The following is a 72,089-nucleotide window of genomic DNA, read 5'->3' as shown; positions in this document are numbered from 1 at the left end:
GTGGGAGGAAGGAGAGAATCAGTAAAAATAACTCATGGGTACTAGGCTTAATACCTTGGTAAGCTTGTGTCGTAGGGGTTTGTTGTATAGATTATTTCATCACCCAGGTATTAACAAACCTGCAGTTGAAGAACAGTTTTGATCCATATAGAAGTCCTAAGTAATTATGTAACACACCTGCACTTGTACCCCTGAATTTAAAAGTTAAATAAATTCAATATATTTTAAATAATAAGAGCAAGGAGAGGGAGGCCGAGGTGGGCGGATCACGAGGTCAGGAGATGGAGACCATCCTGGCTAACACGGTGAAACCCCGTCTCTACTAAAAACACAAACAATTAGCTGGGCGTGGTGGCACACACCTGTAGTCCCAGCTACTCGGGACGCTGAGGCAGGAGAATCGCTTGAACCCAGGAGGCTGAAGTTGCAGTAAGCCAAGATCGGCACCACTGCACTACAGCCTGGGCAACAGAGCGAGACTCTGTCTCAAAAAAAAAAAAAAAAAAAAAAAAAAGCAAAGATAAAAATATATTCATAGGATCTTTTGCATTCATCTACATACTTCTAAGTTTTGGTAGCCATTTTTTTTTTTTTAACTGTGGAATCAAGTTACTATCTTGTATCATTCTCTTACTCCAAGATGCATTTCTTCTACTGACCTTTATGAGAATGTATTCACATATTATTTCTTCATCTGCTGAAAGCTCAAAAACTCAATTTTACAACTTTTTGTACAGTTGTTATTTAAATTAGTTATCACCACAAGAAACAAAAGTATAGTTATCATTGCATTTAGAATTACCTATATAATTTTGTTTACTACTGCTGTTTACTTCTTCATGACATTTTGAATTACAGAATGTTGTCACTTCCTTTCGGCCTGAGGAAATTCATTTAGTGTTTCTTTTAAGGCAAGCTGACAATGAATAAATTGTGTTAGGGTTTGTTTATCTTGAAATGGCATTTATTTTGTCTCTATTTTTGAAGAAAAGTTTTGCTCCATATAGAATTTCTAAGTAAAAGGTTTTTTCTCTCTCTCTGCACTTGGAATATGTCATCTTATTCTCTTTTGAAATTCATCGTTTACCATGAGGGTTAATTATGAATCTTATTGTGGTTCCATTGTACAAAATGAATCATTTTTCCTCTGGTTACTCTCAAGATATTTTTTTGTTATTGTTTTTCAACAGCCTGACAAAAACATTTCTAGATGTTAAACTTTTTGTATTTATCCTATTTGGACTTCGTTACACTTCATGTATGTGTAAATTAAATTTTTCAATCTAATTTGAAAAAATGTTGGTCATTAAATATTACTTTTTTTCTTTCTTTTTCCTCCTTCCCTCTCCCTCTTGAAGTCCCCTTGTGTATTGGTATCTTAGTAGGGTCCTACAAGTTTCTGGAGCTTTTTTCATTTTTCTTCATTCCTTCCTGTTCTTCAGATTATGTTGCTCCATTGACTTACCTTGAAATTCACTGATTCCTTTTTCTGCCTGCTCAAATTTGCTTTGAACACCTCTGCTGAATTTTTCATTTCAGGTACTATACTTTTCAACTGGAATATTTCCAGAAAGCTCTTTCTTGTATTTTCTCTTTACTGATATTCTAGTTTTGATTAGTCACTCTTCTTATGTCCATTTCACAATTGAAACATGGTTTTCTCAGTTCTTTGAACATGTTTACAGTACATGCTTTGAATTCTGTCTGATAAGTCTAACATGTAGGTTCCCTCAGATACAGAATCAATTGATTCCTGTGTGGTTTCCTACATCTAGGTTATACTTACCTGTGTCTTTGCACATCTCATACATTTTTGTTGACTACTGGATATTTTAAGATAATGTTATTTGAGCAACTCTGCTGATATCCCCAGTCATGGCAGTTGATGCTGTTTTCCTTTATAGTTGTTTAATGACTTGGATGAACTAAGAAGGTGGAGTCTGTTTCCCTATAGTGTGTGGCTATAATGTCTGCTCCATAGTTTTAATATTATCCTTATTTTTATGTTTAAACTGGACTTCCTAAATGTCAATTTGCAAAATAAATTTAGATTTCTGATCATAAATTAAATCATGTTAACAAATAATGCCTTGTGTAAAGGGAAAATTTCTCTGACCTCACAAATAGTTTTGTGATCATGTCAGCAGCCAAGAGTAAAAGGAAACGTCGGTTGGTTGCTTCATACCACTATGATAGATTTTTCCTTTTTTTAAAAGTAAACAATCCTGAACATTGTTCTAGACAGTGTACAAGACACTGTAGCATTTGTCTTGGCTTACATGACATGAATGGCTTATTTGATTTCAGTACACATATACAATTTTTATGTAAACATGGTGTTTTATAATATTTCTAATTCAATTACTGATAATTATTAATATTCCGTGCTTCAATTCTGTCCACCAAATCAATGATGGCTTCTTAACATCTATTATACTCTAGCAAACATGCAAAATGCCAAAAGTCACAATTTTTAAAATCTCATACTTCAAAATTGTATTTCAAAAGTTATTGCTCTGTGATACACAATCGATTTTTTTTAAACCACTCAGGATATACAGAGCTTATAGATTCACTCTGATTTTATGTGTAGATTCAAAAAGTAACTCAGCATGAGTTAAAGGCAGACATAGTATTATGCATATGAATGTATTTTCATGTTTGTGCTATCCTTTTCCATATCTCTTTTCCTAATTGACAAATAACAATTGTACATATTCATGGGATGCGTGGTATTGCTTCTGTACATACAATGCATAGAATCAGGTCAGGGTAAATAGCAAATCTATCATCTCAAACATTTATCATTTCTTTGTGCTAAAGTGTTCAATATCCTCCTTCTAACTCTTTGAAGCTATGTAATACATTACTATTAACTATAGTCATCCAATAGTGGTATAGAAGACTAGAATTTATTTCTTCTATCTAGTTATGAAGATATGTTATTCCCCACATGATAAGAAGACAACAAGTTTATAGTGCATGTCAAAATCTGAGACACAACATTTTCACAAGATGCTTCACCATATAAAAGAATCGAGTGATTTTAAAAGTTTGGAAAACAGTACATATCATCTCCATTTTGGTGATGTATATGTTAGTTTTTTAAATGATCTGTGAATCCTCAGTATCAAAATAAAACAAAACAGAATCTTATTGGACTTAGCATCCCTCAGCATCCAGATATTTTGGAAAATATTAAATAACATTACTTGGAGTGAATATTCTATGGTATGTGCTTTGAAAATTATTCTCTAATGGGATTAAAACAGATTTTCTTGCAGTCTATTTTATCACAACAACCTGTCTGGGATTATTAAACACTCTCAGTAGATTTTCTTATATAATTCTAAGGGTGTCTACTGGAGTTTTATTATGCCCACTGAATGAGCCTTATCTATATTGCTGCCCAGTTTATACAGTAATAAACCCAGATGCTTTCAAGAATAACTAATGGCACATAAAATTTCCCCTGTTTTAAGATGAATTGCATATGAGACAATTCTATTCTTTTTGAATTTTGTTTATTTAGGTTTATCTATATCCACAAGCAATTTAATATTCATTTCCAATGGCAAAATATATAACAAAAATGTGATGAGTTTTTACAATGCACCTATTGACCAGAAAATGAAAGTATACATTAATTGTAAAATACTTCTCATGGATATATAGGGCAAGAGATCAAAAATGGTTTAAAATTACATTTTGGCATTATTATAATTGGAATCTTAGTAAGTAGTCATCAAAATGAAAGAGACATAAAAGATTGACAACATTGATTTCCGGAATTAACAGTAACCTAAACTTCCACTTCTATTAAAAACCCACTCTCTTGTATACACTTTCATTTGGCAGATTTCTCTTGGAAAATATTGCAGTCAATATTTCCTAAAGGAAAACCAACATGAAACTGGGAGTAAATTTTAATTTGTTGCTTGAAAATAAGCTCACGGAAAAGTCTCCTTACCATGTGAAATTCTGTAAGGAATTTTATAGAAATACAAAGTGTCAAAACAAAATATAATAGCTATTTTCATGACTCAAACTAAATCTGAAATAGTGTTAAAAGGATTTGAAAACACAAGGTCTGCATGCTGCATAATCCTATGTAATTAATGTATTATTTCTTTTTAAATATAGTTTACTAACATTTATCCTTTATACAAAAAGCAACTGAGTATATAGTATTGATGTTAATAATGGAGCAAAGAGAGGAGAAATGTGTGATTTGGCTTCTATTTTCCTATAAAGCATAACCTATGTTGATCAGGTTACCCATGTCTAATATCTCATCTATTCTCAACAAAAAAATACACAGAAACTTCTAGGATGTTGAAATTAAACATTTTAGGGCACTTCCTGCATCTTTAAGTCAGGGTCACCTATTCTTTAGCTACCCAGATCATGCCTTTTTAAAATTTCTGACCTGACCAAAACATATTTCAGTTTTATTTCACCTTGTTCCGCACATGAGAGAGAAACTTTATCCTTTTTTTAGTCCTTCCCTTAGACTTGGCATTTATATTTTATTTTTTGGGATCACTCTTGACTTTTCTAAGAACTTTGGCCAGACATTTATTACTGAGTAATTCCTCCCATGGTAGCTCATATTAAGATAACTCAAATGTGATTTCAGATCAGACAATTCAAAGCGCATCAAGTCTCCTTGGTATGTGTCAAAGCCTAGGGAGTCGGAATATAACTCAGGAAATATGGCAGATATTTCTTCTGCTCAGAGCTCCCACAAACCTATTGAACAGTCACGCCATAATGCTAAAGGTTTCTTGTAGAATGAGGCCCCACTTACATTTCACCATTTGCAAGGTGACTATGTTATATTCTGGGGGAAGAAAGAGCAAGAACCTGGCATTCTCTTCTTGACCCACTTTGGAAAAGTGAAAATAAGAACATGCAAGTGGTGGAAAGATCATGTGTATGGCAGAGGGCATCAGGATGGTGTTCAAAACACTGCTCAGGTTCTTCCTCCATTTTAGCCAAGTAAACTCTGATCAGACACATCCTCCCACGGATAACTATAAATTCTGGGCAAATAAATAAATAAATAAATAAATAAATAAATAAATAAATAAAAGTAAATGAAGGTACTGAAGAAAAATCAAACCTAGGCAGGTATGAAGAAAAGTCAATAATTAAAAGAAAAATGGCCCAGGGCAAGTGTTTCATTTATTATGACTTTAAGCTTGAAGGTAGGTTCCATTTTATACTATTCAAGGCAGTAAACACTACAGTAGAAAAACCTACCATCTTTATTTCTGCTTTTAAAAACTCAGAACACAAAGTTCAGAAAACCACACCTGCTGGAAATTGAGACAGAAAATCCTGGAAAAGAGAAAATGGGGAGCCTTACATTTTGTGTACAAACTCTATCAACATCTGTAGATGATCACCTCTGAACCACACATGCATAAGGCAGACTCCAAAAAGACCATCAAAAGCTAAAAGAACTAAGCTAAGATTAGAGTTGCCTCCCTCCACAGGGAAGACAGAAACTGCAGTGTGAATTCATCCATATTAGCTGTCTGCTTGTGACAGAGTGGAGGGGAGAGAAATAAAGGACATCAGCAAAATGATACAGTAGACAGCTCCAAAATCCTATCACTCCAAAAAAAATTTCAAAAACAAGCAGAAACAGAAAAACTGCCAGAACTCTATAAAACAAAGGTATATAACAAACAGGTAGATGCTGTATCAAGATAAAGTAACTTTGATTTGTTTGTAACTCCATTTTTTATTTTCTATAGGATTTAAAACACAAATTCATAAAAATGATTACACATCCATGTTACAATGTGTGAAGATGAAATTTGTGACAATGACGATATATGGGGCAGGGAAAGCACTATACTAGAAAAGAGTCTTCGTATGCTGTTAGAGGTAAGTTTTATCAATTTGAACTAGATCAAACTTATTCGACCTGTCTTGTTGTTTTGTTTTAGGCTTTTAACAGCCTAAAGCCATGATTTTTACTTTCTGTCTCTAGTGATAGGCAGATAAGAGAAATGAGGAAGGGGCTTTTTTGGCCCAACCAGAAACGAAAACTAAACACCCATGACTGTATTCTCTCCCTTGGACACCCCTGAGCTAGATAATTAGAAACTTAGAATATTAATTGTAATTCCCAGTGTAGCTACTAAGAAGAAAACTAAAAATAGATACATAAAGGGAAATAAGAAAAAAAATAAACAAAATGAAGGGAGGAATGGAAAAATGAGGAATAAACAACACTTAAAGAAATGGGAAACAAATAGCAAAACAGCAAAGGTTGTATCAAGACAAAGTAACTTTGATTTGTTTGTAACTCCATTTTTTATTTTCTATAGACTTTAAAACACAAATTCATAAAAATGATTATACATCCATGTTACAATGTGTGAAGATGAAATTTATTTATTTTTTTAATTTATTTTTATTACTGGTTAGTTTTATTTACTAGTTATTTTTATTACTGGTTAAATATAAACAGATTAAACCATATAAAGAGATTGGTAAATTTAAACATGAGCTGACAGTACGCTATTTACAACAGACTCAATTTAGATACAAAGATACAAATACATCTCAAAAATGATGGAAGACATTTCATACAAATTACAACCAAAAGGGAGATGGAGAGTCTGTAGTATCAGACAAAATAGACTTCAAGTCAGTAACTGCTATAAGAGGCCAAATGATTATTATATACTTAAAGACTCAATTCTCCAAGGTCATGCAACAGTTGTAAGTCTACATGTGCCAAACAACAAAGCCCCAAAATACATAAAGGAAGCAAACACTGAAAATATCAAAAGGAGAAATAGACAGTTCTAAATAATAATTGGAGACTTCAATAACTCACTTTAGTCATAAATATAATAGCCAAATTAACAAGGAAACAGAACTCCAACACCACTATACAACAATTAAACCGGATCTGCATCAAGATGGCCGAATAGAAACAGCTTCAGCCTCCAGCTTGCAGTGTGAGTGACACAGAAAACGGGTGACTTCTGCATTTCTACCTGAGGTACCGGGTTCATCTCACTGGGGTGTGTCAGACAGTGGGTACAGGACAGTGGGCGCAGCCCAGTGAGTGACATCCGAAGCAGGGCAAGGCATCACCTAACCTGGGAAGCACAAGGGGGAAGGGAATTCCCTTTCCTAGCCAAGGGAAACCATGACACACAACACCTGGAAAATCATGTCACTCCCACCCTAATACTGCACTCTACCAAGGGTCTTAGCAAACGGCACACCAGGAGATTATATCCCGTGCCTGGCTCAGAGGGTCCCAAGCCCATGGAGCCTCCCTCATTGCTAGCACAGCAGTCTGAGATCAAACTGCATGGTGGCAGTGAGGCTGGGGGAGGGGCGCCCACCATTGCTGAGGCTTAAGTAGGTAAACAAAGCAGCAGGGAAGCTCGAACTGGGTGGAGCCCACCACAGCTCAAGGAGGCCTGCCTGCCTCTGTAGACTCCACCTCTGGGGACAGGGCATAGCCAAACAAAAGGCAGAGAAGCATCTGCAGATGTAAATGTCCCTGTCTGACAGCTTTGAAGAGAGTAGTGGTTTTCCCAGCATGGAATTTGAGATCTGAGAATGGACAGACTGTCTGCTCAAGTGGGTCCCTGACCCCGAGTAGCCTAACTGGGTTACATCCCCCACTAGGGGCAAACTGACAACTTACACTTCACATGGCTGGGTACACCTCTGAGACAAAGCTTCCAGAGGAAAGATCAGACAGCAACATTTGCTGTTCAGCAATATTCTATCTTCTGCAGCTTCCACTGCTGATACCCAGACAAACAGGGTCTGGAGTGGACCTCGAGCAAACTCCAACAGACTTGCAGCTTAGGGTCCTGATGGTTAGAAGGAAAAATAACAAACGAAAGGACAACTATACCAAAATCATATCTGTACGTCACCATCATCAAAGACTAAAGGTAGATAAAACCACAAAGATGGGGAAAAAGCAGTACAGAAAAGTTGAAAATTCTAAAAATCAGAGCATCTCTCCCCTTCCAAAGGAATGCAGCTCCTCACCAGCAACGGAACAAAGCTGGATGGAGAATGACTTTGACGAGTTGAGAGAGGAAGACTTCAGACAATCAAACTTCTCCAAGCTAAAGGAGGAATTACGAACCCAGCGCAAAGAAACTAAAAACCTTGAAAAAAGATTTGATGAATGGCTAACTAGAAAAACGAATGCAGAAAAGTCCTTACATGACCTGAATAGAGATGAAAACCATGACACGAGAACTACGTGACAAATGCACAAGCTTCAGTAACTGACTCGATCAACTGGAAGAAAGGGTATCAGTGATTGAAGATCAAAATGAAATGAAGTGAGAATAGAAGTTTAGAGAAAAAAGAGTAAAAAGAAATGAACAAAACCTCCACGAAATATGGGACTATGTGAAAAGACCAAATCTACATCTGATTGGTGTACCTGAAAGTGATGGGGAGAATGGAACCAAGTTGGAAAACACTCTGCAGGATGTTATCCAGGATAACTTCCCCAACCTAGCAAGGCAGGCTAACATTCAAATTCAGGAAATGCAGAGAATGGCACAAATATACTCCTTGAGAAAAGCAACTCCAAGACACGTAATTGTCAGATTCACCAAATTTGAAATGACTGAAAAAATGTTAAGGGTAGCCAGAGAGAAAGGTCAGGTTACCCACAAAGGGAAGCCCATCAGAGTAACAGCAGATCTCTCAGCAGAAACTCTACAAGCCAGGAGAGAGTGGGGGTCAATATTCAACATTCTTAAGGAAAAGAATTTTCAACCCAGAATTTCATATCCAGCCAAACTAAGTTTCATAAGTGAAGGAGAAATAAAATCCTTTACAGACAAGCAAATGCTGAGAGATTTTGTCACTACCAGGCCTGCACTACAAGAGATCCTGAAGGAAGCACTAAACATGGAAAGGGACAACCAGTACCAGTCACTGCAAAAGCATGCCAAAATGTAAAGACCATCAATGCTAGGAAGAAATTGCATCAACTAATGAGCAAAATAACCAGCTAACATCATAATGACAGGATCAAGTTCACATATAACAATACTAACCTTAAATGTAAATGGGATAAATGCTCCAATTAAAAGACACAGACTGGCAAATTGGATAAAGACTCAACACCTATCAATTTGCTGTATCCAGGAGACCCATCTCACATGCAGACACACACGTAGGCTCAAAATGAAGGGATGGAGGAAGATCTACCAAGCAAATGGAAAACATAAAAAGGCAAGGTTTGCAATCCTAGTCTCTGCTAAAACAGACTTTAAATCAACAAAGATGAAAAGAGACAAAGAAGGCTATTACATAATGGTAAAGGGATCAATTCAACAAGAAGAGTTAACTATCCTAAATATATATGCACCCAATAAAGGAGCACCTAGATTCATAAAGCAAGTCCTTAGAGACTTACAAGAGACTTAGACTCCCAAACAATAATAATGGGAGATTTTAATACCCCACTGTCAACATTAGACAGATCAAGGAGACAGAAAGTTAACAAGGATATCCAGGAATTGAACTCAACTCTGCACCAGGAAGACACAAAGACATCTACAGAACTCTCCACCCCAAATCAACAGAATATACATTCTTCTCAGTACTACATCACATTTATTCCAAAACTGACCACATAGTTGGAAGTAAAACACTCCTAAGCAAATGTAAAAGAACAGAAATTATAACAAACTGTCTCTCACACCACAGTGCAATCAAACTAGAACTCAGGATTAAGAAGCTCACCCAAAACCACTCAACTACACGGAAACTGAACAACCTGCTCCTGAATGACTACCAGGTACATAACGAAATGAAAGCGGAAACAAAGATGTTCTTTGAAACCAATGAGAACAAAGATACAACATACCAGAATCTCTGGGACACATTTAAAGTAGTGTGTAGAGGGAAATTTATAGCACTAAATGCCCACAAGAGAAAGCAGGAAAGATCTAAAATGGACACCCTAACATCACAATTAAAAAAACTAGAGAAGCAAGAGCAAACACATTCAAAAGCTAGCAGAAGGCAAGAAATAACTAAGATCAGAGTGGAACTGGAGGAGATAGAGACACAAAGCCCTTTCAAAAATCAGTGAATCCAGGAGCTGGTTGTTTGAAAAGATCAACAAAATTGATAGACCACTAGCAAGACTAATAAAGAAGAAAAGAGAGAAGAATCAAATAGACACAATAAAAAATGATACAGGGGATATCACAACCGACCCCACAGAAATGCAAACTACCATCAGAGAATACTATAAACACCTCTATGCAAATAAACTATAAAACCTAGAAGAAATGGATAAATTCCTGGACCCATATACTCTCCCAAGACTAAACCAGGAAGAAGTTGAATCCCTGAATAGACCAATAACAGGCTCTGAAATTGAGGCAATAATGAATAGCTTACCAACCAAAAAAACTCCAGGACCAGATGGATTCACAGCCGAATTCTACCAGAGGTACAAGGAGGAGCTGGTACCATTCCTTCTGAAATTATTCCAATCAATAGAAAAAGAGAGAATCCTCCCTTACTCATTTTGTGAGGCCAATATCATCCTGATACCAAAGACTGGCAGAGACATAACCAAAAAAGAAAATTTTAGAACAATATCCCTGATGAACATCGATGCAAAAATCGTGAATGAAATACTGGCAAACCGAATCCAGCAGCACATCAAAAAGCTTATCCACCATGATCAAGTGGGCTTCATCCCTGGGATGTAAGGCTGGTTCAACTTATGCAAATCAATGAACATAATCCAGCATATAAACAGAACCAAACACAAAAACCATATGATTATCTCATTAGATGCAGAAAAGACCTTTGACAAAATTCAACAGCCCTTCATGCTAAAAACTCTCAGTAAATTCGGTATTGATGGAACGTATCTCAAAATAATAAGATCTATTTATGACAAACCCACAGCCAATATCATACTGAATGGGCAAAAACCAGAAGCATTCTCCTGGAAAACTGGCATAAGACAGGGATGCCCTATCCCACCACTCCTATTCAACATAGTGTTGGAAGTTCTGGCCAGGGCAATCAGGCAAGAGAAAGAAATAAAGGGTATTCAATTAGGAAAAGAGGAAGTCAAATTGTCCCTGTTTGCAGATGACATGATTGGATATTTAGAAAACCCCATCATCTCAGCCCAAAATCTCCTTAAGCTGATAAGCAACTTCAGCAAGATCTCAGGACACAAAATCAATGTGCAAAAGTCACTAGCACTCCTATACACCAATAACAGACAAACAGAGAGGAAAATCATGAGTGAACTCCCATTCACAATTGCTTCAAAGAGAAAATAATCCAACTTACATGGGATGTGAAGGAACTCTTCAAGGAGAACTACAAACCACTGCTCAGTGAGATAAAAGAGGACACAAGCAAATGGAAGAACATTCCATGCTCATGGATAGGAAGAATCAATATTGTGAAAATGGTCACTGGCCAAGCTAATTTATAGATTCAATGTCATCTCCATTAAGCTACCGATGACTTTCTTCACAGAATTGGAAAAAAACTACTTTAAAGTTCATGTGGAACCAAAAAAGAGCCCACATTGCTAAGACAGTCCTACGTCAAAAGAACAAAGATGGAGGCATCACACTACCTGACTTCAAACTATACTACAAGGCTACAGTAACCAAAAGAGCATGGTACTGGTACCAAAACAGAGATATAGACCAATGGAACAGAACAGAGCCCTTAGAAATAATACCACACATCTACAACCATCTAATCTTTGACAAACCTGACAAAAACAAGAAATGGGGAAAGGATTCCCTATTTAATAAATGGTGCTGGGAAAACTGGCTAGCCATAAGTAGAAAGCTGAAACTGGATCCCTTCCTTACACCTTACACAAAAATTAATTCAAGATGGATTAGAGACATAAATGTTAGACCTAAAACCATAAAAACCCTAGAAGAAAACCTAGGCAATACCATTCAGGACATAGGCACGGGCAAGGACTTCATGTCTAAAACACCAAAAGCAATAGCAACAAAAGCCAAAATTGACAAATGGGATCTAATTAAACTGAAGAGCTTTTGCACAGCAAAATAAATTACCATCAGAGTGAACATGCAACCTACAGAATGGGAGAAAATTTTTGCAATCTACTCATCTGACAAAGGGCTAATATCCAGAACCTACAAAGAACTCAAACAAATTTACAAGACAAAAACCAACAACCCCATCAAAAAGTGGGCAAAGGATATAAACAGGTACTTCTCTAAAGAAGACATTTATGCAGCCAACAGACACATGAATAAATGCTCGTTATCATTGGCCATCAGAGAAATGCAAATCAAAGCCACAATGAGATACCATCTCACACCAGTTAGAATGGCAATCATTAAAAAGTCAGGAAACAACAGGTGCTGGGGAGGATGTGGAGAAATAGGAACACTTTTACACTGTTGGTGGGACTGTAAACTAGTTCAACCATTTTGGAAGGCAGTGTGGCAATTCCTCAATGATCTAGAACTAGAAATACCATTTGACCCAGCCATCCCATTACTGGGTGTATACCCAAAGGATTATAAATCATACTACTATAAAGACACATGCACACGTATGTTTATTGCGGTATTATTCACAATAGAAAAGACTTGGAACCAACCCAAATGTCCATCAATGATAGACTGGATTAAGAAAATGTGGCACATACACACCATGGAATACTATGCAGCCATAAAAAAGGATGAGTTCTTGTCCTTTGTAGGGACGTGGATGCAGCTGGAAACCATCATTCTCAGCAAACTATCGCAAGAACAGATAACCAAACACCGCATGTTCTCACTAATAGGTGGGAATTGAACAATGAGATCACTTGGACACAGGAAGGGGAACATCACACACCGGGGCCTGTTGGGGGGTGGGGGGAGGGGGGAGGAATAGCATTAGGAGATATACCTAATGTTAATGACGAGTTAATGGGTGCAGCACACCAACATAGCACATGTATACATAGGTAACAAACCTGCATATTGTGCACATGTACCCTAGAACTTAAAGTATAATAAAAAAGAAAAAAAAAAAGGATCACATGGAAAAAAATGACACTATTAAACCAAACTGACATATACGGAACTTTCACCCAACAAAAGCAGAATACACATAGTTCTCAAGTGCACATGGAATATTACCCAGAATAGAATGTATTTTATGCCACAAAATAAGTGTTAAACTTTTAAATATTGAAATCACCCACAAAGTATATTTTTAATCACAGTGAAATAAAACTAGAAATCAATAACAGAACAAAACTTTTAAAAAACCCAAATATGTGAAAATTAAACACACTTAGAAGTCCATGTGTCAAAGAAGAAATCACAAGCTAAATTATAAAATATTGAGAGAGTAATAAAAATAAAATCACAGAATCCCATAACTGATGAGACACTAGGAGTGACATTAGCAAAGTTGTGAACTAGGAATCACTAAGTTCATATTTCCCATAGAACCATCAAAGATAAAAACAGACACGTTTTTATAAATGTCCTGCAAAGGCCTTACACTTTCACTTAGGGATAATCACCAGACTCAGAGAAGGTAAAGCTAAGTGGTGATGGAGTACACCAGCACAGAGACAATCTGGTGAATATTCCCTGCCTCCCTGCTATTTTGTCACTCAAATAAACCTCTATCAAAGTACTAGCTAAGGAGCTAAAGGCATAGAGACTTTGGTGATTATATGCAATAAGAAATAATCTTTGCAAAATAACTGGAAAAGCCTTAGAAATTTGGCTTCTTCAAATTTTAATAATCAAAATAAACAGCAAACCTTGGGTGGAGGGGGAAAATTTAATTTCTGGAGTTATCCCATTCTAATCATAAAATGCCTAATTTTCAACCAAAAGTCACAAGGCATGCAAAGAAACAAGATATCATGGCTCATTCAAAGGAACAAAATAAATAGAAATTGTACTTGAAGAAGTAAAAACATTGGACTTACTAGATAAAGGCTTTAGAACAATTCTTTTAAATATACACAAGGGGTTTAGGGGCAACATGGACAATAAACTAAAAGCTTTATATATATACACACACACACGCACACATACATGACTATATATATACACATATTTATAACTCTATATATAGTTATATTTCTGTATATATCACAAAATGAGAATATCAATAGATACCAAAATTGTAAAAAGTAGCTAAAAAGAATTCTAGATCTATACATTTTAATAAGTGAAACAAAAAATTTACTACATGGGTTCAACAGCAGTTTAAAACAAGGAGAAGACAAACCAGTAAACTTGAAGATGAGAAACTGAACCTATTAAATCTAAGGAATACATATAGAAAAAAAATTAAGAAAATTAAATAGAGCCTAAGGGACATGGAAGACACCATCAAACATTTGAGCCAACATGCGTATATACTAATATCAGACAAAATAGACTTATAATAAGCTGTTAGAAGAGTCAAAGAAGGACGTTACATAACTTTAAGGGTTAATTCACCAAGAAAATATAACAACTATAAATATATATGCACCAAACAGGAAGCCCCAAAGTATATGAAGCAAACATGTACATAATTAAGGGAAAATTAGCACTAAAATAACAGTTATATGAACAATTATAATAAAACAATACCTCACTTTCATTAATGGATAGAATAACCAGGAAAAACAACAAAGAGAGGACTTGAACAACACTATAAACCAACTGTACCTTACAGATATGTACAGAACACTGCATTCAACAACAGCAGAATACATCTTTTTCTCAAGTGTACATGCAACCTTTTCTGGCATAGGTCATATGTTAAGTACAAAACAACTATTAATATATTTTAAAATTTTAAATCATATATAGTATCATTTGCAATCACAATGGAATGAAACTAATATCAATATTAGAAGAAAAACTGCAAAATTCATAAATACATGAAAATGCAACATCACACTAATAAAAATCCAAAGGGTTACCGAATAAAGGATACTTTAAGATGAATGAAAATTTTAAAAATGTCATAAGCTGTAGGATAACTGCACAATCAGTTCTTAAAGAGAAATTTATAGTTGTGTATGCCTAAATTAAAAAAGAGAAAGTTTAAATTACAATAGTTAGAAATGAGTGGATGAATGCCACCAGCCCTATTGTACCATCCTGTAAAATTTCAGAAATCAGGTAGCCTTCTTTTATTATGTCCTGTGTCTCTATCAACTCTTTAATGCCAGATGACAATATTTCTGCTGCTATAATCTGATCTCTATTTCTAGATTCAGCTAAGACAGCTGATTAAATACATGGATAATCACTCTATAGCGTGGTATTTCAGCTATACCCTTGGTATTCTCTCCAGAACATACTTTCTTATTTTCACACTGTAAACAAGTGGCTAAAATTCACGTTTGAATTTCCTTCAATTTATTTTTTTTCTCTTGCATTACACTATAAGCAGTAAGGAGAATCTTAACAGAATAAGTCCTGACCCTTATGCCTTCTTTTACTTTTAATTAGCCCATTAAAGCCTCTCTATCCAAATACAGCCACGTCAAACGCTGGATCTTTAATATATGAATTCGGTGGAGACAAAATTCAGACCAAAATAGAAAGAGATAAAGACACACACACACACCACACACACACAACACACACACAAATATTCAAAAAAAAGAAGAAAGTAATGGAGAAAATAAGGTATAAAAAAGTTATAAAATCTATAGGAAACAAATAGCAAAATGTCTAAAATAAATCTTTTCTTGTTAATGATTATGTTAAAGGTAATTCGATCAGACTATCCAAAAAATGGCAGAGATCGACAGAATAAATTTTTTTTTAAATTTTTTTCTCTGTCTTCTGTGTACAAGAGACTCCGTTTAGACCCAAGGGAAATGAATAAAGCAGATATTTCATGCAAAGAGTACAACAAGAAAATGAGATGATGAATGGATAAACAAATTGTAATATACACATACAATGAACTGTTATTTTGCAGTAAAATGAACCACTGACACATGCTACAGTATAGATGAACTTCCAAAATATTGTGCCATGTGAAAGAAGTCAGGCACAAAGTATCACAGTTTGTTTGAGTCCACTTGTATAAAATAGTCAAAGTAAATAAATCTATAGAGACAGAGTGCAGATTGGTTTTTCCAGGGGCTGAAAAGAGTGAGGAAGTGATGAGAAACTGTAAAACAAGTAAGAGTTTTACTTTGGAGTGTTTTTGAAGCAGATACAGGTGATGGTTGCACAACACTGTGAATGCATTAAATACCCCTGAATTCTTAACTTTAAAATGTTGAAATTATGTTATGTAAACTTTACCTCAATAAATTACTTTTAAAAATGGGACAAAAGCAGTATTTAGATGAAAATAAAATGGTAAATAAAGGAAAAGTGGTTAGAAGAATATGCCGGATCCAAAATTTATGATTAATATTATTAAGAATATGAGCTAAATCCCTCTACATGGAAGCAACAGAAAAATGTGACCAATTCCCAACAGAAAAGGTAATAACGGGGACAAACCCTAGATGGCACAGATATTGCCATAAGCAGACAAGGCATTTATTTTAACTATGCTTGACTATATAAAGAAAATATGTCATACTGAATGAAGTGATCAAAAATTCAGCACACATAACAATTCCAAAGGAACAAGCAGAAATTTCAGACCAAAAAATATACCTGACTCCAAACTATACTACAAGGCTACAGTAACCAAAACAGCATGGTACTGGTACCAAGGCAGATATACAGGCCAATGGAGCAGAATGGAGGCCTCAGAAATAACACCACACATCTACCACCATCTGATCTTTGACAAATCTGACACACACAAGCAATGGGGAAAAGATTCCCTATTTAATAAATGGTGTTGGAAAAACTAGCTAGCCATATGCATAAAACTGAAACTGGACCCCTTCCTTACACCTTATACAAAAATTAACTCAAGATGGATCAAAGACTTAAATGTAAGACCTAGGACCATAAAAATCCTGGAAAAAAACCTGCGCAATACCATTCAGTACACAGGCATGGGCAAAGACTTCATGTCTAAAACACCAAAAGCAACGGCAAAAAACGCCAAAATTGACAAATGGGATCTAGTTAAAGTAAAGAGCTTCTGCACAGCAAAAGAAACTATCATCAGAGTGAACAGGCAACCTAGAGAGCAGGAGAAAATTTTTGCAATCTATCCATCTGACAAAGGACTAATATCCAGAATCTACGAAGATCTTAAACAAATTTACAAGAAAAAAGCAAACAATCCCATCAAATAATGGGAAAAGGATATGAAAAGACACTTCTCAAAAGAAGATGTTTATGCAGCCAACAAACATATGAAAAAAACCTCATCATCACTGATCATTAGAGAAATGCAAATCAAAACCACAATGAGATACCACCTCACTCCAGTTAGAATGGCGATCATTAAAAAGTCAGGAAACAACAGATGCTGGAGATGATGTGGAGAAATAGGAATGCTTTTACACTATTGGTGGAAGTGCACATTAGTTTAACCATTGTAGAAGAGAGTGTGGCAATTCCTCAAGGATCTAGAACTAGAAATACCATTTGGCCCAGCAATCCCATTATTGGGCATATACCCAAAAGATTATAAATCATTCAACAATAAGGACACATGCACACGTATGTTTACTGTGGCACTATTCACAATTGCAAAGACTTGGAATAAACCCAAATGTCCATCAATGATAGACTGGATTTAGAAAATGTGGCACATATACAGCACGGAATACTATGCAACCATAAAAAATATGAGTTCATGTCCTTTGCAGGGACATGAATGAAGTTGGAAACCATCATTCTCAGCAAACTATCACAAGATCAGAAAACTAAGCACCACATATTCTCACTTGTAAGTGGGAGATGAATGGTGGGAACACATGGACACAGGGAGGGGAACATCACACACTGGGGCCTGTGGGGGCTGGGGGACTGGAGGAGGGATAGCATTGGGAGAAACACTTAATGTAGGTGACTGGTTGATAGATGCAGCAAACCACCATGGCAAATATATACCTATGTGACAAAACTGCACATTCTGCACATATAACCCAGAACTTAAAGTATAATAATAAAAAAAACATAAATTTTAAAAAGAATTGGATGGGGTAACAGCATAATGGAGATCACAAAAAAGTGTCAATGAATTTAAAGATTTATCAATAAAAAGTATCCAATCAGAAAATCATTTTTAAAAGATTGAATAAAATAACCTTAAGATTCTGTAGACAAATTCAAGAGTCTTACATGCATATGCTCAAAGACATAGAAGAGGAGAAAGAGAATGAGACAGAAAATATTTGGAAAAAGAATGATGTAATATTTCCTTCTACCATACACACATATTGAGATCGATCATAGAACAAAACGTTAACCCTAAAATTATATGTTTTTAAAAGAAAACATGGCCGGGCGCGGTGGCTCAAGCCTGTAATCCCAGCACTTTGGGAGGCCGAGGCGGGTGGATCACGAGGTCAGGAGATCGAGACTATCCTGGCTAACATGGTGAAACCCCGTCTCTACTAAAAATACAAAAAACTAGCCGGGCGTGGTGGCGGGCGCCTGTAGTCTCAGCTACTTGGGAGGCTGAGGCGGGAGAATGGCGTGAACCCAGGAGGCGGATCTTGCAGTGAGCCGAGATCACGCCACTGCACTCCAGCCTGGGAGACACAGCGAGACTCCGTCTCAAAAAAAAAAAAAAAAAAAGAAAACATTAAAAAACATTTTTTGACTTTAGATAAGCAAAGGTTTACAGAGACGACACTGAAAATAATTAGAATTATTCAAAACTGAAAATTTCAGAGTCTCATTAAGAAAATGGACAGGCAAGCCATTGATGAGAAGAAAACATTCACAAAACATACATAGAATGCAGACATCCCTGATGTATAAATGTTTGCAATTCAATAATGGAGACAAGCAACTCATCACACATGAGGAAAATTTTTGAGTATATTCCTCACAAAAGAAGGCCTAGAATTAATCATTAAACACATAAAACGTGCTTAACATTATTAGGCATAAGGAAAATGCAAATTGAGTTCACAATGACATATCTCTACATAAGCACCAGAATGATGAAAATTAAAAGAATATACATAAAAATATTTTAAAATAAGACTGATAACATCAAATGCTATCAAGGATATGAATATATAAAAACCTGTGTTCACAGAAATACTTGTTCAGAGCAGCTTTATATATAATCATGAAAAATTGGACACACCCTAGGTGCCTATCAATTAGAACATAGATAATTAACTGTGGTGTAATCTCACAATAGAATATGACAGGAAAAAATAAAGAAATAGTTTTCCAGTTGACACTATAAATGAGTCTCAAAAATATGCGAAGTACAAATATGCATTGTATGATTCACTTTATATAAAGTTCTAAAATAGACAAAATTAATCTATAGTGGAAGAAAAATCATAACATTGTCTCTTAGATTCAATGGCAGGGACTCAGAAATACATAAGAGAATTTCTGGGGCCAAAATAATGCTTTATATCTTGATCAGCGTTTGATTTACAGTGATACTTGCATTTACCAAAACTTATTTAATATATCAAAACTCATTTCATAACCTCAAGAGTCCTGTACTTTATTCTATATAAATTTTACCTCAACAACTATATATACATATATATATAAAATTGTTAATGTCTAGTTAATAATACACTTGCTGAAGTATTTAGGGGAATTGTACTTGTGCCATTTACTTTGAAATGCATCAATAAATGAGATGAATTGATGAATGGTTAAAGATAGACTGATAAAGAAATGTTAATGGTAGAATTTAGGTGGTAAGTATATGGATGTTAACTTTGATATATGTTTTAACCTTGATATTTGTTTGAATATTTTCATAATAAAATACTGGAATAATAACCAGAAGGAAAAATATCTTATGCTGATATGAAGAACTATAAGAACATTGCACAGAATGACTCTAATACTACCAATGGAGAGAAATCATTGACGCTAAAATACGTTTTATCACTGTCATACATTTTTATAACAATGAAGGTATACAACTGTATAATTCCTATATAACTGCTTGTTTTAGAAGTATGAAGATTTAGTCACCATATGTCATTTATCATAAGGACATAAGAAAATAACTTGGCATTTGTTGGGCAATTGCATTTCAATCAAATTGATGTGTACTCAAGTGATTAATTCTAGTGTTATTGTTATAGTGAGGACACAGAGGTCTGTTCGAACGTGCTCAGATTGGCGTAATAGAATTTTTACCAAAAATGTCAGTTTTCCCCCATCAGCTCTAATCCCTAAGCAATTTTTTCTCCATCTTTCTTATGACTGCATTTTTAAAATTATAGTTGCATTTAATTTATATTACAAAATGAATATAAATATCAATTGTTAAATAAAGACTAGGTACAATTTTGAGATAGAGTAATATCAAATTGAGTGTAAGAGCACTATTTACCTAAGGTTAAAAATCATTCATTTGGGAGGCAAGGGAACTCTGTTTTATATCTGCCACTAACTGGTTGTGTGACCTTATACAAATCAATGCAATTTCAACCCATGATGACATACATGTACTTAATAACCAGAATGGTCCCGTTGCCTCCTCCAAATCTGTTTTCTACTTAGATTTTGATTAAATGATTTCTCAGATATTCACTCATTTTGAGTCTCATATTTTCCTTCTGTAAAACAAATACAGTTTAACTAAGTTTTTGTCTAGTAGTATTCCAGGCACTGTGCTAAGTGTTCTGTGAGTGAAGGTAAATGGAATAGGGTAGTCCCCTTTACAGAGTTCACAGACTAATTGAGAAACAGGCATGAGATCTGTAGACCACTGTTATATACTAGTAGGTACCATGGGGGAGCAGCTTAGAAAAGGAACACATGACCCAGTCTGGTTATAGACAGAAATCAGGGAAGTTTCTCTTCTCTCCATATCTGAGTTGAGTCTAAAAGAATGAGAAAGGGTTAGCTTCATACTAGGTGGGGAAAAAAGTGCCTTAAAAAGAAGCTGGGAACTGTTGCTAAGGACTGAGTGTGAAACTGAGGGAGAAAAGGCTGAGAAAGAAGCAGCGAGAGGACTCTTCCACATGTACCTCTATGAAAGTGGATGACCGACACTACTCCTGGCTTGATCTACAAAGTCATAAATTGGATTATGTTAAAATTTGGTTAAGAAATAGAATCTAGACTTTAGTCCATGGTGTGATGTGCCGAATATATGAACCTCTGATGCACCCCTGAGGTTATTAGCAAAATATTTATTTACCATTAGGTAAAGAAAGGTCAGATGCATTTATCCACAGCACTAGCAATGGATTAACAACTGACTGCCACCAGAGGCCAGAACATCAGCAGGCTTCAATAATGAATCAAAGCAACAGTAACAGAAACTGCAGCAGCAGCAATTGCTTACCATACATTGAGGACCAAAGGGAAATAGGCATTGCACTCAGTGTTTAAAAACACAGTCATTCCTCCATACCTAGGATCACCCTCTGCTTCCAAAATCGGCAGATGGTCATTCTCTGATACAAAATGGCATAGTATTTGCATATAACCTATGTACATCCTTACATATACTTTAAATCACCTCTAGAATACTTATAATTCTTAATACAATATAAATGCTATGTAAATAGTTGTTATGCTATATTGTTTGGAAATTGATGAGGAAAAAAAGTCTATGAGTTTAGTACAGACATGCTTTTTTTCCCAATATTTTCAATCCCCAGTTGGTTGAATCCATGGATGCAGAACCCATGGGTGCAAAGGGCTGACTGTATGCCATTTCAATGAATCCTCACACTCCTATGAGATTGAAACAACCTTTTATTTATTTCCACTTTACAGATAAGAACATTAAAACACAGTGAAGATAACATAATTTGATAAAGATTCCATAACTAGTTAACCTGAGCTAAAGTTGTCTGTTTTGACTTTCAAAGTTATTTCCACTCTGAAACTCAACATAGTCTTCCAATCCCAGCTTGTCATCAAGATCACTGGGGAAAGGTTGAAAAAAAACCAGGTTTCCAAACCCTTGCCCAAGATTTACAAAGTCAGAATTTGTGCTCTGGGACCTTAGTAGCTGCAATTTTTAAAGAACTCTATAATTTTGATGATCAACCTGGTTTGGAAATGACTGGTCAATTTTAATTCAAGCTAAATGTAATCCATTAAAAGGTATGAAAGATTTAAGTTAACATTGTATGGGGAAACTAGAGCATTAGGAAGGATAATAAATTAAGCAAAATGGGCCCCCACAACCTCAACATGCATTTGGATCATATTTGAAACATGTTCAAAATGTATAGACCAAGTGATGACATTCTCGAATTACCAAAGCTGTTACTTAAAAAAAAAAATGTAATGCTGATGCTGCTGTTCCATGAAATGTACTTTGAATGGCAAGGTCAGAGACTGTTAACCTATTAAAGACAGGGATCTTTTCATTTCAATCAATTGAGTATATACCTAGCACAAGGCAACAGGTGTTCTTTTTTTGTTTGTTTGTTTGTTTTTGTGCTGTTGTTATTGTTGTTTTTTTGAGACAGAGTCTTGCTCTGTCGGCCAGGCTGGAAAGCAATAGCACTATCTCGGCTCACTGCAACCTCTGCCTGCCGGGCTCAAGCAATTCTCCTGCCTCAGTCTCCCGAGTAGCTAGGATTACAGGTGCCTGCCACCACGCCCAGCTAATTTTTGTGTTTTTAGTAGAGACAGAGTTTCACCTAGTTGGCCAGGCTGGTCTTGAACTCCTGACCTCAGGTAAACTGCCCACCTCAACCTCCAAAAGTGCTGGGATTACAGGCATGAGCCACCGTGCCTGGCCAGGTGTTTTTATACATTTATTGGATAAATGACTCTCCCTGCTCCTCCAGGAAGAATTCCTGCATCTGATTAAGACCTTTTGTTTGTACTTTCCCTAAAATCTGTGTGTATAGATACGCACTTACAATAGTATATAGAAGTGGAGCTTTTGCTTCTTTGTTCTTTATTTCTTTTCATGGATAAGTTACTTGAGGGTAAGGTTTATATCATTTTCTAGATGTATTCTCAGTACTGAGGACAGTGTTCAGAATGTAAAAGGCACTCAGAAAATGTGTTTTTTTTTTTTTTTAATAAATGATTTGTAAATGCAAAACCTGCTTTTTCTCCCCCAAAGCGGGAATTCATCTCCCACTGACACATAGTTCCCTAAATCCATGCATGATCACATATTCTCAGGAGAGGGGAGGAAGAGGTACATATTAAAGTACCCATATTAAAGACAAAAGAGAAATGGGTGTCTGGGAAATGACACCTTGGCACAGAAATTCACATGCAGCTTCATCCTTAGATCAGACGCAGAGTGCAAAGGACTGAGCAAATGAGGAAATGTCTCCCCAGAACTAGACTTAATACATCAGCAGTTGTCATTTTCAACTGGTGTTTCTTGTCGTGGAGGACAGCCGCTCTGCCAGGCCAGAATTAGTTTGGCCACTGTCAAGGTCATTGTCCATTCTCAGATCTGGCAGTAAGTCTAGAGTCTGGCAAGCCTGGCTTCTCAAAGTGGATTAGGTGGGCTCTCGGAGGTGTGCTTTGGCTGCACTCCCAATTCTCATACCTAAAGGTGGGTGATGTTCTCTGAGGACGGCTGCCTCTTCAGTCTCTCTTTGGATCTGAGTCAAGCTCCCTGACCTTAGGCCTGTGCACTATTTCAGACACTGCAATTGCCCAGGCCTGCCCTGCTACAGCAATAAGCTGTGTGTCATCATCATCGTAAGTATATTCTGGCAGGAAATACATAAGTTAACCTGAGGCTAAGGCCCAGAATCAGAAAATGAGTTATAGAAGACAAAAACAAAAACAATCAAGGAATGGATGGATGGATGAATGAATGAATGAACCTCTTTTAAAACACGTGGGTAATTATATGAAACCCCATCTGTTTCCCTCTGCCAGTTCCTTAAAATTGCTTAAATTAATAAAATTTATATGTAAAAATGGGGTTATATTAAAAGGCAACCTAAGTCTTTTCCAGAAAAATCAATGAACTAGTCATACAACCCAAGGGGAAATAACTATCTTTGCAGGCCTTTTGGCCCGTCTTAGTTTCTGTTCGAATTCCCTAGGCTTTCTCACCTCAAAAGAGGTAGTTGGATGCAGTTATTGTTTATACAGGGAAGAAAGAAAAGGGGTAGTAATATAAATTTGAAGGTGAATTTCAAAATCCAGTGTAAGAAAAGGGGAGATGGTCTGACTGGCCTAGAGAGGTGAACAGTAGTTCAGAGGTACTCTTATTTATTCTATCCCTTGTTAGATTTGTGTATTTCACTGTTAAATACACTCTCATGGTGGAATGTGGAAAGAAGTGAGACAGTGGTCCGAGTGCTTGTGGCTTTGTGGCTTGTGGCTTTGTGGCTTGTGGCTCTTCCGTCTTATTCTCTCCCACCCTTCTCTCTTCCTCCATTCACATTCACATAGGTATCTGCATCTATCCATATATACCTAGATTTAGGAATACATCTGTAGATACATATTTATATGTGTAATATATAAATGATCTATAAAAAATAGGTAGGTATATTGATATATTGTAAACTAACAGCAAATTTTTGTAAGCTGGAATAGGATATTCAGCAGGCCAGCAGCCCAAAGGGCTCCACCAGGAAAGCCATCTTCTCAGGCTTCTGTGATAACCTCAATGTTAATCTGGACCACTCCTAGCGTCCTTCATGGTAGCCCTACTTTTAAGTGGCAGGGTCATGAATGTAAAAAGGACTTTCTAAACCTTCCTGAAATGTCTCCTTCAGGGAGCCCATCACCAGGGACGCCAGGAACAGCTTCCAACAGGGCCCAGGAGAGGCCGCAGGAAGGACCCCTTCCCTCTCAGAGAGACTTCTCAGGAAACAATTTCAGACTCTGACCTGGGAAGAAAAAAACTTCTCTCCACTAGGCTTCCAGCTGCTGCTGCTTCTGAAAATATAGTCCTCTGAGACCCTCCCCATTCCCAGCTTCCAACCATAGGGATGAGAAGTTAGATTGGGAATGACCCTAAGGGATCTCTGCCCAGTTTTCTGGAGGAGGAGAATGGAGTGGCAGGTACTTGCCTCGGGATGGGGATCCTATGGCTGGGGATACATGGCTGGCAGCGCCGACCAGAGCCCAGCCTGCCCCCCAGCTCCTTGGGCCCCGTTTCCTTCGCATCCCGCACACCCACCCTCCTCGCGAGGGCAGCTTCCCCAGCACACGCCCCAGCACCACTTTCCTCTGACGTCCGCCTCCTGAGCTCTGACGATCGCCCCCGCCGGCCGCCCTTATAAAGGGGACTTTTCCCAATACTCGATCGATTGCCGCCTCGCCCGGCGCCGCGCGCCCTCCGCCGGCGCCCACACCTGTCAACTCCGCGCGCTCCCAGGTTCTTGGAGACGCCGGGTGAGGAGCCGCCCTGACCGACTGGCCCCCCTCCGCACTGCACCCTTGCCCCACCCCGCACCCTCCCTTTCTTCACCCTCGCACCCACACCCCTCACGGTGCCAGGGGGCGGCGGCCCCGGGCGGAGCGCTTTCGCGTGCAGCTACCACTCCAGGTAGGAGCTTAGCGGGCATTCCTGCGCCTAGGGGCCCGCACCCTCGGAAACGCCTTGGGCACCGAGCCCGGGAGGTTTTAGAGGGGAGGGACGCGGCGTTTTTGCCTCTCGGTGGGATGCAAGGGCGGGTTTGCTGTCTGGCACCGCTGCTGTCAGGGTGCAAGAGGCTACAAAGTCTGGGCGCAGGAGATGGGTAGAAGGGGCCGAGGAAGGGCCGCAGGGGGCCGGGAGAGCATCGGGCTGCCGCGGAGAGGAACTTGCCTGCTTGGTAGCTCACAAAGGCAGAGACCACCCAGCCCGCGGGCGCTTCTTTTGCCTCTTTTAAATTCCAAAGAGGCTGATTCTTTTCCCCAAAGGCTCTTCAGCCACCTGCATGCACAAATATCAGAGTTTCCCCCAGAAACTTGTGTTTGAGAGTTTGGGTTCAGGGAACAGCCGTGGTCACAAAGGTAAAAAGTAAATAAATAAATAAATAAATAAGAACAAGAATTTCAGAAGGTGAATGCTTTCCAATCTGCCGTTTGTCTTCTAAGAGTCTTGATTTTAGTATCTTTGATCCTTCTGTTGTGCTTTTAGGCAATCGTATTTAAAAAGCAACAACAACCACAACCACCACCACAACAAAAAACCTTTTCCTGTATGTACCATTAATGGGGGGTGATGAATTGAATAAAGGATATTGGGCGAAGAAGATCAAGAGAGTGGACCCTTTAAACAGAAAACATACTTAGTTGCTATAGTAACTTGAACTACAGAAACTTGTTGAAAATGTGGAGTTTGATGTGTTTTTGAAATGAATTTTTCTAAAGATTTTTTTTTCAGATATTTTTATATCAGATTACTACTGAAGCCATTCTCTGAAGTCGTTTGAAAGGACAGATAAAAGAATGAATAAATTAATGGATATTTTAAAATTTTCAGAATAGTCATTTGTAAAACACTTAAAGTGAATAAATAATTCTAGAAGAGTAACTTAGTTCCAAAACGCAAATACAGCTCTACTCTTTGTAAATGATTTGACAGTTACTGAGTTAAGATATACACAAGGTTAATTTTAAATTTAAAGTATGTATGAAACACACAAGGATTATGATTCCATTTATTAAACTACATTTCCATTTTTTTTTTCTGTTTCTTGCAAACTCAAAGCAATGTTACATTGTTAAATAAAAGTAGGATAATGTAGTGGACACTGATTGGTAACTGCCCATTTTACATGTGGTTTCAGCGTTGTATTCTTTCTGTGAGTGACACAGGGTCTCTCATGATCCAGCTGGTTTACTCCTGGCTGCCTACGTGTGCATAGTGCTCTACTGATTTATCATGCATTCCTGTATTTTCTTCAGAAGTCTTAATGAAGTAGCCAGCTGCAGAAGAATCTGGATCATTAGATAAAAATGACTTTCCATGTGGAAGGACTGATAGCTATCATCGTGTTCTACCTTCTCATTTTGCTGGTTGGAATATGGGCTGCCTGGAGAACCAAAAACAGTGGCAGCGCAGAAGAGCGCAGCGAAGCCATCATAGTTGGTGGCCGAGATATTGGTTTATTGGTTGGTGGATTTACCATGACAGGTACGTTCAGACGCCGCCGGCTCCATGCAGTCCTCCCTTCCTTGGCATCTGTGTGTGTGCAGCGTGTGGCTTCAGACTGACAAAGCAAATGCTGCTCTTTGTCCTTTGGGGATTCTTTATGTTCACTAGTTATATATATTTTAAAATAATTTTCTGTTCATTTAAAACCTAAAAATAAATTGGTTTCAACTCAGTAGTACTTGAACAAAAATGATTTGATAATAAATCACTGGACTGAAGAGCCATGAAACAAATCTTGGCTCTCTGGGCTGTTGAGTGGATGGAAACAGAGTGAAAACAAAGAGGTGGGGAAGCTGTCCTAGTATTACAAGCTATGTATCCGCTAATTAATGTGATAGGCAGCATCTCAACGTGTCCAGTAATACGTGCATAAAGTTGTGACTTTGAGATTTAAATGATAAGTGTCAATGAATACCAACTAGTGATGGTTTTTAATCTGCATAAATAAATGTGGGGGTGATAATATTTCCAATTGAGTAATTCCCTGTTTTGAAACCAAATAATTTCATTTAATAACTAATTCCTCACAGGAAGACAATCGCATGTTATGACTCCACAGCACTAATAAAGAAATGTCATGAACCTTGTTATAAAAGGGAAAACCTAGGGCGTGTCCTCATAGGAATCCCCAGGCCACCATCTGTAGTCATTTCTCATTCAAACCTTCGTTATGTTAGCAGGAGCTGATATTCTTTCTTACTTTGCACTAAGGTGGTTCTGTTTAAGGGGTGATTTGTTTCTTTACTATATTCTTCTTGGTCATTGAAAATCATTCTGAAAATATCAACTTAAAATTATATGTTTAATATTTGATACGGTTGCACTAACAACACATATTTCATTACAGAGTCTTAGTGGAGTTTTTAAACATTTGCAACATAGCAGGAACTCTGAGTGTTCATTGGAAAAATATCCCATGGGAAATTATATCAAGTGATGCCCAATTTCAGTCTCGAAGTGCAATTTTAAAATGATTCACCGTGTATCAGGTAGTTTACCAAACCAGTCTGGGAAGAGGTCATCCATGTTCCGAACCCCTTGACTTTGGCCATCTGAAACCTACAGTGTTCTATGTGAGCCATCAGTTTGATCTTTCAGACATTGACATTTTATCTTTGTTTAACTCTTCACCCACTGTACGTGGATTCATTTGGTCTTTCTAACAGCACTATGATGACGCTCTGGGGTTAAGTGAAGATCCCGGGTTACAAGGTTAACAAGGACCAAGGCTGCAGGCAGAACCAAACACAGGTCTCCGGTGGCCATGCTGGCGACCGCCGCATGCTGTGCCACATGCAGCCCTGTAACTAGTTTCACTTTCTTTCTTTCAAAAGGTGCACAGTTTGTAAACACTGTAGAAAGAATAAGAAAGCTGCTATATATCAAACTATGTTGTTTATTGAAAATAATTATAACCCTCTATATTCTCATTTAATATTCTGTTCAATATGGTCATAAAAATAATATTTTATAATTTGCTTTTACCATTTAGAAGGTTTTTTTCCAACCTAATAAGCTATTAAAAGATACAGAAAATATTTGAATAATGCTATTTTTTATAAAGGGCCATGATCTTCCTCAGTTTGTAAAACTTTTTTTTTTCTTTCTCAGAACTCAAAATAACCTGGTCAATATCATAATTCATTTAAAATCTGAACCATACTACCTAACCTTGTCAGATTGATTGACTTGGATATATTTTATAAAGAATAGAGATTTTTAAAAAATGTTGATTCTTTTAAAAGTGAGTATAGTTTAAGAGTTTGTGATCTCACTCATGGATCTGACGCAAAATATACAAACATGGAGAGCAAATGCTGTTACAGAAGAGACTAAATTCATTTAAAAAGGGGACTTTTAAATCTTAGTAAGTAGTCAAGCCCTCACTTCTATACCACAATAGTTGCAATGATTCAGGCACTCATTTTCTTTTTGGACAAGGGACAGTGAACTTACACAATGACAAATGATCACTAATGAGCTTTGTATTTGTAAGACCATCAGACCATTTACTTTATGCAGTGAAGCATTGACGCGTTAGCAATTCCAGTTACCTAGTAGAAAGATAAAGTCTCAAGTTTTCTGCCTGTAAGAATTTATTTCTTCAGGTCATGGTTACACACACAGTGGAAAAAAAAAAAAAAAACCATTTAAAAAATTTCAGCAGGGCTTAGAATAAGAAAACAAATAATGCCATTTGTTATTTGTTAACACTGGGTGTAAAAGCTACTGCAAAGGTGGGAGTGATTGCTAAATATGTATTTGGCTCCAGGATTTTATATATAAACTTTTCATTTAAATGTACTTAAAATTCCTATGTAGGAAAATCTTTTTATGTCAACCCTAAGACTCCCTCTTCTTTGCTTTGTATTAGATTAAAAGCCAGATAAATTTTGGCACAAACACAATAGAAATACATCCTAGGTAGTTTTGTCTAGATATTATTTCATTTACCTACATTCTAACTGTGAGATTTTGGAAAATTCATCAGAGTTAAATGTTATTCCTAATGGGATGATGCAATCTATAATTCAGCCTCATATCTGATAAATTTTTTTACCAACCTGTGACCATCATAACTTTACACAAATTCTGCATAAGGATTGTTTTGAATATTTCAACCACACTGTAACCTCGAAAAGGTATAAACTGCAAAGTTTAGTGTTCTCTTCAGCATTAGTTTTTCAGCAAGGATTCAATATTATACTGTTTCCTCAGAGAAAATGGTACTAGTATTACATTGTCTATTCGGAGAAAAATATTAATCTGTAGCTCATGCTTGGCTCAAACCTGTCAAGTCAAAACTTATTTTCTTTGGTTCTTTGACCTCCTTCCCTCAGCTATTATGCTACAGAAATTTTATTTATCTGAATAAGGCATTTTTCATTACTTATTGTCAAATAGTAAATACCTTACTAAAAGATCCATATTAAAATATAGAATTGCAAGTATGTACACAGTTCACATTTTATATTCTTCTGAGTGCTAGGTAGTCTAGGCCTTAAGGTAACATTTAAACTCACTTTGGACACCTTGTAGTAGAAGTGTCATCTCGATCCTCTCTTCACTCCTAATAATTTAAGGTAGTAAGTGCAACTTAGTGGTGATGGAGATAACATTTGCAAGCTCCGATATCCCCAGAGTGTTCAAGAAAGACTCTATTTCTATCAGTGAGAAGCACACTTCCACATACATACACCCACCTACATACATGCATGTGTTCACACACGCATGTACACACACATACCACTCCCTGAGGACAGTATGTAAACATCAATACAATTAAAATGGAAGGACCTTGAAATAAAGAAATTTTACCCCATGACCTCAGACTATATTATATATAATATCATGAAAATATTGCTGACTCAATGCATTTAGAAAACATCCAGGGCAGCACTATCCAATAGAAATATAATGTGAGCCGTAAACATAACGTTGAATTTTCTACAAACCTCTAAAAACAAAAAGAAATAGGTAAATTCATGTTAATAATATAACTTAGGTAACTCAATTCATCCAACATGTTTTCATTTCAACATGTGATCAATGAAAGAAAAAACATTTGAAATCTGGTGTATATTTTATATTCCTAGAACAACTCAATCCAGGCTAGTCACATTTCAGGTGCTCAGTAACCTCCAGTAGCCACTGGTTTGGCAGGGAGGTGTGGGTGTAACAGGTAAGACAGTATCACTCCCTCACTTTTCATTCTGTTTCAGCTACCTGGGTCGGAGGAGGGTATATCAATGGCACAGCTGAAGCAGTTTATGTACCAGGTTATGGCCTAGCTTGGGCTCAGGCACCCATTGGATATTCTCTTAGTCTGATTTTAGGTAAGTGAAAGTGCAAATCTCAGTGACTCACTCAGTAAAGCATACAGAACAAGAGTGTAATAACAAGTGGAATAACCAGTCAAACACTGTAAATAACCATTGTAAAAAAAAATGTCCCCTGAGATCTTTAAGGAGCCGTTACCAGAAATTGGTAAGTAGCAGAACACTAGTGCTTAGATTATTTGATCTCTTCGTTATGGAATATATTTTTAAAATCCTTTGATCCTGTGGCTATCAGCACAGTGAATTTCTTAACGTAATCATGTTTTATTTCTTTCAAAACAAGTATGGATATATCATTAAAAATGAATCAGCTTGAAATGTACCTGTATTTCTTTTAGCAAGTCAAATGAATAAGAGGTCAAAAGTATTATATAACAGAAGGTACCTCATTTTTTGGGCACTCAGAAGGCTTTTATTGAATCTGTGCTTATTCAAAACCTCTAAATGCTCTGTTGAGTGATAGATATGCATTGAGGCATTTAAGTGAGCGATGTGTTGGTTCATGTTTTTCAATTCACATGCCTCAATGAGATCCACTTGTCTTTGGACACATACAATGGTAAGTGTACTAAATAATTTACATTAGATTGCTAAACCTAATATTTAGAGTAAGTTGGTACTGTGTGCACATTATATTTCAGACTGGTTCCTCAATCCATACAGGTGTTCTGAAAAATGCATTTCCCTTGAGAAGTGGCAGTATAGTAAAAGACTATTATATTACATTTTTTTATTTCCTCCTAAACACTTGCTTAATTTTTAGGTGGCCTGTTCTTTGCAAAACCTATGCGTTCAAAGGGGTATGTGACCATGTTAGACCCGTTTCAGCAAATCTATGGAAAACGCATGGGCGGACTCCTGTTTATACCTGCACTGATGGGAGAAATGTTCTGGGCTGCAGCAATTTTCTCTGCTTTGGGTAAGACCCAACTAAGTTGTTCTAGCTGCATCTCCGCAGTGAACTAAACATCAATCAGATACACAACCTTACTTTCTTCAGCCTTGGCTTCTGAAGACATTTTTATTAAAAACATATACTGAACCTTATTTATATGCATAAAAGCTTAATGGAAATTTTATGTTTATTTGCAATATGGTGGCAGAGGTTAAATAAAACCTCAGCCACACTTTCTATACTTGAATTGCCTCTTTAGACCAATAATCATGAATTATTATGATCAATTTGCTTTTATGAGTCATATATGATTTTGAACAAAGCATAGTGAATTAAGCATAGCTAAAAAGTGCAGTTTACTTAAAAGAAATGTTTAAAACAAGGATTCATGAGCCAGGGGTTAGTGAGAATACTAACATATATTTTTGACGTTGAATACATTTAAATAAATGACTTATATCTTAATTTCTTCCAATAAGTGTTGTTTCTGCAAACTGAGAACTTTTTACCATTGTTTTCCCTCTAATAACTGCCATGTTAATTGGCATAAACACAAATATAAAACTTAGATAGTTTAGATAATTCCCAAGACAACAGTGTTGCATGCTATTCTAAAAGCACTAATATTTTTAGAGATGTTGGCTTTTTAAATAAAATGTCTAATTAAAAAATATATAAAACAAAGTCAGTTCCAGCAGTAAATAACATTCCTGGAGAAGTGAGATATCACTAACCCTCTGCTGACAGAGTAGGTAAATAATGTAAGTCACACGGCAAAACTACAAACTTGAAATATTTCAATAAATTGATATTATAAAGCTCAATGTTATGGTTTAGTAGTGGAAAAAAATAAGTATGGTAGAGTGTAACAAGAATTTCCCCTTCAGTTTAAATGTCTTCTCAATAACTCATATGAAAAAGTTTGCCCATGCCTTAGCATCTCCTCAGCTCCAATCTACCCTTAGAGACAGGCTTAGATGTACCACATGGGGCCAGTTGAGAATGTTGGACCTGACTGAGGCTGTTGAGGCAGCTGGGAGATGGAAGCTCCCCATAAAGGCGTGCACTGCCCCGCCTTCAGCACATCCAATTTCATCCTGCAGGTTAGTCAGGACTTTTTTGATTCCCAACTAGAAAACAGAGTGACTGTTGCGGAAACAAGAGTATTTGATCGTTATAAAATACAGTAAGAACTAGGTGGAAAATGCTGCACTTCCCTGGTGCTGGATAATAATACTCTACACCCACTGCTGCTCTTATGTTCTAATGATATTACGTGTAAAACTACACCTTGCTTTCCACCTGCCTCTCATTAGTTGAGTTGCAATGGGGGCTTATTTGCCATTGTTTTCAACACCAAAAAATTTTAATTTTAAGAACAAATTACCTGCTGAGGTATCAAAAAAGGAGTGGGCTGAGTATATAACAAAATACAAAATGCTCACTCATTGAATAAAGATCAACTTATATAATAGAGTCCTGAAAAAGAATAGAATTAATAAGCTAATGCTTCTAAAGTATTTTGGAAATATATAGTAACGAAACTGTGAACTTTGTTATAATTAGTTTTGTATATATGTGTGTCTATGTTCGTGCCTGTATTACAATATACAGTCAGGTTAAGGATGTAGATGCATTCTGAGAGATGCATCAGTAGGCAATTTTGATGTTGTGTGAACATAGAGTGTACTTACACAAACCCAGCTGGTAGCGCCTGCTACACACACAGGCTATATGGTATAGCCTATTGCTCTTAGGCTACAAACCTGTGCAACATGTTACTGCACTGAATACTGTAGGCAATTGTAATGCAATAGCTACAACATCACTAAGCAATAGGACTCCTTCAGCTTCATTATGATTTTATGAGAATTTGTGTATTTGTGGTTCATCATTGATGGTAACATTATTATGTAATGCATGATTACATATATAAAATATGTTACTGTCTGTATCTTTCTACACACTCACATGCACACATCTATCAAACAACATATGTAAAAACATTGCTGCAATTGCTTGAACTCTTTGAGGGGGAGAGAGAGAGTGTGTGAGTGTGTGTGTGTGTGTGTGTGTGTGTGTGTGAAGTTACTTACTGGGTACTATGTACGTTATTTGGGTAATGAAAGCACTGAAAGTCTAAACTTCACCACTATGTAGTATACCCGGGTAACATCATTGCAACTGTAATCTTTAAATTTACACAAATAAAAGGTAATAGTTGGACTTCATTAAAATTTAGTGTTTATTACAAATAATTTGATATATTCAAGAATATATAAGATCTATTACCACCTTAGTGTGAATGTGTATAGTTCACCATTGAAACATAGGAGAATCTTAAACTATTTTCTTGGTAGAAATTGACATCTTCCAACTTTTTAAAGAAATGTGTATTTATACTCCTAACAGCTCAAGTTCAGTGGATTTTCATAATTTTGCAGTGCATTTATTTTATAGCTTCATGAGTAGACTAATATTTACTAGCATACCTCAAAGTGTCACTTTGTTTTACTTACTGCAATTGATTTAATTATTCAGAAAATATTTTAGAGACATTTTTATCTAATTTTAATAGTGATAATGGAGAGGTGATTGACGTCTCGAATATCTCTGAGTTACAGTTAAGTGACAGCATCTACTAGGACCCCAAATCTTTGAGATTTTAGTCAGGTAATCTTTATTTTATAATTGAACTTTTCATAATTCATGGTATGTAGCTTAGAAGTGTTATTAAAGTGGAGAACTACACACACACAAAAAAAACAACAAAGAATTGCAAGTTTCAATTTGAAGTAAATGATCTCAGGAAAACAATTACTTTTCAAATATCTATGAAACAGCTCAGTCAATTATCTAAAGTCACTCATCTATACTTGATCTCTCTTCTTTGTCTTCTTTCTCCAACTTCTTACTAGATTTTTCTTTTTAATGGGTCTTTACTCCGGAAAATAATTTTATTTTATCGCCATAGCAAAAGCATTGAAAAATATTTTGTACTGATATTTTGGATCAACACATCTTATATTGAGATAATGTAGTTTCATCTCCAGTGAGCTGTATATACTACTAGCATGCCGACTGAGGAATGGGGGTAGCGTGTAAGACCACTCAGCTGGCTGCAACTGATGATACATAAAAGCACAGATCCATTTCATGTATGCATTTAATAATGTGACATGTAAACTGTATAGTTTTGAGAACAATAGGGAAAGGACTAGTAAAGCAACAAGTGAATTATGAACTGTCAGTCCAAGAACCACAGTGGCCCAAACTTGTCATACCTCAATACGTTCAGTGGAAATATAAGGACCAACAAACACAATAAACAATGTTATAAGGAGAAACATAAATTTGATTTCTAAGAGAAGTTTAAAATTTTGATGATGAAAATTACTTAAAAAAGTATGATATTCAAATCTTAGGCTCTTCAGTATATTGGTATCCTAGGAGCAGGACTGGTATATTCTACCAATTAAATAAAATAAGAGTGATCTGTCACAAATTAAAGCGGGAGAGAGTGATTAATAACATTTACCAATTTGATAATTTGTTCCTACAAATTTTTCTCAACTCTTTGCCGCCTTAACCATTTGTTAGCTATCAAAAGCTAGCAGGGGGCAGAGTAAATGCAAAATAGCAAGTGAATGTTAATTGTAAAATGTGGAAATGGATGATCATGTTTCTCAGAAAGCCTTGTGTTTTTCATAGATGTGACTAATGTATTTCATATACAGTTATGTGCCATGTAATGACATTTTGGTCAATGATGGACTGCATATATGACAGTGGTCCCATAAAATTATAATACCATATTTTTACTGTTACTTTCTCTATGTTTAGATATGATGTTTAGATATTCAAATAATTACCATCATGTTACAGTTGCCTACAGTGTTCAGTACAGTAACAAGCTGTATGAATTTGTAGCGCAGGATCTATAGGCCATACCATGTAGCCTAGGTGTGTAGTAGGTTATACCATCAAGATTTGTGAGTATACATTGTGAAGCTGCACAACAATGAAATCACCTAACAACACATTTCTCAGAGCCCATCCCTATTGTTAAGCAACACATGGCTATATTTGATTGAGTCAGAGTTCCAGATAGTGAAATTATTTTGAGTTCTCGTAATGTAATTAAATTTCTCAGTAATTCAGGGTCTTCCATAAGCATACTACGGATCTGTGTGTCCTCCACATAAATAAGTTAGCAAACCACTCATTTCAGAAAGCAAAAGTGTGTGTCTCACTGAATTTATTAAGATATACAAATTTCAATAGAAAAATTAACTTTAGGTGTTATCATCCACTACATTTCATATGAGAGAGAGACAAATGTTGTTTATCACTAAACTTTCACTGTGTCCTTATACAAAGAGCAGAATCTGTCTGGGCACCTTGACCACAGCACTCTCTTGTTTGTTTCAGGAGCCACCATCAGTGTGATCATTGACGTGGATGTGAACATTTCTGTCATCATCTCTGCACTCGTTGCCACTCTGTACACCCTGGTGGGAGGGCTCTATTCTGTGGCCTACACCGATGTTGTTCAGCTCTTTTGCATTTTTGTGGGGCTGGTAAGTGGGAGCACCCAAGATTCTCCTCCTTTTTTCTGTAAAAGACAATGTATTTCATACTAACTCTTTAAAAATTAGTAGAAATCTTATTTTCCCTCATGAGTAATACATGCTAAATCACATATTATATGAAATTTCAAATTTCTCCATAAATTAATTAGATGAAAAACTAGTCATTTTGATAACATTTGACAGAAAAGTGTGCTCTATGTTGAATTGTTAGAAAGGTCTAGGTCTTCCTTTCCTTCATGCCTAGATTTGATGGAAACGTATGCATGATCTCCTTTGAGTATTTAAGACAATCCATTTTCCTCGGCAGAAATAACAAAATTCAAACCTTAGTGGCAACCTGTACAAGTCTCCTTTTATGTTAGTTGGTGAATTCTAAGAATGCTCATAAGACATAGAAATGATCCCATTGGAAAACTGTGGATTTCAAATATTAATCATCACTATTTGTGGTCTAAAAACAAAGACAATTCATAATTATATAAGGCACCAGAAAGATTTATTATCTATTGTTTTTATTATAATTATGAGACATGAGTATTATTAGCACTATATTAAAAACACTTGTGTGTGTCTGAACACATTTTAGTCAATGTTGAAGAAATGTGGACAGTACAGTTATGCATATAATATTCAATACCTAAGATGTAGCAAAAGAAGTATAAAAACTGGTGTGTCCATGCTGGGCTAGGGTTGTCATAGGTTCACATACATTATCTCATCATACACATATATTATCCCAGTTGTAGATTCTGTAGCGGCAATGCCCTCCTGCAAAGCCCACGGACAGAGCAAGCTAACACTAGAGATCATGATTCATTTTCCCAAGGATGGTTAAGTACTCTTGGTTCTCCTCATCTTTATGTATTTATCTTACAATGTAAAGCATTTCATTATATTTTACTTTTGACACTAGACTCTTAGAAATTAAAAATGAAGAAGTAATCTCATGCTCTTCTCTCCTTTTCATAAACGTTCCAGCATCTCTAATAATGTCCTAGAGGAAAAATTTTAAAAAGCGGACTACAATTAGATGTATAGTTTAACTATGAATTTACATGTGCCAGCAAAGATTATAATATTTTCTCTTTTTCTCCTTAGACATTTTGCATTTCGTGGAATTTCATCCATTCATATTGTAACTGAATACAAGAATATTTAATTTACTCAAGGACTCCCACTATTTCTATTTAGATTACCAAAATTAAGTGGACTGTACTGAAATTCTGATTTTTCCTTAGCATCAACATAAATTTCCAGAAATAAAATAGGGAACATAGAAATAAATCCCTCTTCAGAATGTCAGGAGCCAGGTTGGTTTGGCAACGACAGCTCTCATAACTGATGTACTAGGTATTCTAAGAAACACAACCCAAGGGAATGAACCTATTATTGATGATATATGTGATTTCTCATTGCTTTGTATGAGACTAGAACTTAAAACCCATGGGTGCATAAATCAAGTATACAAGTGTAAAGATGACAGTGCAAAGATGTTAGAATATTTTTTCTGCCACAAAATGTAGCCACATTGATAAGGAATGAAGTTTTGTTGGTTACTAGTTAAGGCCCTATTGAATTGGCTGAATAAAAGACTAAATGATGTTGTTTTCCAAACTTTAATTACTGTATGAGCATACATAATTAATCAACTTACCCCTTAAACGGTCTTTTTTCAAATTCTCTAGTATTATTGATTTTATCATCACCCCCGGAGCTCCAAAACTGTACACTTGAGGTTTTTCTGTTCATTTTCCCTCTCTCTGACCTCTCTCTCCTTCTTGTAATGTAAGGGTTGTTGACTTGCTCTTCATAAACCTTTTTAGTACTGGTATTTTTTCATTCCCAGTGTCACTGCTGTACTTCAGGCCTTCATCTAGGTGGAGCTGAAATCACCTGCCACTGTCCCTGACACTTCCTTTTTGCTAAACTCACTATTCATGTCTATGTTATTAAATTTCAAAAGAAATTCCACTGAAATCTTTTTAAGACTTAAAAGATTTTTTTCTAGCTTCCAGTTGCCTGCAAAAACAAAATACAAATCCTTTAACTTGCAATGTGGGTTTTCTCCACACATCCATCTTTATCTCTCCCATTTCCCCAAACTACTCCCATGCCAGCAAAACCCGTCACCAACAGATGTGGGTGCACACACATACACACACACAAACACACACCACATATTCTTCTATTCTTTGCCTTGCTCCATCTAAACATCTCTTCCTTCAATTCTTTATTATTCTACCTGTTATTATCGGGCCCATCTTTGAAGGCTTATATGTCACCCATATATTTCTCAATCACATATTTTCTTATTACTTTAATGAATGGATATCTTTCCTTAATTCACAGAAAACATAAAAGAGTGTGTGCGTGTATACACATACATATATATACACACACACTTCCACTTCAAGAATTGTGTGTATATATGTGTGTGTGTATACACACACACTCTTTTATATGGATATATATTTCAAATATAATTTTTAAAATATTTTATTTTATTTATTATTATTATTTGTAGAGACCAGGTCTCATCATATATCCCAGGTTGATCTTGAACTCCTGGACTCAAGCAATCCTCCCACACTGGCCACCCAAAGTGCTAGGATTATAGGCATGAGCCATTGTATCTGACCATTTTTTTTTTTTCTTTTTTGAGACAGGGTCTGGCTCTGTCACCCAGGCTGGAGTGCAGTGGCTCAGTTACCGCTTACTGCAGCCTCTGCCTGTCAGGCTCATGCAATCCTCCCACCTCAGCCTCCCGAGTAGCTGGGACTACAGGTGTACACCACCACATCTGGCTGATTTTTGTATTTTTTGTAGAGATGGGGTTTCACCAGGTTGCCCAGTCTGGTCTAGAACTCCTGAGCTCAAGCAATCTGCCCACCTGGGACCTCCCAAAGTGCTGGGATTACGGGCCTGAGCCACAGTGCCTGGCACCCATTTATTTTTTTTGAAATACAATTTTTTAAAATTTAGATGGAGTCTTGCTCTGTTGCCCAGGCTAGAGTGCAATGTCCAATCTTGGCTCACTGCAACCTCTGCCTCCAAGGTTCAAGCAATTCTCCTGCCTCAGCCTCCTGAGCAGCTGAGAAATACAATTTTTTATTAGAACTCAAGTTTGTGTTATCCAACATTTAACAGAAGAGGAAAACGAAAACAATCCACATCTCTCCCCTCCTCCCACCACCCACAAACAAGGGGATATATATCTCAATAGCTACCTATCTATTTACGTGTGTGTGTGTGTGTGTGTGTGTGTGTGTGTGTATGGACAGACAGACACAGACAGACAGAGACAGATAGCTGATAGATAGGCAGGCAGATAGATACATAGATAGATTGACTGATTGACAGATATTTCAAATCTAATATTTTCTTCCTAGAGATTTTGTGTTGCTGCTGCTATAGTTTGTATGACATGGTATAATCAAGCATTGAAATAGTCAAAGTGCTATTTTAATTTATCTAAATCAGTATTTTATGGTGCCCAACAGAAAACAGAGAACATGATTTCCGGTCCTTCTCTGTCTGAACTGGAGGAATTACTGAGCTGTGCAGTGTGTGAGGTGTATAAATCTTGCATCTATCAGACAGTTGAAAATCATGGCCTAGGGCTCCAGTGTCACTTTCTGTTGCAGTGGATCAGCGTCCCCTTTGCATTGTCACATCCTGCAGTCGCAGACATCGGGTTCACTGCTGTGCATGCCAAATACCAAAAGCCGTGGCTGGGAACTGTTGACTCATCTGAAGTCTACTCTTGGCTTGATAGTTTTCTGTTGTTGGTAAGTATTGCCTTTATCTGAGGAATGTGATCTAATTGTTCCTAAAATCAAATTTATTTTCACGATTTTCATATTCATAGTAAAAAAAAAAATGTGCTTGTGGGCTCATGGCCATTTCTGAATTGAGGACGTTCTCCTGGGAGGGTGGAGCCAGGGCCGGACTGTCGTGGCTGACAGTGTCAGGGTGGAGAACAAATGAGGCCCTAAGGGGACAGCGCGAGGTGTTCTGTGTGGTGTGTCCTCATTTCCGTTGTGATGTAAGTCAAGGAATAACATGCCCTACCCCTAGAACTTTCCCCAACCTGAAGGCAAAACCTCATAAAAGCTTTATTTTGTGTTTTGAATTAAGGCATGAAACCCAACTTATGGAATAAGTCTCTCATTCACTCTTGAATTACAGAGTAAGAGAATTACTAGTGCTAGAGGCCCTAAGTGAGGCGGGTTGGAAAAGTACGTGTCACTCGGGAAAGATGCCAAGAGAGAGGCCCTCAGGAGCCAGAGGAAGCTTGAAAACAGGCAGAACTTTGGGGCAAAGGTGCAGGCACTTTGAGGAGAACATGGAAGAGATAATGGCCAATCCCACTGAGGCAAGAGGGAACAACCAGAAGAACTGACCAGATTTTATGACTGTGCTAATTAGAGGAGTTAGGCCTGAAAACAACACACTGTATTTGATTTCAACGTACGAAATCGACTATGGTGGAGTGTGGTGGCTCAGCCCGGTAATCTCAGCCCTTTGGGAGTCTGAGGTGGAAGGTTCATTTTGAGGCCAGGAGTTTGAGAACAGCCTGGACAACATAGCAGGACCCCATCTCTACAAAAATAATCTTTTTTAAAAAAGAAATAGATTACTTGTTCTATTAAACTTAAAGGTAAATTGGTTATTTTTGTTTTCTCTGTAGAAGTTTGGCAATATTGTATGACTTTGTGATCATGGCACGTGGCTGAATTTTAGCATTATCTCAACATTCAAAGTAACTGTGTCTTTTCCAGTAAAAATGTTTCTAGTAAGGGATAGGAAAATATGGGGAAAATATATATTTCCAGTGGTGGACTGGAGGGCTTCTTTGCCTAAGGATTGTTGAGAAATCTGTTGGCTCTCATTTTTCTGGAATGGCTTAAAATTATGAACTGGAGTGAGAGTAAATATGTATATGTAACTATACCTGCATAGTAGATGTGCTTATGGTTACATCATAGAGATGATGAGACTTAGAACAGTTAAGCAATTTGTGAATAATCACACCATTGTCTGAGTTAGAGACTGATATAGAATATTAAGAACTCAAAGTCCTTTCCCCTACACCAAGCTTTAGTCTTCAGACTATTCATCTTTAAAATAAGACATTGTATAAAGTGATTGCTAAATTCCTTCCAGCTTTACAAAATTATATGACTTAGTCGTATTCATGATTCAAATTGTAAGACAAGTTAAAATAGTACATGTTGAAGAAATGAATAAACTATAGAAATCAGCCTTGAAATGCTGCATCAATAGTCTTGATCTTCCAGTTGTCTCTCCTACATCCCCTACATGAAGATGACTTGTCAAGTCCTGCTAATGATACTGTCAGTGTATCTCCCGGTCACACATGGAACCTGCCCACTGTCCCTATGTTTGCTCTCTGTTAGGTAGACTGCATTCCTTACCTGGTCTACTATGATAACCCCCACCAGTCTCCCTGATGGCAGCCTGCCCACCTCTTACTCCCCCATGCCCATTTTCCATATTGCTAACTACTTTAGTCAGTTTGGGCTGTTGTTACAATTTACCATGGACTGGGTGATGTATAAACAGAAGAATATAATTTTTATAATTCTGGAGGCTGGAAATCTGAAACCAGGGTACCAGCATGATTAGGTTCTCAAGATGGCAGTATTCCAGGTTGCAGACTGTCCACTTCTTGTTGTGGCCTCACATGGTGGAAAGAGGGTGAGAGAGCTCTCTGGCCTCTTCTCAAAAGGGTCCTAATCCCATAATGAGGACTCCACCCTTATGATCTGATTATCTTCCAAAGGCCCCACCTCTGAATATGATCACATTGGGATTAGAGTTTCAAGGTATGAATTTTAGGAGGACAAACATTCAGTCCATTGCATCATGAGAGCTTCTGTTTGTAGATGAAGTCAGACTTTACCCTACTTAAAAACTTCTGATGACCTAAATGTCCAGGGTGATGAATATGTAATTTATGATGTGTCAATCCATTCAAGTCATTGACATGCAAGTTGTCAATTAATGATATATTGATAGAACAGGTCACAAAATGAAAGGAAAAGGTTTTGGAAGAATGTAGACTTGAGGAATGGGGTTATGAATTTTAGAATTTTTCCCTTTAATTACTTTTGAACATATATGGCTTTTATAAGAAGGAGATTGTTATGGTATCTATGTAACAGATACTCTGCTTAGCCCAAGTGAGACCATGATAAGACAGACGTCCCCACCAGAGCCCAGTGAGACAGACAGGCAGTTAATGAAACCTCAATACATTGTGCTACGGCAAGCTCATTTATCAATTCATTCATTAGTTCATGTGACCAATATTTATGGAATATTGACTTTATGCCAGGAAGAGAAGTAGCAGTAATCTAGCCAAAAGTGTGTTTCCAGCTTCTCCTGCAACCACTCCCTCACTCACTGACCTTCATCACACCAAACACCCAGTGGTCTCAGCTGCCTGGTTGCTGTCGTTATTTTCTTCTTTCCTATTAGTTTCTCTCTCAGGTACTCTCTTCTCCCTCGATCTCCACCTATGAAAATGCTCTCAAAGCCTACGGACAATCTGCACTTCATTTCTGCAGGTTTTCCTGTTAACATGCAGCTACCCTTTCTCTCTTCTTACCACCTCTTTCTTGTCGCAAATAATTAATGGTTTATCATTTTAATTTCCATACAGACCTCTTTATATCATGCAACAAATCGCATTATAGTTTAAACATTTTTGATCGCATATGCTCAATAAGAAAATTAAGCACATTGCAATAGAGGTATGTATATCTATCAGTTGCTTATATATTCTGTACTGATATATGATGTAAATCATTGAATAAAAGCAACCATACAATATTTAGGTGCAAAGTAAAATACATAGAAAAATACAAAGTAAAATACACAGAAGTTCTAGTATTTTATTTGATGCCGGCTGTATTGCCTTGAGCACTCTGCAGTGCTCACTTTGGAAAACACCACATACATTGACTCTCCCAGTAGAAAGTAAGTTCCAGGGAAAGAACCATACCTTATTCATGTCCTTGCTTTTACAGCCATTAAATTGCCTGGCACATGATTGGAGTGTAAAAATATTTTTGGGTTGCACTGATTCAGGTTAAATGTCATACTTTCAAAATCTTAATATTTTTTGAGAATATTTTATGATGGTTGGAACCACCAGATGATAACAAATTGAAGGCCTCTAGGGTAGTTTAAATGCAGTTCAAAATAGGTAAATAAATGAAAAGAAATAATTGCTCTATGTAATTATAGAGAAAAAGAACTTCAGGAAATTCTGCACAATTGAAAGTTGATGATACATTGTCTTAGTTCAGTTGGGTAACAAAGCATCATAAACGGAGTGGCTTATAAACAACACAGGTTTATTTTTCACAGTTTTTCACATGGTTGGGAAGTCCAAGATCAAGATGCTGGCAGATTCACTGCCTGGTGAGGATTCGCATCCTCATAGAAGGCACCTTCTTGCTGCCTCCTCACATGGTGGAAGAGAAAAAAAACTCATTTGGCTCTCTTTTATAAGGAATCCACCCTCATGGGATAATTATCTCCCAAAGTTGCCAACTTGATACCTAATACCATCACCTTGGTGATAAAATTTCATTGTATGAATTTAGGGGGAACATGGACATCAGATCATAGCAAACATAATGATACTAATTGATGTTTGTGACTACATGCCACTTTTTAAAATACTTCTAAGTTGTACTTATGACTATTCTAAATGTGATTGCAATAAATCTCTTTTAAAAAAATAGAATAGATGTTTGCCTCTAGTTCACTCTCCATCCTCGTGTTTCCCACACAGATGCTGGGTGGAATCCCATGGCAAGCGTACTTCCAGAGGGTTCTCTCTTCATCTTCAGCCACCTATGCTCAAGTGCTGTCATTCCTGGCAGCTTTCGGGTGCCTGGTAATGGCTGTCCCAGCCATACTCATTGGGGCCATTGGAGCATCAACAGGTAAATCTCTTGTAGCTTCACCACATGTGCCAGTTAGTTTACAGTCCCCACCCAGACACCCTTCTGTCCCACTTCCCTCTTACCTCCACATGGTGAATTCTTTCGCATCACATTTATGTTTATAAATTTGTTATAGCATTCAGTAAATTGTGTTATAGTTCAGCGGTCTCCAATTTTTTATTTTTATTTTATTTTATTTTGTTTTATTTATTTATTTATTTTTAGTAGACACAGGGTTTCATCATGTTGGTCAGGCTGGTCTCAAACTCCTGACCTCAGGCGATCCACCTGCCTTGGCCTCCCAAAGTGCTGGGATTACAGGTGTGAGCTACCGCACCCAGCCTCCAATGTTTTTGATTGCTCACTCCACTACGCAACACTGGCAAACACACCCTCCTTCCAGTTGTGGTATATTTATCGATTGTTTATATGCACTCCTGTCAGCAGTGTATCTCAACCAAGGCGCCTGCTGACATCAGCTGGGGAATGGTGGGGGGATCTTTTAAAAATACAGACATCTGGCCTACTTCACAGGAATTTTATTTCAATAACTGAGGATAGAGACAAGCACTAGTGTTCTTTTAAAACCCCTAGGTGAGTTGAGAGCCAGAGTGGAGAGTCACAGGCTTAGAGAAGTTTACCTGTCATTCTCATGACCTCCCTAAAGATCACTTTGAACTTGAGATTTCTGCTTTACATCTTTATTAGATTTTAATTAGGAGTTTTCTTTCTTGAAGAAAGCAATGAATAAGTGTTTAGGTCAAGACAAGCTAAGAAACAAAGTCACTTAGAGAATAACTTACTGAAAAACAGTTTTGAAAAAGGAGCATTATGAAATGTTTATCTCCATGTTAGTCTCTATGTGGAACATGTTCAACAGCTCACCTTTAACTTAATGAAATGTATTAATTACTCCTGACCATTATGTTCCTGTGTTGTAACTTTTAAGAGCACTCAATGAAAATACATCATGTTAATTCAAATTTGAAGGCATCTTCTAGGTAGAGGGAATAAAATAGATTAAAGTTCACCTTTTGCCCTGTTGTATTTTGTAAAGGTGATCCAGGGTAATGTTCCTATGGCAACTTTGACTTTCAGTTAGTAGAGTCTTTTATTGGATTGTTTAACTTTTAGGAGAGCAGTCCTGGTTCATAGTGTAGATTCTCCATTCCAGTTGTTCGTCCAGGAGACAAACACTTCAAAAGTTGTAAAGATGACTGACAAAGGTGGTAGGTAGTGTTTTAGTGTTTGTCTTTGAAAAAGGATAGTATTTCTCTCACAAGCAGAAAACATATATGAATGTGTGTGTGTGTGTGTGTGTGTGTGTGTGTTTATTGTAGGAACACAGGCTAACAGAAACAGCATTAAGCCTATTTTTTCTTGGATTAGATACACATTCTTGTTTGTTATTTCTGTTATTGTAACATCTCAGTTAAGGCCACAAAGTTGCCTGCATGTAAGCAGGTTTTGGAGACAATTGTAATAGAAAATGAGGGAAGAAAAAAATGGTAGGATCCAAAAAGAACAATTCTTATTTGGTCCAATGATCATGATATTAAAGAAGTTCAGCAAATAAAAAGCCAACTATGCTAATGTACATTTAAGGATTCCATAGTTTTTCAACACATGCTACAACTAAATAGTAAAGAAGCTATGTATTCAAAGATAAATCTGTGTTCCAAGCCTTCTTACCCTACCACAACCAAAACTTCCTGAAAATTTCAGCCACATGACTATACTTTTTATTCAATAAAAAGGGACTGTTCTTAATCCAGTGAAATTCTATGCAAGGTGGAAATAGTTGAAAATTAATGCTGAGGCAGCTTCAAAACCAAGTTTATGTACAGAGAGATGATGGCTGAGAATAGGCCTACTATTGTCTTTTTTCATTTACATATGAATAACTGAGCCTTAAAGAAGGAACAGTGAGTGTCCCACCACATTTCCAAGTGGTCGAAGGAATACTCTAGAATTATGTTTATAAGCATTTGTTTTCTATGATTCTATGCCATGTAACACCATCACTGTAGGAAGGCAATATATTTCTTACTACCAGTGTCTGTGCAGGCATTGTGAATAACCCTAATTGTAACCAATACCCTTTAGAAGTCAGGAGACATAAGACATTTCCACTTGACCAGCACATGGACTTCACACCTAAGCAGACTAATGTACATGATTCTGAGTTTATTTCAAAACAACCTAGTAAATAGGATGACCCCAGATGGATAAAGAACATTTGGCTCTTTGGTTGTTGTAATGGTTGTTGATTCTGTTCAACAGACTGGAACCAGACTGCATATGGGCTTCCAGATCCCAAGACTACAGAAGAAGCAGACATGATTTTACCAATTGTTCTGCAGTATCTCTGCCCTGTGTATATTTCTTTCTTTGGTCTTGGTGCAGTTTCTGCTGCTGTTATGTCATCAGCAGACTCTTCCATCTTGTCAGCAAGTTCCATGTTTGCACGGAACATCTACCAGCTTTCCTTCAGACAAAATGTAAGAACAGTTTCCTTCAACCTGTCATTTACTAGCGTTGCTCTTGCTGCTGCTGATGTTGTATTTGTTGTATATACTTTATTATATATTTGTTAATATTCTACATTAAATCTGACTGTACTTTGATTAAGCATATGAGATTAAATAACAAATTATACCTATGCTGAATGGATGCTATCAATACATGTTATTATTCATGTCAATACTAAAGGGAACAAATCAATATAATTATTTCCCAAGAGGTACAGTCACAGGGCTATCATTTAACCTTCTTGTCTTTCTGATGAAAGAGTAATGAAACTTAAACTATCTACCAAAACATTTAGTATAATTAAATTGTCTATGACACTGGAGAATCTTGGTGGAAACAGGGCATGGTAAGCTGTCTGACACGTATTTTTGTAACTTCTGAACTGTTTTATACTTGCACTCCCTAGTCCGCCTTTGCTAGAAGATATCCTCTCAATTTGATTTTCTTTATTGAATCAAAGTGGCTGCAAAACAGCATGCTTCTTGCTTGATAAAGCTTTGCCTCTCTCTAGGTTTTAGTTAACAAAACAATCCCAATGTTTTTGCTTTTGCCTTGTTTTGTTTTGATTTGATTTGATTTTTAAAAATGTAACCAAAGGAACTCCTTGGACAAGGCATTTTCTTCTTTGTTTTTAATTTTTCTTTATGTTCTGGGATACTTGTGCAAAACGTGCAGGTTTGTTTCATAAATATACATGTGCCATGTGCTTTGCTGCACCTATTGACCCATCCTCTTAAGTTCCTTCCTTGCACTGCCTCCCTCCACCCCCTAACAGGCCCTGGTGTCTGTTGTTCCCTCCCTGTGTCCATGTGTTCTCATTGTTCAATTCCCACTTATGAGTGAGAACATGCGGTGTTTGGTTTTCTGTTCCTGTGCTAGTTTGCTGAGGATGATGGCTTCCGCCTTCATCCATGTCCCTGCAAAGGAATGATCTTATTCCTTTTTATGGTCACATAGTATTCCATGGTGCACATGTGCCACATTTTCTTTATCCAGTCTATCACTGTTGGGCATTTGGGTTGGTTCCACGACTTTGCTATTGTAAATAGTGCTGCAATAAACATACGTGTGCATGTCTTTTTTTTCCTTTTTTTGAGACAGAGTCTCGCTCTGTCGCCCAGACTGGAGTGCAGTGGTTCCATCTCGGCTCACTGCAAGCTCTGCCTCCTGGGTTCAGGCCATTCTCCTGCCTCAGCCTGCCGAGTAGCTGGGACTACAGGCACCTGCCATCACGCCCGGATAATTTTTTGTATTTTTTAGTAGAGACGGGTTTTCACCGTGTTAGCCAGGATGGTCTTGCTCTCCCGACCTCGTGATCTGCTCGCCTCGGCCTCCCAAAGTGCTGGGATTACAGGCGTGAGCCACCGCGCCCGTCCACATGTGTCTTTTCAAGAGCACCAGAAGGTGGTTAGCTTTAAGGATGGTAGCACTTCTACAAAGAGATAAAGTAGGGATGGCCTATGATCTGTCAATGCCACATAAGAACTGTCCCCTAATATGTAAAGTGAGGAAATCCTCCCGTGCTTTATTATACCTCTCTGACACCGTGTTAGCTCATCCTGCCTTTCCCCCTATGCATTCAGGAAAAGGCCTAGGTGGCCTACGTGTCATGCATCTGGTACACAGAAACCCCTCCCAAAGGTCCACCCAGGAAGTCACCTTAATTGTTTCCTTTGGGTGCTGTAGCTGTATTGAGTTTTCCCATAGATTGAGCCATTTGAACCAGGGGAATTCTTTAGACTAGTTTTGAAGCAAAAAATGTGTCTCATTCTTGACCTACATGAGTCAAGACACTGTGCAGGCCGGGCGCGGTGGCTCAAGCCTGTAATCCCAGCACTTTGGGAGGCCAAGACGGGTGGATCACGAGGTCAGGAGATCGAGACCATCCTGGCTAACACGGTGAAACCCCGTCTCTACTAAAAAATACAAAAAAACTAGCCGGGCGAGGTGGCGGGCACCTGTAGTCCCAGCTACTCGGGAGGCTGAGGCAGGAGAATGGCCTGAACCCGGGAAGCGGAGCTTGCAGTGAGCTGAGATCCGGCCACTGCACTCCAGCAAGGGGGACAGAGTGAGACTCCGTCTCAAAAAAAAAAAAAAAAAAAAAGACACTGTGCAAAAAGCTGACACTGTGGCAATTTCTTACAGGCTTCGGACAAAGAAATCGTTTGGGTCATGCGAATCACAGTATTTGTGTTTGGAGCATCTGCAACAGCCATGGCCTTGCTGACGAAGACTGTGTATGGGCTCTGGTACCTCAGTTCTGACCTTGTTTACATCGTCATCTTCCCCCAGCTGCTTTGTGTACTCTTTGTTAAGGGAACCAACACCTATGGGGCTGTGGCAGGTTATGTTTCTGGCCTCTTCCTGAGAATAACTGGAGGGGAGCCATACCTCTATCTTCAGCCCTTGATCTTCTACCCTGGCTATTACCCTGATGATAATGGTATATATAATCAGAAATTCCCATTTAAAACACTTGCCATGGTTACTTCATTCTTAACCAACATTTGCATCTCCTATCTAGCCAAATATCTATTTGAAAGTGGAAGCTTGCCACCTAAATTAGATCTATTTGATGCTGTTGTTGCAAGACACAGTGAAGAAAACATGGATAAGACAATTCTTGTCAAAAATGAAAATATTAAATTAGATGAACTTGCACTTGTGAAGCCGCGACAGAGCATGACCCTCAGCTCAACTTTCACCAATAAAGAGGCCTTCCTTGATGTTGATTCCAGTCCAGAAGGTTCTGGGACTGAAGATAATTTACAGTGACCCCATCTAAATAAAATACTGCTTTAGCAAACAGAACACTGTAATAGGGTAGTGCTGGAGAGATGATTTGCAGCATACAAAAATATATTTAAAATATAAACAATGTTCAGGAGGGTAAAAATTCATATAAAGTGCAGTTGCACAAATACAAGCCAAGCTAGAAGGAAGCACCTATGAAAGCAACAACTTTCTTTCTCATCCATAGTAATATTGATTTTGATGCTAGATAGTTTTGCTAGGTATAAAAAATAAAGTTCCACTGAGAGAACAAAGGGCCAAATAGAGCATCTATATTTGTTACAAAAAAGGGAAGTAGATGTGAAAGAGACTGAAAAAAAGGAAATTGGATAGTTTTGATACAAACTTTGTTTGCTTATGCACTGATGAGTCTAGTTTCATTATAGCACTGAAGCTATGAGAATAACTTCAGTCACTCCCTTGAATGGTGCAATGAATTAACCAGCTTATTTTTCTTAGTGCGATGATTAACCCCTTCTTTCATGTTCTGAGCTATAACATTTGCTGAATGTGCAATTTGTTATTCTTTTATTAATGGCATGTAGTATGAGCATGGGCAAAGCAAACACAAAAAAATATTATGTACTGGCATTTATTTACGTGCAAGGTGATAGGAAAATAGAATCCATCTTTGTAGAAGAGCACTGGGTTAATTTGTATGTTTCCGTAGCTACTGTATGCATAGAAAGAGTACTTGAAGGATTATTAAGCAACCTTAAAGCAATAAGTTAATTAAGCAGAAGGTAATAGGAGGAACAGTACATTTTTATCTTTATGTCAAGTATATAAAGTTTTGCTCCATGATAAAATAAATATATCTAAATTAATATGTAAGTTAATATTGGAACTGAAATTGGGCCTTATGTAAGGAGAGGTAGCTACACAGCATCAGTTATGGTTAACGAGAGGCACACTGCTAAATTTACATATATTTCATTGAATGATTATTATGGGAAGCCCTCACAACACCTCATGATAGTAGTAAAAATGAGAAAAAAACAAACTACTAATTTTTAGATATTCATTAATAGGAAAGATTTAGTGTTAAGGGATCTACTCTTTGGCACTTTTTCACATAAGCCAGTCTTAGAGACTAGACAAATTACTACTACAAAAAGTACATAGTGAATTTTAAAATGTAGAGGAAAGCAGAAAATAAAATAAGTTCTAAAGTGAAGAAGCCATCAATTTTAACATTTGATGTCTAGATAACATTCATGAGATTGGTCATTAAATACTGTTTTGCTCCTTTTCTGCTGTTACACATACACACTCATAAACACACGTGTGTGTGTGTAATGATTTGTGTCCGTTTCAAGTGTTTTCACACCAGTCACACATTATAGAAATAACTAGAGCCATTTCTACAAAAGCAAAGTAAAGTGATGAGCTGAAAAGTGATCAGGGAATCTGATCCCATAAAGAAAGTCAGTCTGAATTGTTGAAACAAAAGCACTTTTTTTTTTTTCAAAAATACTTCTTTTTTGCAAATCATGAACAAAATGAAGTTAACTTAGTGTTTAACATTAAGAATGAAAGTTGTATTTTGACCCTAGAATTCCTTTCATAAGATTTAATTGTAATTGTCTCAAAGCATCAGATAATACATCTTTATCATTAAACATGAATTTAATGTCTAGGATAATTTTTAAAAGGGGAAATTAAATAATTTTATATGTCTCATATTTTCAGTGCTTTATCAAAATTTGATGTGAATATTACATTGCATTCAAAATCTTCACTGAATATCACATATATCTAAATGAAAAGAGAATTACTTTTCTTCATCTATTTTCTCAGAATCTATTCAGTACCCTATGGAGTACATGGAAGGAGTATATTTTTTGGAGCCAGTAAGTATGGGAGTCCATGATTCTCAGGTATTGAAAGAAAAAAGAGAAAGGGGCAAGAAATTCATTAAATAAAAAACCACAGATATTAACACATTTGACACATAAAAGTGATGAATTGCTGGAGACTACAATTCCTGGCAAACACCATTGTTCCAGATGCACCATGCTCCCCAGCATGCTACCTGAATGGTGGTTTTTATCCAACCTGTCACCCTGAGCATCTGTCTCAACCTGCTGAGGCACAGGCTTCCACCATGTGCATCAGGAAACACTCACTCATACTGTCATATAATGCAACAGGGAGGCATCGTCTCCTTACAGGTCTCTTTACATTGTACCATTCCATTAGGCAACAATTGTCCCAACAACCACACTTAAATTCAGTGGGGAAAAAAAGGTTAACATTAAAAATTTCTTCCATGTAATTCAATTTCTCACAATAGACGGAAACGGGGAAAATGTTTGCCCTGTTCAAAATGCTAAAACTAGATAACTTAAATTATTTAAGCCAATAAATAATATTATATTGTATTTAACCCATTATTCCTCACCTACCCTCAAAGTAGGTATATAAAAGACTAGTTTGTTATTAATCCACAAATGTGCTAAATGTTAGCAAGATGATTTTTAAATACAAAAATGGTTTAAGATCGCAAGGAAGGAAACAATGGTCACAAGGTCTTTACTTAAGCACATTTGTGCATAAATTTCCACCCAATTTCCAAGACAGTTGTATCACAAAGCTGTGAAATGTGCAAGAGTATACTTTTTACCCATCATTTGCTTTGTTTTGACAGAATGAGTAATGCAGACATTTATGTGTTCTTCCAGCTTCAATCAGTAAACCTGATTTTCAACATCTGCCCTCAAATGAAAATACAATAAACAAAACATTCAGACACTGGCTATATTAACCTTGGAAGGCAATACCTGTGGATTAAACATTAGAAGAAAACATATATTTTATTTTCATACTTTTGATATGATTGTAACATATTTCTTGAGTAATTTAAATGTTTCTTTTTCCCACACATATTCAAATCAGCAAGCCTGTAGCTGCACTGCAATATCAACAACTAGTTGTTTCAAACACTCAGCATCCAAATACAACTTCATTGCTACACTTACAAGGAATGAATTTTATGTGAATATGAAATGAGTATAAGCTTAAAATAAGTGAATCTAATATAATGGCTATTCCTCTTTTTACTTGGAAATAATAAATTAACATTATATTTTAAACATAAATTATGATTTCTTTTTCTGTTTTAGCCTTCATGTAAATTTACAATGGTATAATATATAATTTATTGTAAGTTTGCTACTTCATAGACAGATGCATATAATGGTTCCAGAATATATATTTTTGTCTGTCAAAATATTATATAAAATTATGCCTAAAATAAGTAGATTTGCAACTGTGTAAATGTTTAAGTGTAATGGCAATGTATTAAATTGTGCTGGTCAATTTAGGATATCACTGTCTAAATCTGGCTTTTGGGGGCCCTCTCTGAAACTAAATGTATATGGTGCTTCAAGACAATTATGCAATGAAATCAAAATAAACCATCTCATTACTGGAGGATAGGTAAATGCCACGTGGAAATGCTGCACCTCACGTAAGTCTTGGGGCAATATATGTCATAGCTCAAAAACAAATGTAAATTGTTTTTCTTGGAAAAGACATTCTCCCATTGCACACAGGTCTTGTGTAAATCAAAGAAATCAATAGATTAATATCCATTAAGCATCTCATGCTCTACTGACTGAGCCAGCCAGGTGATTCCAGTTATATTCATTCCAACCACAAAAAGAAGATCTGCATTTTTCAAACCAAACAGCTGACCAACAGTTGTTATGTGAAGCCAATCTCTAAGTGATAAGTGGCTGTCATTGTGCTCCAACTATGTGCTCTGTATCTGTCATCTTATTCTCTCAAGATGTCTTTAGACAGGTGGTTATATACACTCTCAGAAGAACTTTGGCCTTTCATGCCTTAATTATGATAAACCTTAGTGCCTTTGGATGTTTATAGGGCAGAAGGGCCTATAACGAGTATAGGGATGAATGAAGGAAAGAATAAGTAGGTATGTCAGGGCAACATCACATCGAGTTGTCTGTCTTGTGGACACACTTCTGGAGATTAAACATTTTTGCTTTATCACAAATCTATAGTGTGGGGGGGAATTATTAAGAGCCAGAAAAGAGACTGTATCAGAATATAATATTAGGGCCCATGAACGTTATCTTCATTTTAACCATTGTGTCTAGAGAGCTTAAATTTGATCATTAACATTCTCCTAGAACAGACATTCTTGAGAGAGATCCAGGAAGCTATGGGATAATGATAATTATTGTTTCTACAATTTTTACACTATCACCTCACGAAAAGTTCCAAAACAGTAAAAACAGCCATTGTATCCTATTTAAATTCTCTAAAGTCAGAGAATATGTGGTGACTCTGCTTTTATTTTTGGTTGGAAAACTATAGTTATCTATTTAAAAGAAGCAATGCATTATGTATTTTGGAGCCAAACTGCTGTGTCGATTTATCAGCTTGTCATACAGAGGCAGTTAGAAGCATAAACCAGATAAGACCAAAAGCCTAGTGATAGAATTTAGAGCAGTAAGTATTACTGAAAGAAATAATTGAAAATAGTGCCGTGCCGCACATGCAGCTGAAGAGAACACAGTAGAAGCATGGTGCCAGGAATCACACTCTTTTGGGGCCTGAAAGTGGACGGAGCTGGGAGAATTATTGAAACTCTCTGCATCTCTTTTATCTTTGTAAAGCTTCTTATTTGGATAACCTTTAAGATCTTTTATATCTCTAGATTTTTCATTACTCCCTTATTATGAAACTTTTTTGGAGAATTGTAGCGTAGCTTGGTAGACAGTAGTTGGGAGTGGGACTATAGAACCAGACACACATGGCTTCCAATAGCAGCTCAGCATCAGATTGAGGGCCACAAGAGTTGCATGGTCTTAGCCAAGTCATTTAACCTCTCTGGGCCTCAGTTTCCCAGATGTAGATGGTATTTACTTGTTATTAGTACATTATATGATGCATACAAGCTTTCCTGGAACTGTCTTTCCAACTGGGAAAACTGTGACAAAAGTTATCTAGCTTTTGGGAAATCATTTTGACTTTGAATCTTGCGTTCAACTAGTTATCAGCATGGATTCTATGATAAGGATGAAGAAAAAGGGACAAGTTTTAAACTACATTGACCTATAGGTCATATTTGCTTCACTTGGCTCTTCAATGACCTCATTCAACACAAGTTTTTTGCTCTGCTGCATGCACCCAAATTGTGTTCCATACCTGACCATTGGTTTCACTAGGCGTGGCTAAGTCCACGGTAAAGGTTACCTCTGCATTTATATGAAATTTTTGGGCAATACCGCTAACCAAGAGTACTTTGTGCCCAGAGTAAAGAACAGAAAGAGAAAAAGCCCAGGGCAGTTTTGCAGGCTTGGGAAAGTCTGAAAAATTTCTGTAGCTTAGTTGCCATGTGGATTTCTGATCATTTCATTAGAAGATATCACATGATTGAAATAATTTTTAAAGAGGTAATAACAATGATAGGATATTAAAAATTATTTTCTAATGTGCAAATCATCCAAAGTTGGCCTTCGAAACTCATAAATGTGTATGTTGAGGTGGGTTGGGGGTGGGAATAATACGTGCTAATGGGTTCCAGTGAAAATTAACATGAAATTTGAAAACATCAAGGTCAAGAAAGCATTGCAAACCACATTACTCTATGTAGGTTAAAATGTTCCCAGGCATAGATGATGGCCATAGGCACAAAATGTAAGCTAGGACTTAAGTGCAAGGAACAATTTGGGTTGAACCCATGCAGAGCAATTGCTGTCTCAAACCCATTTGTTCGTGTTCACAGGGTTTGAACACACACAATGAATGCCACATGTTCCGGTTTCTGTTAATCAACATTAAGTCCAAATTCATCCTTAAGAAAAAAATCTAACCTACATAGTGTTCTATTTTATAATAACTTCCTTTTTACATTTTCATTTGTATAGCAAAATTTCCATTAAATAACAATAGACGTAGTAAATATTTCCCACATTTCATTTTCCAGAGAGAACTACAAAATCCCAGAAAAATCAGTTTTTAAAACTACAGATTTTAAAACATAATATAGAATAAAAAGACCTGATTATGACTTTGTACACGTTTGGTGCAGTCTCCTATATCACAGTTATTCAGTGGGGCTAAAAAAAAAAAAAATCCTTAAAAGTGATTTTAGTTCACTCCATCTCCTAATTAAAAAAAAATTTTTTTTAAACAAAATCTGAAGTAGAAGTGAGTTTTCAGCATTCATATTGGTGGCCTGTTAGAGTCCACACTGGAGACTCTTCTTTCTTACTGTCATCACCTCCTGACCCCAGGTGTTAGGAGATGCTGCCTTCAGTCCTGGCTTTCCTCCTGTTTGCTCTTGGATGACTTAATTGACGTTTCCCCATCTCAAATCATGTTCTATAAATGATCTAAATTTCTATAAAGGCTCTTTAAGCCTTCTTTCTGACTTGAAATTTAACCCTATGTTGGTCTACACCTCCCCTCCATGTCAGATCAGATGTAATTTACTACTTACACTAAAGCTATTCGAATTACCCCAAGACCTCATTTCCTATCCTCTCCCTCACTGCCACTGCCAGCTGGTTAGTGACATCATGATAGCATCTTCTCTAGTGAATTATCCATTTTCTTCTTCTAGGAGATAGAAAGCGGGGACACTTTTTATCAAGGAAAATAACACTCATTTGTCCCCTCCAAGTCCTGTTTTCTTACCTTCAGAAATGTTCTATCTGTGAACTCAGCCCATCTTGTGATGTTAACAACATACAATTGAGTCTCGCTATAAATATACCCTTCACTTTGTCCAGGTAGTTGGCAAAAGCCTAAGGTATTGAACAACTCCGAGTTACCCAGCAGGTACCCCCTTGGAATCACTGGCCTATCCTAGTAGCCTCTGAAATATCTGCCTCCTAGTCTATGTTGAGCCTTCTAAGACCCATAAACTGCCCCCCAAAACTGGGTTATTTTTTATATAAGTTTCATCCACTTCTTTGTGTATTATTCAACAAATGTTTATTGAACACCATCTACTCAGGAGGCTTGGACAGAAGAACTGTGTGAGCCCAGTGAGCTATGATCATGCCACTACACTCTAGCCCGGGCAACAAAGACCCAAGAAAACCCCCCAAAAACAAAATGGACTTGAGAGATTACCGAAAGTTGATTCTCCAGTAGATTCAGAAGGTTGATTCCAATGATTTAAACCTATTATATTGTGGGCCCACTCACAGGCATGAGAGAGCTGGGGGGAGCTGACCTGGGGAGAAGTTATTAATTTGCTTTTTTATATACTCAGGTGAGCTTTTTACACAGTTTCCAGGAGGGGGAATATAGTATGCATTAGAAAATGTATTTCATGTGCTTGAAGCTATTCTAGATTAAGATTTTATTGAGGAACGAGTCTTTAATCTAGATCATCTGTTCTCAGTCCTGGATATACACTAGAAACAACTGAGAAGCTTTTGAAAAGTATTGGGTCCATCTTAGACCAACTGACTTGGAATCTCTGGAATTAGGGACTAGTATCAGTGTTTTTCAAAAAGTTTCTCAAATTATTCTAATATGTAGCTGAGGTTAAGAAGAATTGATTTAGAGTCTGTATCTCTGGGATATAAAGAACTCATAATCGCTAATCTGATGCCTAGACAGGAAATGAAAGCATAGCTTCCCCTTTCTTTACTTGTCTGACAGATGACTTCTGAGCATTACAGATTTCATCTAACAAGAAGAATTAACATTGAACAATGAAGCCTAAGGGTTAAAAGTGTTGTGAAAGGGAGAGTATGGGGCATGTATGAGTGCCTAGAAAGGGGAACAAATCTAATCTGTGCTTTTGGGCAAGTCCATCCTCAGTTGTTTAATACATGAAATGATGAAGTGCCATTCATACAGTAAGTGAACATTAAATCACTGCTCAGATTGTTTCCAAATACCATTTCCCTTTAAAGAAAATCAGGACTCCCTATAGGGAATGACTGATTCCAGTCTGTGGCAAGGAATGTTAAGAAGAACCTGGAATATCTTTGCATAATAGATAGCAAAGAAACTACCAGTGACCACTGAGATCACGTAAAAAGGCAGCTGAGCCAGAGAGTGCGCCGTCTGCCCTATGGGAGTCTCTCTCATCCTCCTACCACTGAGCTTTTCCCTAAGCAACCAGGGAAGTGCAACTGAACCCTACCCATGGGCCATACTTGCAGGGCAGCCAGGGGAAAGCTTTCGACCCCCACCTAACAGCACCAGGTGTAGAGCACGCACTTAAGACCCACAGGTGGCACTTACAGTGATGAAGCAGGAGACCCAGCTGCACCAATTAAGTATAGCCGACCAGAACAGTGCTGCAGCAACAAAAAACTAAATTGCCGTTGGATCCACAGCTCATAGAAGTAGGCCAGTGCCTAAACTTTAAACCCAAACAAGGTGACTACCTGCTAAAATACAAAATAAAAATAAAACCCAGAGACTGCAAACATACCCTTCAAAATATCCAGAATACCATAAAAAATATCAGCCATACCAAAAGCCAGGAAAATCACAATTTGAATGAGAAAAGGTAAATCAACAAAGGCCAACAGGCTGACGAGTAAGATGTAGAAATTATATGACAAGGGTTTTAAAGCAGTCATCCTAAAATGGCTCCCATGAGCAAACCCAAATGTTCTGGAAACAAATGAAAAGCATGAGAACATGAAATGCCTGCAAAGAAATAAAAGGTACTAAAATGACCAAATGGGCATCATAGAACTAAAATTAAAATAAACAGAACAAAAACTCACTGGTTGAGCTCAAGAGCAGAATGAATATGACAGAGAAAAGAATCAGCAAACTTGAAGATAAAACAATAGAAATTACTGAAACTGCGTAACAGAGAAAAATGGACAGAAAAAGGATTAAACAGAGTATCAGAGACCCATTTGACAATAACAACAGATCTGGCACTTACATCTCTGGAGCATAGATGGAGAGAAGAAAAAGAGTGAGTTGAAAAAGTATTCACACAAATATTACGTTGGTGCAAAAGTAATTGCTGTTTTTGACATTGCTTTTAACCTAATAATAACGGAAATTTTCCTAAACGTGACAAAAGACATAAACCTAAAGTTTCAATAAGTTGAACAAATTCCCAACAGGATAAACTATTCCCTACCTATGCGGGAACTCCAATCCAAATAGCAGTTGATTTCTCACCCGGAGGCATGGAGGCCAGAAGAAAATGACACTACCTGTTTCAAGTGCTGAAAAAAATACAAAAACAAAAACGAAAAACAAATGTCAACCCTGAAGTATATATCTGGAGAATATTCGTTACTAATGATGAGGAAATAAAAACATTCTCAAGTGAAAGATTGCTCATTTGATTGTTAAAGCAAAAATTGTAAATCATCTCACAAAGTGCCCAACACGTGTAGAAGGAATAGTTAAGAAAATTACATATTTAAAACAGGGAGGGTAAGGGGCCCTAAACAGGGGTAAGTTTTCCACCTATTTCACTCTATGTCACAAAATATCAACACCTGCATACTGATGAAATGCACGTGTATATTGTTTGTTTGTTTGTTTGTTGTTTGTTTTGAGATAAGGTCTCACTCTGTTGCCCATGCTGGAGTGCAGTGGTTTGATTGCTCTTCACTGTAGCCTCAACCTCCAGGACTCAAGCGATTCTCCTACCCCAGCCTCCTGAGTATCTGTGACCACAGCTGTGTGCTACCACACCTGGAATTTTTTTTTTTTTTTTTTTTTTTGTAGAGACAAGTTATCACTGTGTTGTCCAGTCTGGTCTCAAATCCCTGGGCTCAAGCCATCCTCCTGCCTTGGTCTCCCAAAGCCCTGGAATCACATGCATGAGGCATATGTATATTATAACACCTAGAACAGCACTCAGAAAACTGTACAAATTGATGTACTCAAAAACACCATAAACAAGTCAAAAAATAACTCTAAAAACGTTCAAGTAACCCACAAGAGAATCCAGGCATTTAAATAGTTAAAACAGTCTTGACGGAGAATAACGTGGAGGGAATCGTGGCTGAGAAACTTGTGATGAATCTTTTCTCTATCTTGACTGTTATTGGTGGTTATAGAAATTTACACATGTGATCTAACTGCATAGAACTCTGGGGAAACAGCTTCCCTGGAGAAAGTTCTTATAAGAGACCTAGTGTTCTAAGATGCCACGTGGTTACCATGATAATTAGCTCTGCAACCATGTTTCCAGTTATTTGATCTGATCTGAAAGTATAATAAAGCTTCTCTCATTCCCGAGAACACCAAGTGACCACAGACCAACAAGGGCTCTAATTTACACTCGAGCATGTCAGGGAGATTGGAGTGTTACCTTCCTACACACATTTTGGGAGATAGAAAGTTCCAGAAATCTGAGGCACTTCTGGGTCACAAAAGCCAAGGCACACCAGTATATCGGAAGTTTAGAGAGATTTTATTTAAATACTGAAGGGTTGAAATTAGGACCTATACCCATTACCTTTCCAAGGAGACTCAAGAGGTGAGGATCACAGCTTCCTCCTTCTCCTCTATAAGCAGAGCAAGGTCATGTTTTTTTGTTTGTTTGTTTTTCTCATACATCATCCATGGAGCATCCAACACACAGGAACACTGTTCCAGAAACCACCCCCACACCTTTCTTCAAGTGAAACACCCATTGACTGCCACTGATCTAGCTGCTTATTGCAATAATTGTGTCTCCTGCCTTCTGATAGTCAAGCATCTCCACCTGGACCCTACTGTTTTGGAGTCCTATCATCCTTACCGCTTACTAGTGGGCTCCTGCTACCATTCTCCTTGTCAAACAAAGGAAATCATCACTACATTTCTTAATGGTGCTGGTAACTCTCTCACCACCACATTCTTCATAGTTGTGATCCTCTGAATCTTCCATGAAACACCATATGGTGCTTTTCCAGCACTACTTGGCATGTCCACTCCAGCGAGTCTGCTTCTCTGAGTGTTTCGGCCCTTTCCTTCATTTTCTGAGATGACAATTCTGGTGTCTTCAACTTCATTGAGTTGGGCCAAAACATTTTCATGTTTCTAGGAGCTGTCCTAGCAGTGAGTATGCATCATCTTCAGGAGTCTTTGCCAGGGTGTTACACCCTGTATCTCAGGAGAGTGCTTCCATCACTGGAGAGGCTGTTGCCACACTACAAGATAAAGATGGAGTACACGAGATCCCAGCCAGCTCCATCATCAGCCTCTCCAGTGCTGACATGGTATCAGGCTACTAATTTTCCAAATTTTTCCACTCTGCTTCCCAAGAGTTTCATCAGACTAGTAGCCACACTGCCACTTGGACACTTTGAACTCCCATTATCAAGTCATCCCAGGGAGGAAGAGGAGTCATCACCCTAACTGGTGTTTCTGACCCTGGTCATCAGAAGGAGGTGGGTTTGCTGTTACTCAGTGAGAACAGAAGTAAATACATTTGGCATGAAAGTGATTCCTTTAATGTCTTTGGTACTGCCTTGCTTACCTGTGAAAACACATGGGCAGGTGCAACACACCAGCCTGAAAAGGACGTGGGAGCCCCATCCTTAGACCCCCTCAGGGATGACAGTCTGGGTACATCACAAGTTTTCCACCAAAGCCAGCAGAGTTGCTAACTGAGGATGAAGGTAATTTATAATGGACAGCAGAGAAGGAACACAATGAGTATTAGTTTTGGCCCTGAAACCGGGTTCAGTGATGGGGACTGTAGTTTGTTTGCCCAATTACTATCCTCTTCTAAGTCTCCTCCCAGGAAGAGGTCCACTGGGACTGTGGAGGAGGTCACTTAAAGCTATGACTGTTTAGACTCCTAAGTAATTTTTGCCTAGTCCCTCTTTCCAAGTGTCCTCCAGTTCACTCTGGAGCATACCAGTCAAGGATACACACCATCTTGAGTCGGCTTACTCAAATATTAAACAGTTCCTACTATTCAACATAGTTCCTGCATATTGACTTTATTGAATAAAATCCGCATTTCCCACAAACTTTAAATAAAAATTTTATTTACATACAGAGTGCAAATTATACCTTCCTTTTCCATAATTCTGGTTGAAAAAAATAATGGAAGTTCCAGCAATTGCACTTTTAGTGTTTACCCAAAAGGACAATTATATTCCACTCCACATAAAGCCAAATTTTATTCACTTTACTCTACGACATCCCACAGGGCCTATACCTACCCTATCTCCCTTTTCTGTCTATTCCTTTCAAAATAGCTGACCAGCATTTCTTTGCAAACCTGTCTTGCTTATTTTCCCTCAGGTTGAAAGGATTCAGTAATCTCAAGTCTGCCTCAACCCTGTATCTTCATCCGGTACCCCGGATCAGTAGGATGAAAGTGGCAAACCTACAAAAAAGCCCACTTCCATTTGTGTCAAAACCTACTTTCCCAATACTTGGGCATGTCAATTCTGCCAGTGTTCTAGAATACAACTTTCTCACATTTTCTAAAACCATATTTTAGAAATGGTTACAAAATCCAAACAATTAACAAAATAAATTAGAATGATGAAAACAAATGAGAGGAATGCTTTTAACTTTCAGAGTAAAAGGCATTGCTTACCCAAGACTGACTATTTTCCTCACCCACACAGTTATAGAATTCCGTATTCTGTATATTAATCCTCCCTCCTCGCCAAGGGAACAGCCTCAATGAGTACATGGACTCATCCATCATTTATGTGGAGGTTACTTATCTTGTCTGGCCTCGTGCCCATAGTAAAAGGCTGTTGATTTCAGACAGATTGTACAGAAACCTTCAAATAACTCAGGGGAAGTGCCCTAATTTGTGATCCTTATAGATACGTCAAAAATATAATAAGAAGATGGAGGCAAAGCATAGGATTCCCCGCCTTTGTCTTTATAGTTGTTTACCAGAGATGTTTCAGCCAATTGGAACTAAGAAGAAATGAATATAGTTGTTTACTAGAGATGTTTCAACCAATTAGAAGTAAAAAGAAATGAAACTGAACATGTCTTCTCCTCTGGTTCTTGATCATACAGAGACACATGTGAACAGAAGCCAGCCCCTGTACCTTTGCTCATGTTAATGCAGTCATTAGAAAACGTTGAGATGTGTAGAGATTCAAGGACCTCAGACAGCTTTCCTCAATGAGATATTAGTAAGTTTATAGGCTGGCAGCATACGTACAGGTACTTTCCAGCAAACACATGCCATACTTGGTTAGCCAAGTAAAAAACCCCTAAGGCTGGCAAGAGTATTTCTGGGATTGAAAGAGAATCATTTATTAAGTTCTATGAATATGAAAAACAACTTTATTAGGTACTGGTAGAAATCAAAGATCAAGCAATAGTAATACTTCCAACTGTATTTGTTCTGAAAGAAATAGTTCTTATTTTTGGGGAAACACATTTTGATTTTATTTAATAAAACATATTGCAAAAAACATTCCGAACAAAATGACTAATTTTGCCATTTACTCCCTGCATTGCCTCAAGCACATTATCAATGAAGATTTTATAATATCTTTCCTTCTTAGGTGACTTTTAATATATACATTTATGTTTATTTAAATAGTATTGATTCAGAAACAATGATAAGTACAATTTCGCCAGCAAATTAGTTTACACCATTAGAAAAAATAAAAGCTGCTTGATTTAGAAAATAATTTTATTAAAATATGGTTTTAAAATAAGACTATGTAATTTAGCTTTTCTCTCTCTCTTTTTTTTTTTTTTTTTAATTAGAGACAAGATCCCACCATGTTGCCCAGGCTGGTCTTGACTCCCGTGTTCAGGCGATCCGCAGGCCTCCGCCTCTCAGAGTGCTGGGATTATAAGTGTGAGCCATACTTCTGGGGTCTTTTTTCTTTAAATGGTTTTGTGATGCATAGAAAGGCTAAAGCTGTTAAGAAACTATTGTGACTTGGGCGTTCATTACAGTGACTGCTAAAACTTCTGACCTAGGCTGGGCGCGGTGGCTCAAGCCTGTAATCCCAGCACTTTGGGAGGCTGAGGCGGTCTGATGACGAGGTCAGGAGATCGAGACCATCCTGGCTAACACGGTGAAACCCCATCTCTACTAAAATTACAAAAAAATTAGCCGGGTGTGGTGGCATTTGCCTGTAATCCCAGCTACTCAGGAGGCTGAGGCAGGAGAGTCCTAGAACCCAGGAGGCGGAGGTTGCAGTGAGCCGAGATCACGCCATTGCACACTCCAGCGTGGTGACAGAGCAAGACTCCATCTCAAAAGAAAAAAAAAATTCTGACCTATTGCTAAGTAAGAGGATGATAAACAATTATTGTGTTTATAAATAGAGCACATAATACCATTCAAGGAGATGTGAGTTGGAAGTTTTAAAAATGTCCTTTCTTGAAAACTTTTTGCCAATCTGCTACTCATTCAGAGAATTTATTGTTACCATTTTCCAATTATTTTCCTTGCTATAATAATTTCAGAAATTTCCTTCATTTAATTGTTAATTGAGGCTGATTTCCATCATCAGCCTCTCCAGTGCTGACATGGCGTTGGGCTACTAATTTTCCAAATTTTTCCACTCTACTTCCCAACAGTGTTGTTCTGAATTGTACACTGAATTGTACAATTCAATGATTTTTATTTTAATTCGATATTTTGGGCTATTTAGAGATGATTACATAGGTTATATGTGGATACTACATCATTTTAGATCAGGGACTTGGATTTTACTATCTGATCCCCCATGGGTACCAAGGGACAACTGTATTTAATATTAGGGTTACTTCTCCAGTGGTATTTAGTTGAGTCTGTTTACTTTCGATAGCGAATTTAGGGAGTTTTATACTAAAGAGGGCTGATTGGCAGGGCTCGGTGGCTCAAGCCTGTAATCCCAGCACTTTGGGAGGCCGAGACGGGTGGATCACGAGGTCAGGAGATCGAGACCATCCTGGCTAACCCGGTGAAACCCCATCTCTACTAAAAAATACAAAAAACTAGCCAGGCGAAGTGGCGGGCGCCTGTACTCCCAGCTACTCGGGAGGCTGAGGCAGAAGAATGGCGTAAACCCGGGAGGCGGAGCTTGCAGTGAGCTGAGATCCGGCCACTGCACCCCAGCCTGGGCGACAGAGCAAGACTCCGTCTCAGTAAGTAAATAAATAAATAAATAAATAAATAAATAAATAAATAAATAAATAAAGAGGGCTGACTACCCAGGAGGTGCTTTCAAAGCATCACCTTCCCGGGAGGATGCAACAGCTGTGAGCCATCCCCATCACCTCTGCAAAACCATGATCAGTCCTTTGCAAGAGACCCAGGCCTCGGACTATGCAGGGACTCCCAGGTGGAACCTGTCTCCTCACTCAACTGAGCGGCAGCCTCGGGCCCCATCAATGAGGAGAGGATTGAGATGCCTCAAAAACGGCAGAACATTTGCAAGAGAAACAAGCTTAGATTTCTGTTCTTCTGACAAGGAATCATTGTCAACTCAAAAGGCACTACCAAATCTGGCTCAATCTAACATAGTTATGTTCTCTGGTCTGTGACCTTTCTGCTGTACATACAATCCAATCACGTCTATACCATAAGCGAACTGTCATTTTAATAATCAAATGAATGCAGATCTCGCTGTGTCTTTGCCAAATATCTACCTTCATAACTTTGAGGAGGCTGGCAGAGAGAGTGAATACTATCCACCTCTGTTAAACAGCTGAGGGAGTGAAGGTACCATTCCCAACCACACAAAAATTTTAAGTAGCAGACTCAGCATTTTCTTTGAAATACTTTACAAATACCTGTGTTTCCTTTTTACTGCATGATAATGCTTTGACTATTGGAATGATTCATAGAGTGCTGGTTTTTTTTTTTTTCCAGTTAGCAAATTCACCTTACAAATACAACTTAGGCATCATGTCCCAAACGTCTCGAACAACCAGAATCACCAAAGATATTTGTTACATACCCATATTCCGAGATTTCCATCAGCAAGGCTTGAACAGTCAGCAAATGAGGGAGTATTTTCTGTTAATTAGATTCACAAATGGAAAGACAAAAACCTGACCCTGAAATGTAATGTCAGTTTCAGGGCTCAATTTAATTAGGTAAAATACCTCCTGTGTCTCTTCATTCAAATGTAGAGTAACAGCGTATTGTAGGGTAGAGCCTGGCCAGAGTCTTTGATCGCATGTTTGTTTTTTAGCCTCCTGAGTTATAATTCTTTTAAAAGCGATGGATACTCTTCTATGGTTAGTTCCTGCTTTCCAAATCTCTCTTAATCATGTTATTCCAACTTTCTAGTTGGAAAATTGGCCTTCTTGATGAAAAAATATAGAAGCAATACGACAGCCTTGTCATAATGATTCTTTACCGTTTACAACGTCCTTTGCACATAGCACTATTTTTATTAATCTTCACAGCATCCTATTTTACAGACAAAATTAAGAGGTTGTGAGTTGCTTTGTACATAGTGCATTCATTACCAATAGGAATTATTAAAGCAAATTTGAAAAAAAATTATTAAAAATAATTAACAATTAAAAATTTCAACTCATAAACACATGACTGTTTTATTTGTATGGGTTTTTTATTTATTTACTAAGAGCTGTATCACATATAAAAACATGCAATATACATCCACAATAATAATAATCTATCATTCATATTAAAAAATAAAGTACTGTGTACTTCGATTTATATGAATTGTGTGCAGAAAGTCAAATGTACATTAGAACATAGACTGGTGATTGTCTGGGCCTGGGAGTGGCAGTGAGGGCCTATTGTAGCTGAGCACAGGTGTCTTTCTGAGATGATAAAAATGTTCTAAAATTATATTGTGATGATGGGCAAGTCTGTAGATAAATCAGTTTTGCAGAGGTGATGGGGATGGCTCACAGCTGTTGCATCCTCCCGGGAAGGTGATGCTTTGAAAGCACCTCCTGGGTAGTCAGCCCTTTTTAGTATAAACCTCCCTCAATTCACTATCGAAAGTAAATGGACTTAACTCAATACCACTGGAGAAGTAACCTTAAGATTAAATACAGCTGTCCCTTGGTATCCACGGGGGATCAGCTTCTAGGACCCCCATGGTAGTAAAATCCAAGTCCCTGATCTAAAATGAGATAGTATCTGCATATAACCTATGTAATCACCTCTAAATAGCCCAAAATATCTAATACAACGTAAATACTATGTAAATAGTTGTAATACTGTATTGTTTTTTAATCTGTATTATTTTTTCTTGTATTATTATTACTATTTTTTATTGTTTTCATGGGTATGTGGAATCCACAGATATGAAACAGGAGGTTGCAGTACTAAAGATACAGAGGGCCGGCTGTGTCTATGTAATTTAATTCAGTTCGTAGTTAAATATATTTTTAAGTGACTCAAGAAGGAAATTATTTTTGAGTCCTGGAAGACAAACCTGCCCCAAGTCCTTCCCCCAGCCTCCTGCTGCTGGTTCCATTCACCAACAGGTTATGAAACTCCTTTTTAAACGAGCCTATCAATCAGGCTTGCTCACCTCCAGTTAATGCTAGACAGACCTATAGCTCATAATTTGGTGCAAAATTAAAAAAAAAAAAAAAAAAAAAAAAGCTTGACACTTCGGTTAAATCTTCAGAAAATACTGTAGCTTCCTGCTGGCTGGTTCTTCAAATTCAATAATCTACTCTACTGAAATAAAACCCTGAAGTAGATACCAGTGCTTTGGGCTTACAAACGCCCTTTAATTCAGATGTTATTTCTTGCTAGAACATTTTTGTTCCATTTACAGAAAGGATGAGATTGTAAGACCAATTACCATTTGACAAATAGAAGTTGCAAGTTTCTTTTTAATTCTGTCAGCCACTTTGGTCCTGAACAATCTTAATTTTTAGTCCTCTATTAATTTTCTACTGTATTAAATACAGTAGAAATTTAATACAGTAATTTTCTACTGTATTAAAATCTCACTCTCTTGTTATATAATACTTGTTATAAAAATTGCACACATACGCTTCTGCTAGCATAATTGCAACCTAAAACCACAGAAATATAGTCTATATAAATATAAAATTGTGGTTATTTCAATATATGTGTATAGAAAACTGTTATAGCTTCCTATTTGCTCAGTAATGCAAAAAGATAAAGATACAGAGGTACACCTGTAATTATTTATCTATCTCGGGCTGTTATCTTATTGACATGAATCAAAATAGAGGCACTGACAATATATTTTCTTCCACAAGGGTAATTTATTGAGAAACTGAAACTTTAGCCTAAAGGAGAAAACGTTAAGGATCTACCTGCTTCAGTGGCCAATTTTGCATTATGTTAATATGGTATGTATTTTTTGACACTTGATACATTTCAGAAAATCTGAAGTAATACTGTTGCTGAAACTTATAGCATATGGCCTTCCAGGGTTCCAACAACAGTGTACCTCCTGTAACTCCTGGAACTCTGCCACAGCATTAAACACCAAAATGGCAAGGAGGCAGGAGATATTAACACCAAATTAAAATCCATAAACAGCCCCAGGCCCTCACTTGAGGCTTTGGAGTTGATGTCTTCCACCTCCAAGTATTTTCTGAACTAGGGGGCTTTGTATTTTCTTGAATTTATTTTTTTTTTTGGTTCACCCTGAAGTAAGCCAGCCCATGGACCCAAGTGCCCGTGTGAATCACTCACTAAACCAACAGGCTCCAGTAATGCACTAATGACTCTGCTTACTAAAGGGCACCTTCACCAATGTGAGCTGGTGTGTAGGCTTAAAGAAAAATAAAAGGACACTACTGAACACACCACTAGAAGCTTGGCTAAATATGAACTGTTTAACCCTTATATACTTAGCAGAGAATGGCAAAGAGATAGATAAATGTTTCCTGGGGGACGTTGAAAGAGTGTATTCTTAATAGGCTCATCTCTTACAGAGGCTGAACACCAGCCTAGGGACAGACAAATAAATGGCAGAGGTTTCACATGGACACATTTCTTTTCTCATATAGTTTCCCAGAATGAAGGCTAAAATCATGGGTGACCGCTGCCCAGGAGGTAGGGGCAGCAGAGCAGGGATCAGTGAGGCTAAGGCTGCATTTGCCCAAAACAGCATCAAATACTAAGGGAGCTTAGCATAGAGATGGCAAATGGCTCAAGGGAAGAAGTCAGGCTTCTTTATCTGGATACATTTTCAACCCTGATCCTCTAGGGCAATGAAAAGAATGATTCTCTTCAAAATGTAATTTCTTCTGCAGAATATATTTTTTATAAGACAGCCTACACACATGCATGCACACATGCACACACACACACACACACACACACGCACTCCAGAAGGAATCTTTTGTTAGGCATGAAGATGTATGCCTATGCAAACACATTCAAATTGCTCTCACACTTTGCAGGTGCTGACTAACGTTACCTTTCAGCATGTATATTAATCCCAAATGAAAGATGCAGAAAGAAAGAAAAAACAGATGTGTTGTTGTTTTATTTTCTACACTACAGGCAATAATATCAGTATATAAAATAGAAAGCAAAATTATGATACACAAATGCTGGCACTAAGCCTTAAAGTATGATTTTCTTTGGAAGCTAGCTGTAAAAATAAGCCTACTTTTTTTATGAAAAAACATATTACTTTTGTTTTTAAATAAAACATTGAGGCTAATTATATTTTGGAGATGTTATCTTAGTTCATGTAAGTTTGCACAATGATTGTAGACTAACAGTTCCCAGAGAGATGGCCAAAGAGGTTGACAGTTAGAAAAAACAATATGGTCATGCAACATTTCAGTGTAAATATCTAGGCTAAAAAGTTGTGCCAAAGTTCTGGGCCATTATAAACCCAGAATGTAGCCATGAAAGCAGGAAGCTCAAATTGAGTAAAGTTAAAATGAAGTTACACACTGTTTCCTTGGAGAAAGACTGAAAGCCTATTGCCAAAGTCCTTCATGAATGAGGGGGAGTCAGAGGAAGCTTTTGTCAGTTTTAGCCACAAGAATGATGATAAGAGGAAGGCTTTGTTCTTCAAAGAAAAAGAATGCTTTGAAGAAGAAGAAGAATGTTTTGAAGTGGAGACGCAGAGTGGGATAATCCTAATGTATTCTCTTGGCTTTACAACATGAGGTGTGGGTGAACAGGGAGCTTCCAATCTAGAACACCGAAAAGACTATAGGGTCTTTAAAGAACAAGCAGGGTTAATGTTCTGAAAATGTAAAGGATTACAACAGATTACAAGATAAATGAAATGTCCTTAAACTGCATGGAATAGAAGAAGGAATTTGGTGGAGGAAGCACAAAACCCCAAGGGAAAGATATTTGAGGGATGAGAAGCCTAAGGGGCTCAAGGGTCCCCTGATCTCAGTTCCCAGAGGCCTGTCAGGCTTTGTGTCAGCACCCCTGGAAGAAGGAAATGGGAAATACTCCATGTGTGTGAAGAGGGCAGGTCCCGGATGCTCACAGGAAAGTCTAAGAAGAGGTGTGTGCTCCCAAGAAGGCTAGAAAACATGATGTATTTTCTGTATTAGGGATTGGATTTCCATAGGGTGAGGTGGGGAGACTGTCAAACGGACAGACAATTTGCAAAAGATGGGGGCAGCCACAAAGGTCTGACCGATGTCCTCTCCATTACCCACTTTCTCACACAATGACTGGCACAAAGTAGATGATCTCTAACCACTGAATTGCGTATTAACATGCACAACGTCAATAAGAAACCCCTTCATGCCAACGTCTGCCACCCAGGGAACCTGAGCTGCCACCCACACAGCTGTATGTCACAGTCGAGGGGGCAAGACGAAAGTGAATCTGGACAATACCATAAACCTAGATTAAAATGGTACCTATTTTTGGAATAATAAATTTAATTCTCATCATTGGACTCTGAACCTGTGAAAGTCAATGAAAAATATTCATTATAACCATATTTTCTCAGTGAATATTAAGCAAATTAAAGAAAGTCATTTGGCTCCTATGACAAAACAACTTGGTTATGGTGTATACACGATTCTGATCGTGGAGCCATATGCCTTTGCTGTGGTGCTCTGACACAGTTATTTTGGAGTGCACAGTAGAATGCCCTCATTACATTTTAGTAGAGGTCACTTGCATGAAAAATAGCTCAGAATAAAAAGGGGAAATCAGGAGGGAAGCTGTAGGTGGGTGGAGAACTTTCTAGAGATACCTTTGCAAGGACTTTTGAGAGAGGAGCGATCAAGAAGGCATCAGAGGCAGGGCAGCGATAAGGAGTCGGCACAAAGATCTCTGTTTGTTCTGAGACCTCACTTAAAATGGTGGAGACGTCACTCAAAATGGAGACCCATAAGTTTCAGAAAGAAAATTATACTTTTAAGATATTTGGGCTTTTCTACGTTCTTGGTCTATCTCCCCTTTATTGTCCCATAGGTGAGGTTTCATAGGTTCTACTGTTTCTGCTGAGAGATCAGGCAACTTTTGTATCCACTCTTGGCTCAGAGGTAGATGGTACAGGAAACGTCCCTATACTACATCTGCCTGGGGCCTAAGTGATGGAAGAGGGGAGCTCAGGGAGAAGAGACACTGGGGACAGTTCTATCTATCATTCAACTGCCCTTTCCTGCCAGGAGACATCACTTCCACTGGTACACTCAGGCGTACGGGGTTTTATTTTATGAAGAGAGATAATAATTCACTGACTATTATAGCCAATCATAGCTATTATTTATCTTTTGTAAAGAATAACAACCCACAATAATAAAAACAACAAGTAGTATCTATTAAGCAATCACACGATGCTGGACACTGCTCCATCCTTCACATATCCATAACTTCTTAGACACATCCCTACATCCCATGTTCCAGATGAGAATCTGGAGGGCAGTGAGCTTAAAGGAATTCCCCAAGACCTCACAACTGGAAAATGAGGGCACCAGGATGGTGCCTCAGCAGTAGGCACCCGGTGCATGGTGAGGTCACTGTACAAATGGGCCATGGGCAGCAGCCCATAAGATTCTTGCAGTTTCCAAACTATGACCTCTCACGAGGTGCATCCCCACCTCTTTCCATGACCCTAAGAAATCCCCCCAGTGCTTCTGCAGGCTTGTGCCCCATCTCATTTTTATTGGGTCCGCCCTGGCACTTGGATAAACTCCCTGCGATTTCATACTTGGGTTGGTATGGTTTTTTTTTTTGGTTTAGTTTTTGTATTGTTTTTAGATGGAGTCTTCCCTCTGTCACCCAGACTGGAGTACAGTGGCGTGATCTCAGCTCACTGCAAGCTCCGCTTCCTGGGTTCACACCATTCTCCTGCCTCAGCCTCCCAAAGAGGTAGGACTACAGGCACCAGCCACCATGCCCGGCTAATGTTTTTTGTATTTTTAGTAGAGACAGAGTTTCACCAGGTAGCCA

At 37.5% G+C, this 72,089-nt stretch overlaps 1 protein-coding gene across 2 annotated transcripts; it reads left to right on the top strand.

Moving 5' to 3' along the window:
• The first annotated feature begins 25,358 nt into the window (after nucleotides 1-25,358).
• LOC105490180 (solute carrier family 5 member 7) lies at nucleotides 25,359-53,330 on the top strand. Of its 2 annotated transcripts, XM_011755561.2 has the most exons (9): nucleotides 25,359-25,599; nucleotides 26,946-27,174; nucleotides 30,918-31,031; nucleotides 31,798-31,953; nucleotides 36,361-36,509; nucleotides 40,166-40,309; nucleotides 44,350-44,503; nucleotides 46,787-47,004; nucleotides 49,181-53,330. In XM_011755561.2, the coding sequence occupies exons 2-9, from the start codon at nucleotides 26,997-26,999 to the stop codon at nucleotides 49,808-49,810; spliced, it is 1,743 nt and encodes a 580-aa protein (XP_011753863.1). In that variant the 5' UTR covers nucleotides 25,359-25,599; nucleotides 26,946-26,996; the 3' UTR covers nucleotides 49,811-53,330. The 2 variants fall into 2 exon arrangements, with proteins under 2 accessions (XP_011753863.1, XP_070933258.1); XM_071077157.1 differs by lacking the exon at nucleotides 25,359-25,599 and having other exon boundaries at nucleotides 26,918-27,174.
• Nucleotides 53,331-72,089: the final 18,759 nt, after the last annotated feature.

Source organism: Macaca nemestrina, chromosome 13 (assembly GCF_043159975.1).
Source record: "Macaca nemestrina isolate mMacNem1 chromosome 13, mMacNem.hap1, whole genome shotgun sequence".
Classification (NCBI taxonomy): Eukaryota; Metazoa; Chordata; class Mammalia; order Primates; family Cercopithecidae; genus Macaca; species Macaca nemestrina.
The sequence above is the reverse complement of the archived record's forward strand: the minus strand, read 5'-3'. Positions and strand labels throughout refer to the sequence as shown.

Coding starts and splice junctions, on each gene's coding strand:
- LOC105490180 (XM_011755561.2), top strand. CDS start 26,997: ATGACTTTCCATGTGGAAGGACTGATAGCTATCATCGTGTTCTACCTT. Junction 44,504..46,786: donor GGCCATTGGAGCATCAACAG/GTAAATCTCTTG, acceptor TCTGTTCAACAG/ACTGGAACCAGACTGCATAT. Junction 47,005..49,180: donor AGCTTTCCTTCAGACAAAAT/GTAAGAACAGTT, acceptor AATTTCTTACAG/GCTTCGGACAAAGAAATCGT.